At 37.5% G+C, this 62,844-nt stretch overlaps 5 protein-coding genes and 1 long non-coding RNA gene across 6 annotated transcripts; 4 read left to right on the forward strand and 2 right to left on the reverse strand.

Moving 5' to 3' along the window:
• Positions 1–7,726: 7,726 nt before the first annotated feature.
• LOC118436814 lies at positions 7,727–8,912 on the forward strand. Its single transcript, XR_004835717.1, has 3 exons — positions 7,727–7,901; positions 8,356–8,447; positions 8,520–8,912. It is a non-coding gene; the product is annotated as an uncharacterized LOC118436814 (long non-coding RNA).
• A 6,722-nt stretch (positions 8,913–15,634) lies between these two features.
• LOC110854563 lies at positions 15,635–18,985 on the forward strand. The gene is made up of 7 exons (XM_035855323.1): positions 15,635–15,648; positions 15,745–15,765; positions 16,655–16,723; positions 16,800–17,092; positions 17,457–17,803; positions 18,273–18,352; positions 18,459–18,985. Exons 4-7 carry the CDS (start codon positions 16,816–16,818, stop codon positions 18,664–18,666), a joined length of 912 nt encoding a protein of 303 aa, XP_035711216.1. The 5' UTR covers positions 15,635–15,648; positions 15,745–15,765; positions 16,655–16,723; positions 16,800–16,815; the 3' UTR covers positions 18,667–18,985.
• A 7,135-nt stretch (positions 18,986–26,120) lies between these two features.
• LOC118436698 lies at positions 26,121–26,868 on the reverse strand. Its single transcript, XM_035855235.1, has 3 exons — positions 26,741–26,868; positions 26,486–26,672; positions 26,121–26,415 (listed from the first exon to the last, which is right to left on the reverse strand). Exons 1-3 carry the CDS (start codon positions 26,806–26,808, stop codon positions 26,152–26,154), a joined length of 519 nt encoding a protein of 172 aa, XP_035711128.1. The 5' UTR covers positions 26,809–26,868; the 3' UTR covers positions 26,121–26,151.
• Positions 26,869–26,876: 8 nt separating this feature from the next.
• Positions 26,877–34,323, forward strand: LOC118436696. Its single transcript, XM_035855233.1, has 3 exons — positions 26,877–31,101; positions 31,180–32,201; positions 32,290–34,323. Exons 1-3 carry the CDS (start codon positions 30,853–30,855, stop codon positions 34,289–34,291), a joined length of 3,273 nt encoding a protein of 1,090 aa, XP_035711126.1. The 5' UTR covers positions 26,877–30,852; the 3' UTR covers positions 34,292–34,323.
• Positions 34,324–34,366: 43 nt separating this feature from the next.
• Positions 34,367–39,535, forward strand: LOC110854512 (zinc finger protein 664). Its single transcript, XM_022102945.2, has 4 exons — positions 34,367–35,318; positions 35,714–36,019; positions 36,112–36,190; positions 38,783–39,535. Exons 1-4 carry the CDS (start codon positions 34,897–34,899, stop codon positions 39,203–39,205), a joined length of 1,230 nt encoding a protein of 409 aa, XP_021958637.1. The 5' UTR covers positions 34,367–34,896; the 3' UTR covers positions 39,206–39,535.
• Positions 39,536–39,665: 130 nt separating this feature from the next.
• LOC118436697 lies at positions 39,666–43,982 on the reverse strand. Its single transcript, XM_035855234.1, has 5 exons — positions 43,712–43,982; positions 43,171–43,317; positions 42,186–42,772; positions 41,784–42,020; positions 39,666–40,246 (listed from the first exon to the last, which is right to left on the reverse strand). The coding sequence occupies exons 1-4, from the start codon at positions 43,908–43,910 to the stop codon at positions 41,799–41,801; spliced, it is 1,155 nt and encodes a 384-aa protein (XP_035711127.1). The 5' UTR covers positions 43,911–43,982; the 3' UTR covers positions 39,666–40,246; positions 41,784–41,798.
• Positions 43,983–62,844: the final 18,862 nt, after the last annotated feature.

Genomic DNA, 62,844 nt, shown 5'->3' on the forward strand with positions numbered 1-62,844 from the left:
AAGTCGGATTTGATTCGTGCGAATTCGCCGACTCGATAACGACTAAGGCCAGAATTCTGAAATGCATCATTTGATCAGAATCAGGTATGCGACTTCGCATCGAATCCTGATTGGTGTCTGAAAACCGACTTCGAAAAGACGACTCAAAGACGCCTTCGGGCGGAAGTGGTTTTACAGACTTTGTGCCGAATTCGTATTTCCGCATCGTTTCATATTCTGATTGAATACGTATTTCGAATTCGGACTGGGTGCGCAATTGGGAAGTCGGAGCGAATTCGGATTCACACGTAAAATCTGAATGCGTATCCCGACCGTGATACGACTTCGTCCCGTCTTCCCCAGACATAGGAGGGAAACTCAATTTTCATTGCCACCGTGTGTTTAGTCCATTTTTTCTTCCATTCAGAATGAGTAGCAAAAAGTTAAAAAATTATTCTGTTGTTAATTTTTATCAAGAAAATAAAGTTGCAATAGTTTGTTCATCATGGTTGGATAACACAAAGACTAGTTGCTCATGGCCAATTGGTCCGAATTCGGAGGACCACTTGAAGAAAAATCATCCTCCCACAACTAGCTGGCCAAAGTACTCGTGCAATTTTATGCAGGAATTTAGTAAGTTTCACTCAAATTACATCAGTTTTATGTAAGTATTAAATTCGCTTTTAATTTTTTAGATTCCCTAGCATCTGCGAAGGTGGGTCTTATCCAGGCCAAAAAAAGTGACCAGGCTCTTTCGTCCGGGGTGGATGAAATTTCAACAAGAAAAATACACAAGGGGAAAAAGAAAAATCCTTCGCTCAAAAAGCCGGCCCAAAGGAACCAAGAGGAATCGTCGACGGATGAAAGCAGCTTATCGAGCTGCTCCGAAGAAAGTGATAAGCAGACACGGATCCCATTTGTGCCAATATGTAAGTCATAAAAAAATGTGTTAACTAGTTGGGGTAGAGTATAATAAGTTATTTAATCTTAATAATATCTTTTTACGAAATAGGTGCAATAACTGATTTAGGGACTGGTGAGTCGTCGAGCAATTCTGTGGCAGCGGAAACAATCCAGTCAGAAACTGAAAATATTGTCCTCGCAAGTGTCAACAACTCAAATTCCCTGAATGATTCGACTATTGGTGCTATTCCAAATATTTCTCTTGTAGACGTTCCAGGTTTTGAAACAATTTCCGAGTTGGTCACGTTGGTTCATGAATTGAAAGCAGAATCTCAAAGTTTGTAAAACATTTCACCAAATCTTTCATAAATTCATGTAAATTACCAATTAAGTTCTGTTGAATCTGTTTAGATCTGCAGACCGTTCTAGTAAGGGAATTGGTCAAGATAAATGAAAATTTAGTCGAACTGCTGCGCCGAACTTCTTCTCCAGGCGAACCCACCCTTGCTGAGCAACTTCGGCATCCTCCACTACCATCAACTTCTCTTGAAAACTTCCAGGGACTAATTGATTGGATCAATGAGGACGAGTTACACTTAAATTCATTGGTGAGTTAAATACGTACTCTGTCAGTTATTCTTGAAATGTGAATCTTTCGTAATCTCACCTAACCTTTAATAATTTATTTAATAGTGTCAAAAATTAATCTCGGTGGACGAAATCTGGAAGAGATTACAAACCGCATTCTGTCTGAATTGATTTCGACGGAACTGGCAAAGATTTGTAGTCACTCTGGCAAAGGAAAAAAAAGTGAGGTGGGATTACAAAGTCGAATTTTGGAACTGATTTACAGTAAGTATATTACAAATACTCGTATTTTTGTTGCAATACTTTTCGTAAAACTAACTGTACATTATAAATCTGTAGAGTCCGTTCGACTCAACAAGGATACAAAATACACCACCAATAGTGAAATTGACGTGAAAATTCGAGCCTGGATAAAGAATAAGAAGGATCCAAGAAAAGTAGGAAAACAATCATGTCAGGCCGCAGCTTACAGCGGACAAGGCAACGACAACGAATAGAAGAGAGGTGCCGTATTCTGCGTGAAATTCGACAACCAAGTTTTAATAGTCATTTAATTCCACCGGTTCCTCAATCTTTAAATTTAAGCCCAATTAGAATTAATAATGTTAGGCAATCAGTTGCATCAGAGTTAGTTACGAGTACCACAGTAGAGGATATTTATAATAATAGTGGGAAGTTAGAGATTATAAGCAGTAACGTAGGCACAATTTTACCTAATCTAACAATTACTCCAATCGACCTAGCGCTGCGACAGTGGACCGTTAACCATAATGTGAAACAATCGGCTCTTAAATCTCTTCTAGTTATTTTAAAAAATTCGTATCCAAATAATAATTTGCCAACTGATCCGCGCACGTTGATGAAAACGCCACGCAAATTAAAAATTGATAAAGTTAGTGGCGGAGAATTCTTTTACTTTGGCGTGATCGGTGGCGTTATGCATAGGGTTAAATCTGGTCTTAAAAAAACTACAGCCACAAATATTGAAAATATGTTAGGGTCAGGACCAGTTATTAGTATTACTATAGGAGTTGACGGCATTCCAATTTCCAAAAGCTCGAATAAGCAGTTTTGGCCAATTTTAGGATTAGTAGATAATTCTTTAAACAATACGCCTTTTGTGATCGGTATTTATTATGCGGAACACAAGCCAACTAACTTGGACTTTTTAAAACAATTTGTTGAGGAATGCAAGGTTTTAGAATTAAATGGAATCAATTTGTCTGGCACTAACTACAGATTTAGAATTTCGAAAATTTTGGCCGACGCCCCAGCTCGTAGTTTTGTTAAGGGGGTGAAGATGCATAATAGTTATTTTTCTTGCGAGCGGTGTACTGAACAAGGTGACTGGAATGGTCGGGTGACATTTTTGAATCTTACTTTTACAAAAAGAACAGATGAGAGTTTTACCTTAAAAACTCAGAAATCTCATCATGTAAAAGAGACTTTGTTATCCGAACTTAAAATTGGTTTAGTTTCTCAAGTTCCGCTGGATTACTTACATTTAGTATGTTTAGGCGTTACTAGAAAATTATGTCGCATGTGGGTAAAAGGTCGTCTTCCCTTTCGACTTCTTGCTAGAAAAACCATGTTAATTAGTAATCGATTATTTGCATTTCGTAAAGATTTTCCAAAAGATTTTCAGCGAAAACCTAGATCGTTATTACAGATTGACCATTTTAAAGGGACTGAGTTCAGGACGCTTTTGTTATATACTGGGGTAGCAGCCCTTAGGTACATCATACCCCTTAAAGAATATAAAAATTATCTGAGATTTCACACTGCTCTTTATATACTTCTATCACCCAAGGCTAATGATCCTGGGTGGAACACCACCGCAAAAAATTTGCTAAAGAAATTTGTTAAATATTGCATAAAGATATATGGAAATGAATTTGCCGTTTATAATGTGCATGGGTTATTACATATTAATGAGGACGCATTATTATTTGGACAGTTGGATAATGCTAGTACATTTCATTTCGAAAGTTTTATGCAAAAAATTAAAATCTTATTGAGTTCACATAATTTTCATTTGGAACAAGTTGTAAAAAGGATAATGGAAATGGAAGCTGTTCATCAAGATATAACAATGTGTAATCAGGCAAAAATAGTCAATTTTTCGCCTAAAGATATGTGTAAGAATGGGGGTAATTGTTACATGCTAAAATCAGGTAAAATAGTTATAGTAAGTAATTTTGAGCAGGTTGGTGAAATAACACATTACACTTGTCAAGAATTTATGAATAGACGATGTGTAGAATATTATCCGATAGATAGTAGTGAACTATATATATTTTTTTCTAGTGGACTGTCGGAACTATCTAAAATAGAATTGTTACCAGATGATTTTTTATTTAAGTACATTATGCTACCATTTAAGACTGAATTTCTGTTAATTCCTATACTACATTCATTAAAATTATAGATTTGGCTAAAATAAAATTTGTATATTCAAATATTTGTATTTGCATTTATTCGTTATTGAGTCAGTTATACTTCCGATCTCGATCGTAAAGTGGAATAGGAAGAGATTCTGATCAGAGTCGATTTCGATGCGTGAATTAGTACTAAATCAGAACGCGAACAGAATCCGATCGCGGTCGGTTACCGAATTCTGAACGAGTTCGAATCCCGAATTCGTATCGAAGGCGCACCGTGAATTCGTATCGAACACAACTTAGGCGACAAAACCTACATTCGATCAGAATGCGTGCACCTACTTCAATCAGAATTCGATGCGAATTCTGATGGTGGCACGTCGGGATGGAACAATTTTTTATATACATATGTATTTACATATGTCAGAATCGAAAAATAGGATGATGTGACCACGCTGTAGTCCAAATTGATCGCATGCGCATGCTTAATGTGCATCCCCCTCGCCATATCTACAATTTTTAATCGCCCAGGATGTTAAGAATTTGGAAAAACAAAGTATCGAATTTCGTCAAGTCTTCTTCAACAAAAGCTTCATACATACATAAATCTGTCCGTCTCAAAAGAAGGGATTAAATATACATTTACATATTTATTATTCTGTCCTCAAAGTTAAATAAATTTATGTACGTATTAAAATATTATAAATTTTGAATACTCGCACTTATGAGTAGATTGGTTACTGATTAAGTTTAATATTAGTTATCCACTGGTGAGATAGATTTGTATGTATGTATGTATGTATTTATTTCTATTACATATGTAAATACATACATATTTAACTGGCAGGAAATTGAAATATATACATAGCTTAGTGAAATTATGCTGTGCTGACGACATGATATATGCATATATAGTTGGATATTGGAAGTATGTACACTTTTTGTTCCGGGGAATATGACACTGTTATTTTATGTCTTAATTCACAGCTAATTTAATGTGTTGTACTGTACAGTAACAAAAACTATGCACATGTATGAAAAATGTGTTCATGTATCTAAAAGTACGGGAGGAGAATGGTGATTTTAAAGTATATTATAAGAATTTGGCCCCATTTTAGTCGGTCATAAATGTGTCATCCTAATACTCATCCATTTTCTTATACTCACGAGCAATGACGGTATCCCACTATATGCTTTCAGATTTTGATTAGACCAATGTCCATCGATTACAAGTTTAAGTAATATGAAACTTGAAAAGCACGCTAACTATGCGCTTTGGAAATATTTGCATAAAAAGAGGAGAAAACCTGCCATAAAATTTACAAGTTTTACTCTTTCCAAATTTGATGTACGTGTCCTCCTCTTAGAATTTAGAATGCAAATGTTTCTGTCAAACGTGCGCTTTCGGAGATCGTGTCTTTTGTAATTATCAATTTAAGTAAATTTGTGAAGGCTTTAGACCAATTTAGTCAAAGTCCGAGGGCAGACGCTGGGACACTTCTACTGTATGCAAGTTCTAAATACGACGTTTTTAAACCCCTAGCCTTGTCAGCATGTTCTCATTCTAAATAAAGATCGGTCACGATGGTATCGGACTGCCCCGTAAAGGGTGCGCTAGGCGGGAACACAGCGAAATTAAATTTCGAAAAAATTATTTTTGAATAGACCAAAGTATAAGCTTTCCATCGATATATGTCACCAATTATTGAGTCATGGCTAAGACTAGAAAACTTGGGTTGAAAGGCAAGAGTTGAGAAAAAGAGTGATTCAGTTTCATAAAAATCGAACAAACTATGATTCTAAAATCACTTGGCAATTTTTCTAGCAAGAAGGTATTCCTCATTCAAATGTCAATTCTTACATAAAAAAGTACGAGGAATCCAATGAACTCAAATTCAAACTCCCCACTGGTCGACCTGTAAAGCTAGCGACGACAAAAGTCAAAAATCGTATAAAAAAAATCTTCAAAAATAATTCATCAACGGCAACTGCTGCCACGACAAGGAAGGTCAAGATTTCAAAAAGCTATCTGTGCAAAATCAAAGTCCATAAACCAGGGATTATAGCCAGGGCAAAAAAAACAGCACCAAATTACAAACCAACACAACAGGAAAGGATTCATGCGTGCTGGACGAAATTGTTGAAGAATATTCTGGGAAAAGTGGTCATCATGGACGATGAGCCCCACGTCACAGCTGACACTTCAAATCTTCCAGGAAGGCATTTTTCCATAGTTCCAGCCCCTGTGAAGTAAAATATGTAGACAAAGTCCAAAAGAAAGACCAATTCCCAAAAAAATGAAGAATTTGGCAACGCATGTCTAGCATTGGTCATGTTTTCGATCCCGTTATTTTGGAGGGCACTGTAAACCAGGGGGTTTATCTTAAATCATGCATTAAAGGGGGATTGGAATCTTTTATTACTAAAGATCATAAAAAAATAAAGTTTTGTTTTGGCCTGACCTCGCATGGTCGCATGACGCCAAAAAGGTCACGCAGTACCGATATCTGAAAAAGTTGAATTTGTGCAAAAAAATGGAAACCCACCAAATTTTCCTCAACTGCGACCAATTGAGAAATTCTGCTCGCTGACTAAGTCCAAATATTCTAAGCTTTCAGAAACGCCAAACACCTTAATTAAATTTAAGTCCAGATGGAAGAGAATCAGCTTGAAAGTAGGTGCAGTCTATGGGCTGAATTTTACGCGAAATCGGAAGAAGAAACTGCAATCTGTAGCAGACAGCGGAATTGAATCATTAAAATTTGAACTGTATGGCAATCCAGACCCTTTGGTAGTAAACATATGCAACTTTTTTGAAATTGCATTAACTGTGTAAAAAGTTCTGAGCATTTTATTTCGTCAGTCCGATACCATCGTGACCGATCTTTAAGTCACATAGGTAATAATATTTTTCTGTAGCAACACTTATGCACATATGTACATACCGTAAAACCTCTATTTATAGCCCTATTCTAATTATAGCCGGTCTCCAAATATAGCCGGGTCCAAAGACCAAGATTTCAAAATTTTAGCCGGGTCTCTAATTATAGCCGGGTCCCCAATTATAGCCAGGTCTCTAATTATGGCCTATCTTGTCCGCTCTGTCCCCGTTCATAGCTAATTCAAGGAAAATGTTGCCCCTTATGCTAATAAACGAATACATTGGACTACTAATTTTTGCCTATGAATTTCATGTTAATAATGGATATAATCATGACAGAAAATTTTTAAAAAACTGCTAAACCTCGTTTAAAGATGTGGATTTAAAGTGAATGGGTTGCTGATGAAAATCTTGCTAAATAAGAAAACTCAAGTTGAGTCAGCATGATTTTGTAACATCTAAAATTTTGGGCGGAATAAAATTTAGCCGGGTCTCTAATTATAGCCGGTCTCTAATTGTAGCCGGGTCCGTGAACCTCAGTTTTGGATTTTAGCCCCGGCTATAAATAGAGTATTTACGGTACGTATGTATGTACTTATATACATATGCACATACATATATACATAAATTTAGTTATGTGAGTTAATAACAAAAGTCTCATATTTCGAGGGTATTTCATAAGCCATTTTATTTCCTTTACTATATACTCTTTACTATATATATTTATGTAATCTACATAAATGTGTCACTTGTAAATTACAAGTTGTAATCATGTGTATGTATAATTCGGGTTTCAATACTAAACGAAATTCATGAATGACCCTTTATTTTAAGGGTGAACTATCCATTCTCAGTTCCTTAGCCAGTCATGGTGAAGATGCGATGACGCATTTTTTGCACAAACGTATGTACATACATACGTGGCAGATTCTGCCCCACCCAACTTCCAAACGTATTTAGATCAGATTTGACTCTTAGTCAGTCAGCACAGAGTCACTGTTGTATTCCATTATTTTTGGAAAACATATTCTAAGAAATTTTGCAATTTGAAATTTCAATTTTCTAAAATCAGATTTACACTTTAAATTGATCCGACGCTGGCCTGAAATCCAAAGACCCTTCACCCGAAGAAACTTCTCAATTCGTCTTCAAGGAAGTAGTTACAACAGGTGAGATTTAATCAGATTAAGACCGATGTGATGGCCCTGCCTTTTTAAATCTAATTATTTCCTGATATTCGTATACAATAATAGTATTTTTTTTTTCAAATATCACACTTCAAAATACAATCGTCAAATTTTAAAGCCTCCTGGTACAAATATTTTGACAACTTTTTACATCTCTTTTTTTGGATTGAAGTTCAGAATCTGATCAAAATATGGTTGTCAGTCGGGTACGCATATGTATCTGCATATATTTACATAATTTTTATGACAGGTTATCAAAGTAGAAAATACATTGATTATTTTGAGTTATTGCATATTTTCTGTACGAATCAAATTAATTTGACCAATTATTTTTCTCTCATGAAACTCACCATTCCTAGGAAATCCTGGGCATTATTTTCTGGATTAAGTTTAGAAATATGTAAATATGAATTTATGGATGGGTAATTTACTTTAGAGACATGGCTCTTATTCGACGCACGGGAAATCAACTGGTGCTCCTTGAGCTGGACAAATCCATGCAAGATGATTATGTATTTTAGAATGCAGGTGCATAAATCTTAACTAATGAAAATAATTTAAGATTTTCCAAGCAAAACAGATTTAAATTAATTTGTGCAGTATTTCGCCACCTACCCAATCTGGACAGGACTGGAAGAACTTCAGCAAACCAAGCAGAACGAGACGCGATAGGTCAAGTGGAGCAGGATATAAGATAAGACTAAAAAAGTCTTTAATTGTTAAATAAATGGTGATATGTACATCATAAGTGCAGAATACTTAAATAGGCTAAATGTACGGAACGCAAACAACAGTATTTAAATTTATGCATGCAAATTTTATTCTTCCCTGTTCTTAGTCCTGTCCAATTGGATTTATTCTGTACTTCATTTTAGGAGTTCAGGTTAATACGGGAATTCTATCCTCTAGTTAATTATTATCTGTATACCCGATATACAAAAGAAATTGGTTATTTGCATATTTGTAATTTTGGAATGATTCCGTGCACTTAGAGCTTCGGAACTCTGCACGCAATTGCATAAACTAATTGGCGACTAATCGCTCGTCGCCGATTTTTAAAGTCGTCGACAGGTCAAAGGTCAGAATTTTTTTAGCACTTAAAAATGAGACGCCAAAAACAAAAGTCCATGGATAATTTTTTTTTTGAGTTTCTAATATTTTTTATTGGAAACTGCAAGGTCTTACGAAGAAAATGAGCTATCGTACGACCGTGTACGATTTTTTTGACGCCCACAGGAATTTTTCGCCAAAAACGTTTTTGAGGCCTAAAATCGCGACCGCGGCGAAATTTAAAGAATTGAAATATACAAAAACATATAGAAAGTGCATATATGCTTTTTTATATGTCAATTCTTTAAATTTCGCCGCGGTAGCGATTTTAGGCCTCAAAAACTTTTTTGGCGAAAAATTCCTGTGGGCGTCAAAAAAATCGTACACGGTCGTACGATAGCTCATTTTCTTCGTAAGACCTTGCCGTTTCCAATAAAAAATATTAGAAACTCAAAAAAAAATTATCCATGGACTTTTGTTTTTGGCCTCTCATTTTTAAGTGCTAAAAAAATTCTGACCTTTGACCTGTCGACGACTTTAAAAATCGGCGACGAGCGATTATTCACCAATTAGTTTATATAACTGCGTGCAGAGTTTCGAAGCTCTAAGTGCACGGGATCATTCGCAAATTACAAATATGCAAATAACCAATACTTTTGTATACCGGCTGTATGTAGCACTTAAAACATTAACATTGAGAAATTTTGCAAACAAAATTCTGCAGTTCTTATCTATTTATGCTCTATGCTATTTGGTGATGGGATTTCGCCGAATCCGAAAAGTTTTGCATTATATTTGTACGATATATGTATGTACTCGCGTCGGAAGGATAAAATTCAAATTTTCGCAGATTTGGGCAAAATTCAAAAAACTTAAATATTCCTTGCAGATTACATAAAAAGTTGGTATTGAATATAATTATTGCTATCAATACCGGGGCACATTTCCTTACAAATTTCCAGAATGACAAAATTCAGAATGGAGGTATCCCAGCGAATGCTCCTCGATTTTGATTAAATTAGCGTCCTCGGGCAAAAAATTAAGTAGTATAAAATCTTAAAAAAATCAATCTTGCAATGCTCAAGCTTGGTGCATCAGCCGGGGAGAAAAAAATAGGCTGTAAAATGGTCAAATTTTCCATCTTTCAAATTTACTACGCGTTTTCTCTTCTTCTGACGCAATTTGCGTCACGCAAATGTGTATGTCGACTTCAACTGAGGGTTGACAGATCGCTTGTTTTCAAATTGGCTTATTCAATAATTAAATGGTGATAAGTTTAGTAAAACATTTTAACCTGCTTGTTATTTCGAAACCGTTGTTGAAAAATCGGTTGGCTTTAGGCGCAAATTTTGTTAACACCTATTTGCTTACGTACAATTAGAATAACGCCAGTAGTCTCGCTTCCATTTTGACGAAGCTTTGACGAATCTGCTTTTCTTATGAGAAAAATACAAGTTCTCTCTTACTGACTCCATCATAATTTCGTTTCAACTTTTGAATATGAGAAATATTGAAACATGTGTATATCAATATTTAAAATTTATTGTTAAGTTATAATGCATTCAACACACCGGGCTTGGAGCACGGTATGGTACAAGTTCCTACGAAAGTAAAGCAATTTATGATAAGTTTGCCCAACCCCGGCCAGTCAAGAATTTCTACTTCTAAGTTTTAAGTTTTCTCGGTACCAGGCAGGAGTGGATCTGATCAATAAAGAGTTATTAGACCTTTACAACATACGATGAAGATGCTTCGATTGGATCAAAAATGATCCGGAAGCCTCCGTTACTCTAAATTGATTTATGAAATGCTCAATTAATGACTTCGAAATATTAAGGGGCTATGAAAGATTGTGACTATTTTAAACATATCCTATGTAACATTCCCACTATGTAACATTTCCACTATGTAAAAAATTGACTATGTAGTGCATGACTATGAACACTGACAAATGACGATGTAAAAAAACAACTATGAAACGCATGTACTATGAAACAAAAACTATGAAAAACATGACTATGAAACGCTCACTGTGAACTGCAAGGCACTCAAACCAAAGATATGTCCATATCATATGATCGTTGTTAAGTGGAACTGTGTAATGTGAAAGTATCTATGTATACTGCGCAGTTTGAGTAGATTGCTATTTTTCAGTTGTATTTTTGTTAACATAATTATATTGGCTTCCAGGGGATATAAAGAATTTTTGTTAAAATATCAAAATTTAGCAGCAATCGCCGTGAAAGTGAAAACCTTACGAATCAAGTTTTTCACAGCTTCAAAATCGTCGCTTGAAAATTGTATACGTAATTATACAACTTATAAGACATCAAAATAAAAACCCAACTTATTCTAGTCACTTGGCGATAAGAGAAAAATTTATCGTATTCTTACATGCATATGGGTCAAATGAATGGTTAGCCCATTAGGATAATGAAGTTCCCTCTGAAATAATTAGATTGGAAGGATGGGCTTATATACTCGTGTCGGTTCGTGCTGCTCGTGGACATATATATGTAATACATATTTAAATATTTATGTATACATAGGTTGTTCCACAAGTATAGTGGGCAAGATTCAGGATTATTAACAGATATGACTGTCGTTACAGATAAATACCCAAGGTTACAAGAGATTGGTTTGTAGATCGGTAACTGACAGTATTTGAAGTGGATAGCGAAGGGACTAAGCTCTGGGTAAGGAAAACCCCGTGGTTTTGCTATTGAAAACCCATACCTAGGCATTTTACCTGGGTTTTGCAGGTAGTCGGAGTTTTGGGGGTAAAATGAGTCAGTGCCTCATGACTCTCATGTGTTAATTAGTTATGAAGAGAATCAGCTTTTTCAGCAATTTCGCAACAAACCTGCTTATTAATTTTATTTTAGTAACTTATAAAATTGTGGAATTGTTAGTAAATCCATTATCATACTTTGTAAAATTTGAAAACCCCAACTACCCCTTGGGTATTGCTCAAATTTGCTACCCCAAAACCCACTAAAACCCAAATACCCCCAAAACCCGGGGTAGCATACCCTGACGAATCTGTAATGCGTTGAGGCGAGAATTTTGAGTCTTTCGCTTTATTTGTGGTACACCCTATATATGTAGCTATGTAATCTCCTAAGTAATTGAAAGCTTTTGACTCTGACGTCAATTCCCTAGCCAGCTTAAGTTAATCGGTTGCATAAACAACATTCCTCCAGTAAATTCATCTCCTCAAAATTTCCATCAAAAATTTAAAATGGTATTTCGAACAGTTGTATTTCTCTTAATTTTCTTCATAAATATATTCCCCACAATTCAATACTCCCCACACGGAAGTTCTGGCTGCGCAGCTGGATGGAAACCTTCGGGACGATGTTGGCGATACTGCAAAGGAAACGGTGGTCTTTGGTGTTACACTGGAATTAATTGCAGCACCGGAGATCAATGCTTGGAGATGAATACCTGTGTAAATATAACTTGCAAGGATCATCAACTTGATTGCGTCCCGGATTGTTCGCATGATTACTACACTCCTCGAGGTAGTGCGAATTGTGGTTTTGGTCCAAAATGCACATACTGCATGGGCAACAGTGGCGATTGGTGCTACACCAGTGAAGAATGTGGCAGGGAAGGATGCACTTCGATTTGTCGAAGAGAGAAATGTCCTACAGGAGAGGCAGGATGTGTTCTAAATTGCAACTTGAAAATTTCACATCCTGTAAAGTCGAATGACCCTCGTTTACCGGATGAAGAGCTTAGCACACTCAAAACTCCACAAGATGCTAATTTCGAATGCAAACTCATCCTGACAACAGTAAATGCAGTGAGCCATTTAGCCTTCAATTGGATTACGACTCAATCATCCACCTCAAACCTTGGACTCAGTTGGACTTTTTACATGAAAAGTCGTCTCGACGAGAAACAGCCGATTAGCAGGAAATTTTCAAATAGATTTTCCAAGCCGTGCACCTATGTCTTCATTTTCGAGCAATACTTCATCCTCAATCCAAGCTATGAATACAATTTTCTTCTCGAGCATTACTCCTGGTCTACGAGTACTACAATTGTAGTCGTCACTGACTTCAACCCACCAGCAGAAAATCCTAGAATTTGGGTGACCATGGGAACCCAGATCTTCGTCCATATTTGGGATTGGGTCACGTTGGAATACTCTAAAACTACGGACAGATATCATCAAATTTCAGATGTTTGGGGCAGCCTGATCCAGCCTAAACATCGCGATTTTTCACGGATGAAAGTCGGCTATCCATTCCAGGGGAATAATATGTTTAGCAAAACATGTTCCAGAATGAGTACATACAGCGGAAAAAATATTGCCGCACAGCAAAGATTTTGCCAGAACGAAGAAATCGAGTATTTATTTATGGAGGGTTACTTCAACTTAACGCTTACTTCTTGGGGGAATCAACAACCTGGTCGAGATGGTGATTATCTTCCAAAGTTTGTGGCAGAAAAGCGATTCGTGGTTAAATATAGTACAGATGACGTAGCTGCATTAGCAGTAGGAAGACAAACCCGTCCTGGAATAATTTACTGCAAAAAATATGACATATTTGGCACTGAAAATGCATCTATTGACGTATGGCTTTCTCCATTTGATCAGCTCATGTGGATTTTGCTTATTTTAATGGTCCTACTAATTGCACTAAACAGTTTTAATTTAAAAATAACTTCAGTCAGAGAAGTTGCTAGAGCGTATGCGTATCAAATTTATGTTTTAACTTCGATCCTAATTCGCAACGGGGTTCAAGAGTATACCCAGCGTTTCTGTCTGTTTGGCCTGCTAAGTCAATTAATTCCTTGTTTGTATGAATCCATAATAACGGGAAAACTGCTAGCGCCCATTGCACCGCATAAATTCCAAGACGTTGGGGAATTAGTTAGGAATGGGTACGTAATTAATTATGATATCGAGTCTTATGACAAAGACATGATTTGGAAGGAAGAAGGAATAATAGAGGAATTTAAAAAAGGTGGGGTTTCCAACAAACTAAATGACTCTTTCATCTACACTAGTTTAAATTTATTAGCAAATTTTTATAAAACTCAGCGTGGGAAAGATACTATGGTAAATATGCTCAGCAACGAAGACAGGTTTCAATGTTACCTTAGTGCACGCAAGGAACCAGAAGTAGTATTACTTTCTGAGGAAATAGAATTATTCGTTAGACTTGTGAAGAAACGGCATAAATGTCACGTTCTACGAGTTGGTGATCGGCTTCATTTTTACTGGTTTTTCTATGTACCACATAAAGAGGTAGTAATCAGACTGCACACTTTACTGTATGAATCTGGAATTTTGAACATGTGGGAGGAAATATGGTACAATTTTATTAAAATTGTCCAGGCTATCGGTGTTCAGAAAATTGGGGTAGAGGATCACTTTTCGGATGTTATCCGTCTGGAAAATTTGTCGACATTTTTCATGTTTTGGGGGTTTGCAATACTGTTCGCTTCTATGATTTTCATTGTTGAGCTGAGCCGAGGATTTTTTAAGGTTTTAATTCATTGTTGGAAGGTTGGGAGGTTGTTGGTGTGGATTTTCAAGAGTGAACATTTTAAAAGAATGTTGTTAGAATAAGGGTTGATAATTACTTATGTACATACATATGTAAAGTTGAAATTTTAAGATTAGACAAAAAACCGAATTTTTGGTACTTCGTCTTCGACGAACCTATGCTCAGCACGAGTTAAAAAATGACACAATCCACACATAAATAGAGGATAAGAAAACATATATGTAGATATTGAAATATGCATGCACATATGTATTTAATTTGTATAATATAAATATATTGGAGAACGTGTTGGTGTTAAGAGGCCGCAGCGCAGCTAACGAAGAATGCTTTCAGACGCTTTACGGACGGAAATCTGAGAAAGATGACGTCGGCACCCAGAATTACCAATCCTGGGAGAACATATTACCAAATAAATACCACCACGAAGTATAAACATGTGTATGAGACTTCACCACCCTTTTAATAGTGTACATACAAAAATATAGATGTATTGTATGTATGCGTCCAAAATAATGCAAGCTGATAAAACACCTAATAAAAAGTTTAATGAAACTTTTGTAATTCCAAAAACTGAACAATTCGAAGTACATGGTGGTTTAAATGTCAGGTTACAGTGGAAAATTTTTCAATGGGAAAAATTCGCAAATCTCCATTAATTACCGAAATTTTGCCTCTGAAATTCAATATTTTAATAATTTTGTCGTCACTGTTCCATGAGTTTTGATAAAAATCTCAATCCCAAATCCGTAACTAATGGAAATTTACGAATGTTTCCCATTGAAAAATTTTCCATTGTAATCTGACATTTAATTAAACCACCCTGTGTATATATTTACGTTGCATGAAACTTCATGAAAATATCGTAGTGCATGTGCATCCTTATATTAATAAAACTCTATGATGTGCATTCAGTTTTCTTGCGCAATTCGATCTCACCATGAAAACGTGAAGAGCGAAATATACAATTTCACTGAACATCTGCTCCCTCACAAATAAAAGAAATAAAATATTTAATAAAGTACTATCATTTTCCTATAAAAAAAGCAAATAATAAATTTTTGCATAGAAATAAAATATATACAAATATCTGCTCTAAAGCTGGATTTAAATAAGTATTTGATTTAGTTCGTGGGTGGATCTTGTCAATTTAAACGGTATAAATACGTACATAATCACAATTTTTATTTTTCATGTAAAAATTTGAATATTTGTTATTGCTTTCCTACATACTTAAATTGATACCCAATTAGTCCGAAGTGCAATCAAAGCAGGTAAATATTTTTATGATGCCAATAAACGATTATTACGTAAGTAGGTAATTACACAGATGTCAAATATTTATCTATTAAAACATTCTCTTAGTTACTCATTTATTTTTTTAATCCGCAGTATTACAAACAGCATGAAAGTTAAAAATGCAAGCTGGAAGTTTGGAATGGAAGTGTAAAAAATTAAGGGATTGCAGAAGGTTGGTGATTTTTTTCAAGCATTACATTCATTTAAGAATACATATGTTTTAAATTAATAACGCACTGTTCGAAAGGCGTCCGTGTCCGTGATATGTAAATATATCAACGTGAATATAGTTTTAACTTAATAGGGTACCGAACTAATTTTGCTAAAATTTAAAAATTGCCAACCTTACAATGTTAACGTGAATATTAACATACTTAAAACATTTTAACTGCCAAAGGGACATCCATAAATTATGTCAGGAAAAAATCGCGAATTTGTAGACCTCCATTTAACATGTGTCACTCCACTCGCATATGTAGGCACGATATAATTGGAGCCTTGGACCCCCCTTTTCACACCTTGTAACGCAACTCTGAGGACCCCCGTATCGCATTACATAATTTATGCACGGCCCCTTTAGCAATAAATGGAAGTTGCAAAAACTGCAAGAAATTCATATGCGGTTCACCGTTAATCCATTGTTCGCTAGATGATGCTCATTACTTGCACTTCGTGCAAGAAATTCGAATGATGCAAAATCTCGGTAACAGTCAAAATTCAAGTTTTATGAACCAAATTTTTTTTTGCCAACAGTTGACAATTGTTGTATGTCTAAAAAACAATTTGCATGCAGAGGCAATGTAATTTTTGCATATGTTTTCTACAGCAAACATGGATTATTACATTCTTACATATTTTTTATAGGTTTCAACCATGCTGCGTGCCCACGTGTTCGTACCATGATCGCCAAGCACCCGACATAACTTATCATTTGTAAAGATACACAATTTCAATTCATTTTAGGTTTGTGGTGATTAATAAACTTCGACTTTATTAATTCAATTTTCAGTTTTCCCAAAAGACCAATGCATGCCAACGTGCGACACAAGTGGGTTGAGTTTATCCGGGTGGCGAGAAACGAGAAAAACTGGGAACCTGAACCTGACGTTTCGAAAATTTGCTCGAGACATTTTCACCCATCAGATTTCCGGTTGAATGCAGCACTCAGGACAAATTTGATCGTCACAGCGATCCCTTCCCTTAATTTGGGTTTCGTCGCAGAAAATACTGAAAAAAAGGAGCAAATCTCGGAACATTGTACGAAATTAGATGACAGGCTTGACTACGATGGGAGACGAAGTGGTGAGTAGTTTAGTATGTCAACAAGTAGGGTAATTTGAATAATAACAAAAAATTGCCCACTAAGCTCAAAATGACGTTTCAACGTATGTTTCAAAAAACTTAAAAAAAATAAACGCTTTTTCATAAAAAAGGTGCACTGTTACAAATCTGACATGGTTTATCAGTGTTCAGCTTACTGCTGCCGCTTTGGTATTAAAATTACAACGGTGCGTGAAAATTTGCTCCCAATATGGTTTTTTAATACCCAGCTATTACCACACCGTATTTCGGATCAATACCATTTTGGTAGTCAAAATTAATACCACGTGGTGCCTTCTAAGAAGTTGCATGTACCTTGTTTTAACGGTGGTACTGTAAAATCCAGCGGCAGAAAACAAGATTGTAGTGGACCCTACCACCGAACATGCTAAAAGAATTAAAATACAAGATATTCAAATGGAGGACAAGAGAGAAGAATATGGCTCAACTCAATCAGTCTGGATTCTACGTGATGGCGACATCTTCCCGCAGCCTGTCGACAATTTTGAAATCGTGCCAAACACTTATGAGTATTCTAGTGATGAGGAGGAGGAGGCCATTGGTCCTGATCCGCTCGAAGGGGTGGGTTATGTCCCAGATGATGACACTCAAAATCCACCTAATTCCGCAACGGATACCACCCCGGCAAAAATTAATTTGGCGGAAGTCGCCACGACAGTGAATACAGCTCAGGTAAGGAAAATTTCGTTACGAAATGACTAAATTGCGTGCATTTACATATGCAAGGTAGGAAAACAAGAATTTATTTTCAAATCGGGTTGGACGTTTCCCCTTGATTTCCCCTTGATTTCCCCTGTAAATTTGAATGTTGCAAAGTAGAGCAAGAAATCTATATGGTACATAAACTTCATTTAGCCCGAGTCAGGGACCTAGTCTGGTTCTAAATTTTTATCCGACTTGTCTGAGTATACTCCGACAGAATATACTCAGACAGACAACCATGCATGACGAGTACATAAGTAAGTCCTGACTCGGGCTGAGAACTGAAAATAGCAGGTACATCCTCTACTTCCGGAACCGACCGGAAGCAGGGGGTTCCCCAATCAGTCCGTAAAATCGATACCATGCAATTGACGAGCTGCCGGATATCTTATTAATTTAAATTCAATCAAGTCTTCAATTACTTATGTATTGTTTATAGAACTACGCTTGCCGCACAACATGTGTCGTACCTGGGTGCAAATCACGTTACGGAGTAACTCCCGGAATATCAATGTTCAGGTAATTTGATTCATTTGTTTGTTGTAACAATTTCTAATTTTTTAACTGAAGTTTTTTTAAAAACTGAAATTTGTACCAAGATTTCTTGTTACTCTATTTTTTTCAGATTCCCAAAAGCACCCGAAACACTTCAGAAATGGTTGGACTTCACAAGAGGTTTAGTGAATGACGAAAACTGGGTGCACAGTAATTCTTCAACAGTGTGTTCATTACATTTCCAAGTGGGAACTCGTAGCCTTGGTGCTAGAAGTCGTTTACTTAGTTGCGCATTTCCAACCTATTGTGTTCACCCCAATCCTAATCCGGAAAGTTAATATTACCCACGACCAATTTTCTGGGGTAAAAATAGGGTTTTTCTTAATATTCGTCGTAGTTTTTTCGATCATCGGATATGGTTGAAAGTGGACCAGATCAGATTTCTAGGGAATGAAATACGTGTACATTTATAGGTTGTTATTGTCAATAATTTATTGAGCTACTTACAAAATTTGTTCGTTTGTTAGGATAGGAATTTATTGTCTTGTCATGTATGTTTTTCATTAAGCTAAACCATTACTATTATCATGATGCTATTGAAATTAAAAATATAAAGTTCGAAAAAATAAAAGTATACAAAATTGACCACACCCACGATATCTGTATTAACATTTTAGAACATTTTCATACCCCACCACCTCGCATCATACTTATTTCTTTTTCATGCAGAAATGAAATGCATACATTTCTCTTTGTTTGTTGACAATCGCGTCTCATTTTTGACCCATTGGCATATGAGGTGCCATCTGGCCGTCAGCCGACTCAACCTGGGCCGTCAGCCGTCAAACAGTCAAGCTAGCCGTCAGCCGTTAGCCGACTCAACCTGGCCGTCAAAAATTGTTTTCAAGTTACCCCAAATTTTTTTTTCAAGTTACCCCAAAATTGAAAATTTTTTCAAATTACCCCAAATTTAAATTTTTTTAAGTACCTCAAATTTAAGATTTTTCAAGTTACCCCAAATTGAAGACTTTTCAAGTTACCTAAACTTCAAAATTTTTTCAAATTGCCCCAAATTGAATTTTTTTTAATTACCCAAATTGAAGATTTTTCAAATTACCTCAAGTAGAAAATTTTTCAAATTACCCTAAATTGAAAAATATATTACCCCACATCATCCATATCAGTAAAACGTTTTATTCAGCACTACTTGTACGAAGGTGTAAAGTTAGATAAAATTATACATGGGAAACAAGTACGGTGAAAGTTCAAACCACAATAGGTAAGCTAAAAGCAACTGCACCCATAATTAAGGGGTGAAAACCTCTTTATGGAAATGTCCTGTCTGTCTGTCCGTCTGTCCGTCCGTCCGTTTCCAGGATAAGTTACCGTCGATAACTTTAGAACGGATTCGAATTTCGATATGCGGTTTTCGCCAACGTGTTTCTAATTTTTGGGGATGGGATGAGTTCGAAGATGGGCATTGTAGTTTCTCGATATCTAACCACACACTACACATGCTTTTTTGATATGTCAATAAACCGTTGCAAACGAAATGTAGCAAAGGGGTGAAAACACACGGAATTGTCTGTGGCACGTCCACAACGTCTTTGAGCACTTTCCCGTCATTGTAACACATTATCCCACGTCTCATTTTGCCCCGTTTTAAACGTACACAACAAAACCAATGGTGGATATGATAAAACAACTATCTAAGATCATGTAAATCCAAAAATTACCAAAATGGGATGAAAATAGGATTTTTGGCAAAGGTTTGAATGCGGTAGTTTTAGTCGTCGCAATGCTTTTCAGGGGGTGTGGCGGGCGCAGGTGGGGCCATGGAGTAAAATCCTCCTTCACTTATCCTACACTCACCTGCTATTGCAATATATTCCATAGGGCATCAAAATCGGGTGATGTCCCCTTAAACATGTCTCTGAGAGACTGATTTTTCACTCAAAGCAGTAAAAAGAGCGAAAAAATCATCTTAAAGTAGATTTTATTTTTGAGCAGAAAAAGCGGAAAAAAGATCGGAATCGCATGCGCAGTGCGGTTTACAAAAAGAGCGAAAAAATCGTGAGCGGAAAAAGCGATTTTTTTTACAAAGTTGCGACACCCTTTTGTCTGCCTTTCCCCCAGGTTTGAAAATTTTTGAGGACAATTAAATTTCTAATATCTCTAACTAAGAATACGAGCTAGCTCTCCTAGCTAGGACTTCTAGCTAGGATTTCTAGCTAGGACTTATAGCTAGCTCGACTAGCTAGGACTTCTAGCTAGCTCGACTAGCTAGGACTTCTAGCTAGCTCGACTAGCTAGGACTTTTAGCTAGCTCTCCTAGCAAGGACTTATGGCTAGCTCGACTAGCTAGGACTTCTAGCTAGTTATCCTAGGTAGATCTCCTTGCTAGCTCTCCTAGCTGAATATTTCACGCTTTCCACGTACCTAGTATAACTAACCTAACCTGCTCGCTTCGCTCGCTTAAAAACGAACGATATCCCAATACGGGGCATAATTTCGATAATCCATGCTACACTTTGCCCCAATAATCTCATAGTGACGCACTGTGATAAGAAGAAATTATGATTTCCATGATATTTTTACAAAAATCTCAAAGTGCCCCACTAATAGAATAGTGTAAAACGTTTAAAAAGGTAATAAAAAAAATTTTTAGGCGGTAAACATTTTAGGCGTTAGGAAGTAGGCGGTAGGTGTTTAGGCGTTAGGAAGTAGGCGGTAGGCGTTTAGGCGTTAGGAAGTAGGCGGTAGGTGTTTAGGCGTTAGGAAGTAGGCGGTAGGCGTTTAGGCGTTAGGAAGTAGGCGGTGGATATTTTAGGCGTTAGGAAGTAGGCGCTAGGTCTTTAGGCGGTAGAAAGTACCTGGTAGGCGGTAGGAAGCTAGGCGCTAGGCGGTAGGTAGTACATCATACCTCATCATTGGCACGAATTTTATTTCATCTGCTCAACAAAACAAAACAAACTCGGCGCAATGCAAAATGTGAAATGTAGATTTCAATCATAATTTTGCCTGTATTTGATTTAATTCGTGGATATCGTAAGTTAAAACGGTAGAAATAATAGCAAATATTTTTAGTTGTTTTAGTTCTTCATTTTCTTTCTTATTCTGCAGGATTAGACGCCCGTTTAAATTAAAAATGGAAGCTGGAAGTTTAGAATGGAAATGCAAGTTAAAAAGGTTGGTGATTTTCAATTTTTTTCAGAAATTGAAATTACATTCATTTCATAATGTTGCATTAATACCGTAATGGTCCAAAGTCGCTTGCCACTGTGATATCAACGTTAATATATTTTGAATGACGTGACGAACCAAGCTTTGAAATTGTTAGCATTTTAAAAATTGGCAACCAACCATACAATCTTAACGTGAATGTTAACATCGTTAAAATATTTTAACAGCCAAGCTGATAGTCGTTTTAATCCAGTGTTTAATTTCTTCTAACTTTTCTGCATTTTTTTACACTTTGGCAATAAATGGAAGCAGTAATGCCTGCAAAAAACAATGTACTTGCAGTAATTTCTTGTGCATGTTTTTTACACCAAAAAGTGAAATGAACACTGCATTTTTATGCAATGTATGTATTTATTTACAGATTTCAACCCTGCAGCGTGCCCACTTGTTCGTATCACGATCGGCAAGCACCGGACATAACTTATCATTTGTAAGCACCCCATAAATACAAATTTTCCCATCATTTTGCGTTTAATTATTAACTGCGACTTTGTTAACTAAATTATTAATTCAAATTTTAGATTCCCCGTGAGACCAAAGCATGCACATATTCGACACAAATGGGTCGAAGTTATCAGAGAGGCGAGAAACGAGAAAATTTGGGAACCTGGGCCTGACTCGAAGATTTGTTCGCGTCATTTTCACCCATCAGATTTTTGGTTGAATGGAGCACTCCGGAGAAATTTGATCGTCGAAAGGATTCCTTCCCTCAATTTGGGTCATATTTACAAAAGGAGGAAATTTCGGAACATTGCACGAAATTATCTGATAGCTTTAATTCCGATGGGAGACGAATTGGTGAGTATGTATGTATATTTCATATACACAAAAAATGTGTCCCATAAGCTAGAAAAAATTATATGTTTCATTTCAACATGTAAAAAACTTAAGTAAACTTTTTCATTAACCACGTGCACTGTTCTGTTACAAATCTGACATTGTCACGCTACTTGTGACTTGACACAAAAGTTATATTGGTCCGACAAAATTGGCTAACGATATGGTAAAAGTTTAATACCGAGCTGTTCCTACACGGCGTTGCTTATCTTTGTCAGTCTTACATATGTACATGTGTATACCTAAGGATATGTACATATCGATACCGCGTGGTATTATTTTAGTACTTTATTTCCTAGAGTGTGTATCTCAATTTTGATGTATTTTGTGTGAGGAATTCTTCAGATTCCACGGGAGAAAACTTCTTTAACAACAGTTGGACAAGAGTGGACACAACCGACCAACATGGAAAAAGAATTAAACTACAAGATATTAAAATAGAGGACAACGGTGAAGAATGTGTTTCAATTCAACCAGACTGGAATCGCGTTACCTTCGCGCATCCTGTCGACCACCTACCCGACAATTTCGAAATCGTGCCAAACCATTGTGAATATTCTAGTGATGAGGAGGAGGATGACATTGGTCCGGATCCGCTCGAAGGGGTGGGTTACTTTCCAGATAATGAGACTCAAAACTCAGCAACCGGTACAACCCGTGCAAAAGTTAGCTTCGCAGAAGTCGCCAAGATGGTGAACACAGCTCAGGTAATGAAATGACTTAATTGCGTGAATTTAAGGCACCAGGGAAGAATTTGCCGTAAAATCGGGTTGGATTTTTTCCCCTCGATTTCGTCAGTTTATGGAAGTTGGAATGTTGCAAAGCAAAAATCGGCACGGCCTACTTCATTTGGCCCGAGTCAATGACCTACTGACCTACATTACATAGTTCTAAATTTTTGTCCGACTAAACTAACGAGCAGGACGGATAGCCAGACAGACAACCATGACGAGTAGATAAGTCTGGACTCGGACTGAGAACTGAAAATAACTAGTAGAAATCCCATAACCTTGCACACCTCTACTTCCACTACCGGAAGCAGGTGCCCTACTCGTCCATTAAATCGATCTCATGCAATTAACGACCTGCCGGATATTTTATCCATTTAAATTAACCCATGTTTCAATTATTGATAGAGCTGCAGTTGCCGCACAACATGTATCGTACCCGGGTGTAAATCACGTTACGGGGCAACTCCTGGAATATCAATATTCAGGTAATTTAATTCATTTGGTTGTTGTAGCAATTTTGAAATTTGTATGAAGATTTTTTGTTACTCAATTTTTTTAGATTTCCAAAGTCACCCAGAACTCATCAGAAATGGTGGGATTTCATAAGAAGTTTGGTGAACGACGAAAACTGGGTGCACAGTAGTTCTTCGACGGTTTGTTCACTTCATTTCGAAGTGGGAACTCGCAGCCTTGGGGCAAGAAGTCGTTTATTTCCTAACTCGTTTCCAACCTATTGTGTTCATCCGAATCCTAATCCGGAAAGTTAAAAAATTACCCCTGACCAATTTTCTTGGGTAGAAATAGGGTATTTCGTAATATTCGTCGTTTTTCCGTTCATCGGGCCGTCGTATCGCTTAAAGTGGTCTAGATTTCTAGGAAATGAAATACATAATGGGTTGTTATTGAGCTAAATACTTACATATTTAGTTAAATTTATTCATTTGTTAACATCTGAAATTATTGTCATGTATTTTTTGCATTAAGCTAAACCATTACTAGGTATCATCATGATGCTATTATAATTAAAAATATAAAGTTCTAAAAAATAAAAGTATACACAATTTACCACACCCCCGATATCTGTATCAACATTTTCATGTCCCTCACATTCGTATCATACATATTTCTTTTTCATGAGAAAATCCATGCATCTCTTTGTTTTATTGACAATCGCGTCTCATTTTTGACACATTGGCACGAATTTTATTTCATCTGCTCAAAACAAAACAAACTCACTCGGCACAATATTTGCAAAAATTATTGCAAATCACAAATCACATAAGCATTTAATTATTACAATTTCTGTGTATTTCAATTAAACAAATTTTTCTACGTCACCTTCTCTTTGCGAACTTTACGTATTATTTATTTGCAACCATAACAGGTGAACGGTGAGCTAGAAAATGTTTACTTTTCACTTTTGAGGAAATATTAAATTCAAAATACAAAATATGTTGAACATACGACATAATAATTTCAAATTACGATAAATTAATTGAAGTTATAAATATCTATATTTCAGGACAATCATGACCAGCCGAGTGTGCTTTCTCTGTTGTCAAGTCATCGATCCCACAATCCAGGATTTCGCCAAGGAAACCAGAATCTCGACCCTGTGCCAACTTCTCTTATCGTCACCAACTGATAGTCGTCAACTTAAAGTTACTCCACAATTTGAAGAGGATGCCAGCTTCTGCTGTGAATTTTGTCCAGTTTGCGCCCCCGTGATAAGCGAGATGGAGCAAATCCGGTTACAAATGTCCCTCTTGGAGGAGCAAATTGGCCGAAAAATTACTAAAATTCGCGAAATGATGTTACAATCTTCAGGAAGTGGAGGTGACAAAATCAGGAAATTGAGAACCATAATACTTCGAATTACGGGTTGAGTGCAGTATAAAATATTGAGACAATTCACGCAGTCAGTAGTAAACTTGTAAAATAATTTTGCAAACTGTTCCAAAATAACGAGGCTCCTTTGATCTGAGTAACATTACAAAAATTTGTAAGCTGATTTTCATTTCTAATACGTGTAAAAGTTTGGAAGTTTACGGAATTTACGGATTTTACAATGTTACAAAGGCCTGCGTGAATTGATTCGTTGTTTTTTAAATTATATTTAATCGTCTGCATTTGTTTTCAATTCAGAGTCAGAAGATAATACAGACGACAACGTTATGCTGGGTGATGTACAAGTCAAAGTTGAAGAGGACATTGGTCAACCGGATGACCAATTCTTGGACGATAACCATTCCTTATCTCCAACAGCAGATGTGGATATTGATAATAAGGAGGAGATGGATGCCGTAAAAAATGAAGTCGAGGATGACCTCGAGTCCGCCTTCTGCATCATTCCTGATCCGCCAAAGAGGGGAAGAGGGCGACCCCGCACATCTAACGTAACTGATCAGGCACCTCGGTATGTATGATAAAATTGAGTAAATTTGATGAAATATTCATAAACTGTGTGCATGCAACTAAATAATCCTAATTACAAATTATCCAAAGAGATGATAGCAAAAATTTGTAAAATGAATGGGTTATAGATTTTAGCAAACATTTAATACATCATAATTTATGTGCTTTAAAGTTACAAATATTACAAGCAATTTATTTACCACTATTTTATTACTTCTAGGATAAAACGACAAAGAGAAGACGATTCTCCTCCCCCAACGGAAAAACCACCACCAAAACCAAAGCTAACGCCCAAAGAGGAAAATATTGGACCCATCACGTCCGAGACTCGATCCTCTCCTCGAATTAAACAGACCACTCCTCCTCCTTCAAAAGACAACTTTAAAAGTGTCTTTGAAAAGGATAAATCCAACTATAAAACCATGCGTGTAAAATCTTCCAAGTGTACTCCCTACTTTTACAAAGTGTACTCGGACTCTTTCTATGAACGAGCGGGAGGGGGGGGGGGTAGGAACAGAAAATCCAATTCCACTTGTATATGTACTTGTATTTATTTTATGCACGCACTTATTTGTTTATTTCATTTTAATCAATTTATCAAGCATCACCACAAATACATTCGACGAATAATGCAAGTATAATAATGCAGATATATTCCATCAGTCGCTGGAACCAGTTCATCTTCTTTTTCTTCGGTTCTTGCTGTTGCTCTTGTTCCACCCAGGTTTCATCTGCCACGCTAAATTTAAGTTCTTTGATCTGGGCCGACCCCATGAGAGTGTGGAAAACAATTCCCGACTCAGGTTCCGCAATCATTGTTCTGTGCACTTCATTTGAGAACAAATATTCTGTTGGAGGCCCCTGTTCAAAGTTATGGATATTGTTTTTCATTCTTATTACATAGAATTATTTAGCTTCTTAGCATGCTTACATCCAGTTGAAACTTTATGACAACGAACTTCCCAGCCGGTATCCGGACAGGCTGCTGCAGGCGAATTGTTATTGGGATGTCCCGATTATTCTCCTCGACGGTGACGATCCAAGTAGTTTCCGGCAAAAGTTTATCCATGCTTTTTACTTTTGGGACTCGGTCAACTCCGTCAGCCATGCATGTCCAGCTAATTCATTGACAAGCATTAGCTTAATTCGACGTGGCGAATGTACAAGCAAACTAAAAATATCTTACACAGTCAGAAAGCAGCAGCTTAGGTTGCAATATGGATTATATCGCTCTTCTTCATCCCCATACATCATTTCGACCTCAATCGTAATGGCGTAGGTCACCTCCGCAGCCAAAGGAAATTGAACGGTGTAATGTGGGCCGAAGAATTCAATTCCATGAAGTAGGATTTCCTTTGGGCTCATGAGTCTGGAATAAATTGAAAAGGTTAAAAGATATGGATTTCGCGAGCATAATTTATACGTAAATCTTACCCAAAACGGTGGTAAATTCCACCGAAATCTTGGCCAGTGTGATGAACTGGCCTTGGATTCAACGCTGTAAAATTTAGCGTCCTTGGAAGTGTAAATTCAGCTTGTCTTGACATTTTGTAATTGGAACAATAAGATCCGAATCAAAATTTGGATTAAATGGAAATGTATGTATGTAGTATGTAATGTATGCAGGAAAAATGGTACAAGATGAAGGTCTGCAAAAAGACTGACTCGGATAGACAGCAAAAGATGAAGCTGCTCCTTTTTGCCTGTGAATCATTGGATTTCAACAGAAGGAAACTTGATATCATTGTTTGTCATGCAAAAGTCTGCAAGTCTCTCTTTGCTAAAAAGGAAGGCAGGGATGCGAGCTGGGCAATCTTAAGAACACTTTCTTTATTTAGTCTGTCATATTTCTGCATCTTAACATGCTAGAGGACGTAGATATTGATATAGATATTGTTAATGTTAGATAGTAATTTGATAGTAGTTTATTTTATAAGCCAGACTTGTTTCATACTGCAAGTACTCACCACGTCTGGGAATAAAATGAAATGCATTCATTTACTCATGATCAAATTCTCTTCTTTTTCTTTTTTTCGCAGTATATTTCTGCATCTAACATGGATTTTTGTTGTGGTGAAAGCCCACATTCCATGACTGATGACGGGATGGAATGTCCAGATTCATTTACTGGTACCCAACGCCCATTCTCCCATCGCATTGTTTTTAGCAAACTTACTTTGTGCGTCCCACCGTGCTGCTGCGTATCAGCCTTCAGTTTCGCCTGTTGTCGAAACGCCTGCTGTTCTGGGTCAAAATTAGCGTCGTATGATGGAAAATCTAACGTTTTCTGGGAGCGATTTTCTGCGAATTTATAGTTTTCTTGAACTACGCCTTTAGGGTCACCAACATTTAGCGAACCAGGTGAGAGATAGGCCGCCATGAAAAGGTCTGACTTAGAAGGCGTTGGTAAAATCCGTAGTTGTGGTTCGATATTTTCTAATTTCATTTCCCGTGCCCCAGGATGGTACTTGTCGCACGGCTCCCACCCAAGAACCGGCGTATCTGACCCCGTTGGCGTAAACTTTTTCTGCACAAAGTACTCGGAGAATGCTAATTTCCTTATACGGAAATTTTGTAAACTTAGCATTAGAGTAGAAATATCGGCGTTGGACCACCTGCAAACAAAATTTGTTTTACTGCATAAATTACTAAAAGTTTTAAATTACTAAATATTTTATATTACCCAGTGGTATATAAGATCAAAGTCTCCCAGTCTTCCTCAGTTAATTCTTTCAGCAACGAGCTATCCAGTCCCTCTTCAAGTAGAATCCTTCTGTCCAAATCACCGGGAAGAGGGACATGGAAAAAAGTACTAAGGCGTCTCCTTTTCAAATGTAGGAAGTGATTAGTGAATACCGTGAAAGATTTGATTTTCTATTAAAAGCAACATTTCATACCACACTGCTTTATCAATTGCATCAGGATGATTAGTAGCTCAGACGACAACGACAGATTTTTCAGGGCAACTCTGATTGTGAATTAGAATTTCGTCGAATAATTGCAGCCACTCGCCGACTTGGCGTGCCGGTCCATCATGGGAATTATTATCTCTTTCTGGGAGCAAGGTCTCGTTTCATCTGTATATAAATTTTTTAATATAAGTATACCTATGCATATAAGTTTCCCCAATTTCATGCATGAAAATCTGTACCGAAAAACATTAACGTTGGTCCCTTCTCACTAGCAACTTTGAACGCAGCCTTGAGCAATTGCTGCGACTCGGATCACCACTTAGAGGTGACGTCGGAGCTTTTTAGTTGCATGAAACTGAAGCTTAGCCTCTCGGCTAAGCCTCGTGCCAACATAGTTTTTCCTATAAATTGACATGTATGTGTAATTAGAATTCAAACTACGAAGAAAAAGAAGAGTGAAACACACAAATTACCAGTCCCAGGGCTTCCGAAAAAGCAAGCTCCAGAAATCAGAGCACTGGGGGTTGTGGAGTTAGAATGTTGGATAATTCTTGGCAAAACAAGGACGGCATCTATATCTTGTTTTAGTTTATTATAACCCTTAATGGAATCCCACGGCACGGTTCTGGCCTTCCCGTTTTCTAGTATTGTTTCCATGATTTTAGTAAGTTGTTTAAAGTCTTCTGTACTTTTCGTGTGTGGTGATGATTTTTGTTTATGTTCATCCGAGGTTTGCGTGGATGCATCCACCTTGCTAGATAGGTTTGTCTTAGCTAACATCTCACAAATATTTGAGTCGACGAATTCATGCAGAGAAGTTTGTGGTAAAACACAGTTTTCATTTTTTTCTCCAGCATTGGGCACTTCAGGGACAGAGTAAATTCGAATTCTGCTATTCAGTAAAGACTCCTTCGCCTCTTCTTGTAATTCCTGCAAGTAATGTTCTTGTTTACCAAGTGTCTTGAATGCATTTGCCATTTCCTCCTTCTCACAAAGTCCGAAAGAGTAGCGGCCTAAATAAATATAGAATTTAATGTACAAAAATTAGGACTACGCACGATCTAGTACATATTGTTTAATGCTTACATGCAGTCAACTTTCTCTCTGCAACCTGCAAATAATGCAGCGCTACCTCATATCTAGAGCATGAGAAATGACGAGACGCTGTCTCCATCAGCTCCATAGCTTCTTTGTTGTACGATTTTCCCCTTCGTAGAAAGCTTAGATGCACTTGATGACGTTCCACCTTTACTCTTTCTTCGCGGACATGTTTCTTCGGTAAATCAGGCAGTTTCTCTGAGGGGAGTTTTCGGCGAGGGGGTGGCCGTGGTGGCAACGTTGGAGCACCCTGAGCAGTATTTGTTGTTACACCTTGGCAATTTCCTGGTTCCAGGGGCTGTTCGACCGGAAAGGATGACCTGGTCATCTCTCTGAAGCATCGCATTGAATTGTCCCTCATTTCCTGGCAATTTCTTGCGAGGTTGTCGATCCCTATCCTGGGATCAATTCAGTCACGCTGGGACCAATTCATTCGACTCCAAACCTTCACATATATACATACAGTACCAGTTTCATTAAGCTTTACGTATCTAAGTCAAAGAAAATTCTTACATTGTTGAAATTGATTGCACGCGGTCTTGTAGTGCTGGGCTGCTGCTTCGTAATCCTTGCTTCCATAAAGATTGTTACCCTTTTGTAATTCTGCACATGCAGATTGAAACCCCACAATACTGTCGTAATTTTCACCACCAGAACATGCAAATTGGTTGTCCATTTTTAAGGATAATTAAAATAACTATCTGGAGTAAGGATTCTTTCTCCGTATGAATGAGCTGCACAGATGAAATGAGTCATGTATGGAATTTGCAATAACAATTGTATCAAATGTCATCCTTATCCCGATATGCATGCATGTACATACATATGTACACGCATGTATGTACATACATATTTACATGCATGTATGTACATACATATGTACATGCATGCATATGCATGCATCATCTTGATTCATAACTTCTCCAGATCTTTTGTTCATCAGTCTCTTGACTGCACACTACTGATTCAGATAGAAAGCAGATTTTTATTTAGTTTGAAAATGCCCAAAAACACTGGAGTAAGGAAAGTAGACTTTAAAAATGCCCAAAGACAAGTGCAGTGTGGTTATTGTTACAAAGTATTTGTCTTCCGGAATGTGGGCAGGCATTGCGAAGATGTCCACAAAAAAGCGAAGAAGTTTATGGATATTGGAACCAGATCATTAACATTCGTAAGCAAAACTGGTTACATACTATTTCTTTGTACTAATTAAAGAATTAAAAAATAGCGGCCACCCCCAAACCCTGACCCCCTGCCCACCATCGACGCTGGACAAATCGAAGATGAGATGGATTCTGGGCAGAGAGAGGATGTGATGGGCGCTGGACAGAGGCAGGATGAGGTGGGCGCTGGACAGAGGGAGGATGAGGGGGGCGCCGGACAGAGTGAGGATGAGATGGGTGCTGAAAGAGAGATAGACATTGGACCACAACCTGATTATATGGATACCGCACGCTCAGATGCAGATTATGCAGAACTGCCAACCAGCGATAGGGATCCAGGATCAAGTCGAGCTAGCATTACGTCAAACCCCCAGGTAAAAAATATTTCAACAAAGCCAGAGTTATAACTAATATGCATAATTTTTGTCATCGTTTCAACTTTTACTTTGTAGATCTCTACTTTAAACCCTGAATCATCTGCACGAATTTCAAAATTAGAGGAGGAGATGAGTGCATTAAAAAAAGAAAACTGTCAGGTTTTGGAGGTGCTTCACCAAGTTCTTAATAACCAGATCCAAATGAAAGAAATGATGGGACACAATATTTCTGCTCAAAGTCGTGCTCAAAGTTCAACGTCGTTAATAACTCCGCAAAAATCCCACAGCGAGATTGAGGAGGAATATAGGAAGAGCAATGCATCCCATTGCAGAAGCGTTGAAGATATTAAACTCCATTTACCTGTATTTAAGAACCATTATCCAGATGCGGAAAGTGAAGTACCTGATGGCATTAGTTGCAAGTTATGTGCATCACCAAGACCACAACGAAGTGGAGGACATGAAGGAAAAGTAGATGGTGTCTTGCACTATAAATTAAACTCAACATCATTTCCGAAACCTACTAAGCTTCCTTCCGAATTTAAAACCCTGAGGGAGGGAGCAGTCGATCATGTATCCTCTAAAGGGCATTTACAGAAGAAGAAAGTTAATACGGACGAAGAGGAGTACAAGCGCAAAACGGCACCAAAATATTATGAGCGTGGAATGCGCCTGGGGAGGCTAGCTTACAAGTCAATTCATACAAATGCTAGCCAACAATCATACGAGCTCGAATGTGCATTTTCATCAGCAAACGGCCTTGATATCGGCGACCTAAATCACAGTCGCCAGTTTGCTGCAGACATGACACCCTACTTTTACAACATTATTCGATCGGAATTGAGACTTCAGTCTGAATCAAAATTAGATGGGACAGGCAGAAGGAGTCCGTATAGCTTATCGTATGACAAGTACACAACCAATCGCCACACACTAGGAATTGTGGGAGTTAACATGTACAATGGTTCTGGGATTACAACGTTCTTTGGAGCCGCAAAAGAGGTATCAAACACTGGGCATTCTGCCAAAGGGGTCGCTCATCATATTATGGAAGCTGCAGAGAGTGTCCTTGGACCAGTCGAAAATTGGAGAAACAAGTAAGAATACGTTTTATACATTATAAGTCGGCTTCATAATAACGGTCATAATATTGTAGTAAAATTGTAAAATGTGTTTGCCTTCTAGTTATGTTGGATCGACTGCAGACGGTGCTGTAATTCATCTGAATTATCAAAATACGCTTCATAACCTCGTTAACCAAAATCAAGATGCAGGTCAATTTTACAGTGTCAGTCATGATTATGGACACGTACTCGAGTTGGCTGCTGCAGATGCAAAACACCATCCTGCTTGCTCATGGGTTGAACAAAGAGAGAGTCAAATCAGTAATCTGCATAAGCGTCATGGATATGGAAAATCCCTTTATCCCTTAATAGAAACTGCTCAAGCCGGAGGCTATGATTATCGGACCCCTATACTTCCCTCAGCAACGCGATGGGCAACCTATGACCTGGGGGTTTTGGACGCCTACATTTCAAATTATTCCGCCATGTATGCAAAACTCATGGACGAACGCGACAATGATCTTGATGATATGATGCATGTAAAAGCCATTGTGGAAACCACCGGGGCAGCCGATATTATGGAACAAGTATCAAAATGCTCTAGAACACTCCAGCTGCCAGATATTTATCCCTGGCAAGCAGAGGAAGTCATTTCAAAGTACACGAGAAATTTACAGTCAATCTCTGATGGACTTGCAGATGACACCATTTCCGGAGAGAACTTGAATTCTGTAATTGACCCAGACTTTCGACAAAATAGCAAAAACAGGAAGTACACCGGGCAACTAATCCGTAGAACATCTGAAGCCTTGTCCGAAATAGAGAAATATCACACTTATCAAGGAAATGCAATTATGAACAGACAACAACGTCGAGTAGCAAACTCCACGCGAGCCTTCGCTCAGTCGCAGTTAGGTGACAATAATCAGGAAATCGACACTGCTTCTATCATTCAGAGCTCAAGGAAGCAGGTCAGCCTATATGCAAATTGGATGAGAAGAAAAATCGACAAGCGTTTTAATAGCACAAAAGAATCAATTAATACCGAGGCTGCAGAGTTATTCTCTATGAAATCCATTCTGCTACGAGAACGGACAAGTGTACCATCATCACTACATTCATATGCCGACAAGGCACGAAAAAGTGGATTTATTAGTGATGAAGTTGACCTTGATGATTTGGCAGACCAATACTCACAGTTTGCTTGTGATATTCACGATGCAATGAATGACAAATTTCAAACCCTGTCAATTTCGCAGCGACGGGAAACAGAGAAAACCTATTACAATGGCTTAATATTTGGAACGCCAGAACCTAAGCCATACAAGGATGTAAACCACCTTTTGGCCGGTTCGACAATGCGATTATCAAATGAATCGCAGGTTGAGGCGATGGGGAGTGTCATCAAGCAACATTCAAGAGGTCGGCCAAATCTGGGGGTTGACAATCTCAGCAATGAATCTTTTATTTCTTGGAATGGACCGCGACCCACCGTCCAAGCCAACAAACTTGTTGAATATTTATTGAAGAAGGCCTACGGAAGTGATCCATCAGAGTGGAATCTGTCTAGGAGAACAGAAAGGAAAGATAAGATACATTACTATACCACTTCCAAAGTTGTCGATCGAATTAACACAGAGAGTGAGGGCCGTCTCAGCTTTAAACAAAGAGATTTTGTGGAATACGAGAATTTGTTGCATGAGTTGGGAAGCAAACGATGTGAGGCAGTCAGAAAGAAGAACAAAAATGAAGAAATGGCTCAAGAGAAAGCAGAGAAACGCGAGCAAAGAATCCAGTTACGTAATGAACACCTTGATGAACATCCTGATCCAGAAGCCTCATCCGTCATGTACCGCGAAGAAGATGTTGCGGGTACTTCGCGCCCACCTCGTATCCAGAACGAGGAAAGGTTCTCACCCATTTTAGTAGATGATGAGGTTGATGATCGCGACTCTGTTGCAACACGAAGTAGCGCAAGCATGCCAAGGCTGAGACCTATGGTCATATACAGTGATGAGGAAGAGCACGAAGAAAATGAGAAGTCATGCCCAAGCATGGACTATTACGGAGATGAAGACTATTACAGAGATGAAGTAGAACTACGTATCAATCTTGATATGTAAATTGATATGTAAGTTGATATGCAACGTTATATTGCTATTTTTTCTGCGACATAAAGTTCTGAATAACCTATTTATTTTTGGCATAAAGTCACAAAATACGCTGACCTATGTTCCGAGTAATAATTAATTCATACAATTTTACGATTATTAATATTATGTAATCATTTGTGATATGTAAAGGCTGTTGGCTATGATGCAATAAATCGATTATGATAAGTTGATATGAGAATGCAACAAATTAATTCTGTGTGTGGTGTTGGTGTTAAACTAATTTCGTTCCTACCCCCCCCCCCCGCGCCGAGTGTACTCTGTGGACATGTACCCGGGGTCAAAGTGTACTCCCCGCCCAGCGCGTACGCGGTGGAAGGTTTTACATGCATGTAAAAAAAACCCATACTTCCCGACGACTCGGACTCACCGTCATCCGGTGACGATACAAAATCTGAAGCTGTTGACAACGATTGGGCTCCCAACGAAATAGGAAGTAATACCGTCACCGCTCCCCGGAATAAATTGGACAAAAGGAAGAAGAAGTCACCAAAAAAGTGCACCTCTTGCGCCAGAACATTCTTTTCCGGTCTTCCGGTTCCGACCTAAAGCGCCACATGCCAAGTTGCCGTTCTATCGCTTGTTCTGTGCCCACATGTCCATCCACATTTCGCAGCAATAGTGCTCGGAACGCACACTTGAAGGTTACCCACCCAGGCGTCGCTCCCCATCAGTGTTCCCTCTGCAAGAGAAAGTTTGACCGAGAAAACGCCCTCTCTGCGCACATGGTCACCCGGCATGAAAAAGGGGAGAAGAAATTCCCATGCGCAAAATGCGGAAGGAGTTTCGTTCTTCTCGAGAATCTGGACCGCCACGTGAAACTTCATGAGGAAGAAGATATCAAACCGGTAGTTTGCGACGTGTGTGACTCAAGATTTGAGGATGACGAGAAGCTTCAGCGCCATGTCGTGACGCATACAAAACGCTTTAATTGTGACCACTGTGGACAACCTTGTTCTAATAGGCTGGGGCTAGAGAGGTAAAAAATAGTGAAAAATCAAAATCGTTTGATAAATGAAGCGGATTTTGACGAAGCTAGTGTCAATTGATAGCCAATTTAATTAATATTGAATTCGCGAAAGATATGTACTGTCAGGTTTGACGGAGATATTTGCAATTAAGGAAAAGAAAACGCACTCTAAAGTTGACAGAGTTAACCTCGTTAACTTAACGATGTCCAAATTTACTCCTCTGCGGATGCAAATATCTCAGCTTATCCTGAGCATTGCCAGATTTTTGCAAATTTCATACTAGTGTTAATTTTTAATTCTGAAAGCATACATACGCTAAGAGACCCCAATGCGTGTTTTGCTAGCAAAATATTTGCATTACTAAGAAAATTGTTTATATTTTTTCTTAACTATTGTCCCGTAGACACATCCGTCTCCGCCACACCGGAGAAAAACCTGAGAAATGTGACCAATGTGAAGCATCTTTCATTGACCAGCTCGGCCTTCGTCGGCACGTGGCTCGCGTCCACAGTGGGACGAGAGACCACGTGTGCCACATTTGTGGCCTCGGCTTCCGTCTCCCTGACGATCTCAAAAAGCACTTACAAAGGCATGACGAATCCAAAAAACCAACATGTGAAATTTGCCGAGACAAATTTGCGGACCGTGATACTCTCATGTCGCACCACGTCAAGGAGCATGGTGCTGATCCCGTCATCTGCGATGAGTGGTACTTACTTATCAGACATTGTTTTCCATTAAAGCAACCAAACAAAATTTAACCTTATCAATCTAGTAGATTGAATCTACTTATTTCTTTAGCGGTGGAAAGTTTAACAACATTTATTTACTAAATCGACATAAGAAGATCCACACCGGAGAGAAACCGCACAAATGTGAAGTAAGTAAAAAATATGACCCCACACACTTAAGAATTTGGAGACAAATTGTTACCACTGGTATTCAACTATGTACTCTATTTTTTGGTAATGATTAAGCACGTTTGTCACCATCAGTCAGAAAATTAGTCAAAAATTCCTACACGAAACAGACACGTGACATCGTTATTTAAAAAATTGATCATTTTTCTTAGGTGAGGCAAAAGTAACAATGGGTGCCCGCAAAAAAAAGCGTCACCATGGTTACGGCGAAGCCTAAGTATGCATTCGTATACACCCTTTGAAACTGTCGACAAGGCTAGAGCCTAAACGGTTAATCCTACGCAAATGGTGTAAAGAGCAATCGTGCAGAGGAGATTGAGGAGATGCGGTTTTACAGCTTTCCTGATCGAAAAGTTGCATTTTGAGCCTCCAAATTTCAATTTGAAACTTTACAATCAAAATTTGAGACACTTGTGTCAAAGGAATATATGCATAAAACCTGATTTTATTGTGTGAAAATCGGTTATGCATCATTTAAAACAAATCCGATTGAGATCGGTTCAAAACTGAAAGAGTTTTGATGGAGGCATCTAAAACTATGCATGTTGCTAAGCATTCCTCATCAAAATTGCAATGTAGCTGGTTGCTATTAGCAGCCAATATAGCAATTTACTAAAAATAATAGTAGTTATCTTTAAGAAATTTCTGGTATAAAACATTTGACACGCACTTGCTGGTCAGAGTTAGGAAATATCCGATTGGTGATTATTAATCCGGACTAGGGATAATTGTAAATTCTATTGAAAATTTTAAATTTAATAATTAAATTACTTTCTCAAATTTGCTGTCCGTTTTATTGCTATATACGCCACCATGCGTATTTGCATTTTATATTTGAATATCCTACACATACTTTGGTTTTAAATGTTTATGTCGTCATTTCGCAATTTAAAATCCAGTCCTTAATCACAAAAAGTAATCCAGATTATTTAATCTTAATCCTAAATCCAGGTGTTTCTAGAAAATTAATTAATCCTGGTAAAAAATTACTACCTAATATAGGTATTTTCAACCAACTTTGCATCGAAAGAATAATCAAATCGCATCGCCTGTTTCAAAGAGCCCAGAATATTTGAAGAATAGATTAAAAATTTTGACAAGTGGAATTAATTGTCTGAAAATATGAATCACCTAAAATCCACGAAATAAAATAACTTTAAAAAAGCTTCCTTAGGTGAGGCGCAGCTGAAAGTGAAAAACAAGATTTCTGGCCTTATCTTTTAAATATCTCGTCCCCTCATCATTGTAACAGGAGATGCCCCAAGTAGAACCGAAACGTTAAATCAACGATGCCAATATTAACGTCTTATGGCCTAAAAGTGTCGTTAATTCAACGTATGGCTTGTCCGCTTTTTTCAGGTTGGAATAACGCTGGTGTAGCGTTATAACTAGGTGTTTTTACGTTGCCTCAACGTTAAATGCTAACGTAATTTTAACGTCGTACAATTTCGTTGAAGTTACGTTAAAACCACGTGGTTAACCTTATTTCAACGTGACTTCAACGTAAAAAAGTGGCCAAGCGAAACGTTAAAGTATCATCCAAAGGTTCTAGCTGGGATGGTGGCTTTGCATCACCGCGAGGCCAGTCATTTTACGCTAAGCTTCTGCCAATAAAGAATATGTTCGCAACAATTCGCAACTCGCTGGAAGAAAGTCTAGGTTCACGAATTTCTCAAAATTATCATTTGTTAATTTCTCGTTCGTATTGGGAACTAGTTGTGCTAGTAAATACAATTAGCCTTTAACGTACTACCGCCTCTGGCTTGGTCAATTGTTTAAGTAAATTATTTAAGGAAGAAAATCCTACCTTTAAATTTTTAAAATTCAGTAAAGGTGGTTGAAGTAGTTTGTATAACACATGCAGAAAATTGTACAAGCCAATTAAATTCTGTTACGGGCCATCCATAAATTATGTTGGCTGCCTGAAGTACTGGTTAGCTTGTGAAATAAATTATTTGCTAATCTAATCATATTCATCCTCCGAAATAGTTTTTATAAACTATTTTAAGTTTATAATTCCAAATAATCTGTTTATGCATCAATATATATTTTAATTAGCAATGCTTTAATTAATTTTTAGTGGCAAATGCAATTTTTGTTATCGTTGCGGTGTGTAATAAACGGCGTGATATGTTATATGGCTAAAATGACTGGCCTAGCGGTGATGCAAAGCCACCATCTCCTGTTACAATGATGAGGGGACGAGATATTTAAAAGATAAGGCCAGAAATCTTGTTTTTCACTTTTAGCTGCGCCTCACCTAAGGAAGCTTTTTTAAAGTTATTTTATTATTAAATAGATACATGATTTTTTAACATTAAATCATTGAGTTTTTTTAATAACGGCGCATTAATTATCTGCTTGCTACATGAGATTTTAAGTTAAGTTGTTTACCGGTGATGACAAAACGTCCCTTAATCAATACCCAAAAATTCAGTACTCTAGTTCACACCTAACCGGGTGACGATTTATGTATCTCATACATGTATTTAAATTACTTAGATTTAGATCGAATTAATTTCTAATTGCTTTTCCTATCCTTTATAATGCAGCATTGCAACGCCACTTTTCGCCGGAAGGAACTACCCACCGACCACATTAGGACGCACACTGGAGAGCGACCTTACCCCTGCCCCCACTGCGAGCAAGCCTTCAAACAAAGTAAACATAGAATTCTTCACATCAAACGAATCCACACGCCGGGCTACGTCCCCCCGATCCGATACCCGTGCCCCCACTGCGTCAACGGCTTCGGATCCAATAGTCACTTGCAGGCTCATATTCGCCAAGTGCACACAGGAGAGCGGCCCTTCGCATGCGATCAGTCAGGGTGTGATAAGGCCTTCGCTAAAAAGACGTCGCTTTACATTCATTTGAAGGGACATCACGGCCTCGTGATGGAGAAGAAGCGGAAGGATGTCTTGCCAAGGCGGAAAAGGGACGAATTTCCTCCTGGAGTTGATACACACTCTTGAAAATAATGTTACCCTTCTAACAATTAAATGCACTCTGAATTCTAAATTAAGTGAACTATACTAAATCCAGAGTAAAGTTAGCTTGATAAAGAGTAAAGTTTACTCTGGGTTTAGTATAGTTTGTTTAATCTGGAGTGGACAATGCGGTTAATTTTTAAGAGTGTATTTATAGGAGAATACAAATGGGTAGAATTTACAAACTAACAACGTTTTGAAAAAATTGTCATTATGTAAGCATGTGTAATCGTAATGCTGGATAATTTGTTCATGAATCAATTAAATATACATTTCGATATCAAAGCTTATTTTTATTGTATTTCCTATTTATTTAACGACTTTACAAATAATAATAATTGTTACACAATTTGATTGAAACTAGTATTGATGATCTAGTAATTAATTCCTAAATGATAAATTAAATACATTACAGCGCAAACTTTCTCTTCCGAAATATATTTGAATCCAGACTTTTTTTTAGAAATATGTATGTACATACGTTACAAAAGCATCCAACAAGCCATTTTTTTTTTTAAATATTTACAATATTTTACATGCTGAATGGAAACTTTTAAAATTAAAACCTGTTCAAAAGTATTTCGGGATATTACATAGACTCTGATGAGATGTACTTATCTACACTGTAAATAATTTTGAAACAAATCGTCACCCGCGCGCGGAGGTACTATACTGCTCTATTTTTGGGTAACGATTTAGGAGACAAGACAAAAACTCGTGTATCAAACACACGTGACGTCGTAATTAAAAACATTGAACATTTTTATCTGACAATAAGACTTTTTTTTACATGACAGTATTAATTTTTTTAAAGGACGACGTCACGTGTGCTTGGTGCATGAGTTTTTGACTGGTGATAAAACGTCTCCTACATCGTTACCCAAAAATAGAGCAGTATAGTACCTCCGCGCGCGGGTGACGATTTGTTTCAAAATTATTTAGAGTGTATGTATGCACATATGTACTTATATGACACCCGAGACTGTTATTTGTCGTCACGTGCTACATCGTCGTAGTGAGGAGGTACTGAAATTAGGCCAATAATATTTAGCACATACATACATACAGATTATTTGGCATCGGTTGGAGAAGACGGACGATTTACCCGAATTTATTTAAAGAATTTCATAAATTTGTGCATGCATTGCATGAATCATATTAAATTTATTTATTGTTGGCTTGTGAGACAAAGTTTAGATGTTTAGAAAACCAAATTTTGTTAATTTTACAGCACCTTTCAGAATTTGTTGCTAGCCTACACGCGATATTTGTTTGCCAATGTTGCTGAAGTTGTGATGAATACTCCCAATGAATTTGACTGGATTCTAGCGAAAATGGAAACAAATCCGCACAAAAAAACTAAGGAGTAGAAGGTCACTACTTGTCGGGCCCCGATTTCGATCTCCTTTGGATATGTTGTAGTACTACATGAGTGTAGAAAAAGTGAAAGAGGGTTAGACTCCATGAGCCCATTTACGCCCGCCACACCCCCTCAAAGGCGCCCAAACCCCCAGAGTTGCCGCACTAAAATCATTGCCAAAAATCGAGTTTTGCTCAGATTTGGATGAAATTTACATTTTTGTGATCCCAGATAGTTGCTCTATTATATCCAATAGCAAACTCAATTTTTTGAAATTTCGAATTTTTTCAATACATACCCTTGGTCAGAAAATCTTCGAAAATATTGAAAATTTCAAAAAAGTTGAGTTTGCTATTGGATATGATAGAAGAACTATCTGGGATCACAAAAATGTAAATTTCATCCAAATCTGAGCAAAACTCGATTTTTTGCGATGAATTTAGTGCGGCAACTCTGGGGGTTTGGGCGCCTTTGAGGGGGTGTGGCGGGCGTAAATGGGCTCATGGAGTCTAACCATCCTTCACTTTTTCTACACTCATGTAGTACTACAACATATCCAAAGGAGATCGAAATCGGGGCCCGACAAGTAGTGACCTTCTACTCCTAAGTATGTAGGAGGACATAGCAAATGTCTTACGGCAAGTCACAGCAAGGGAGTGGTCAAAAATGGTCAGGGAAGCTATAGCCAAGGGCTTTTTCAAGTAAGATAAGGTCGCTACAAAATGAGTACTGACATTTAGTTTTAAAATATCCAGATACAAGCGTTTTTCAAATAGTTATGTTTAATCGTCCGTTTAACTTAACCATAGCCTACAATTTGGGCGCAAACCATATTCAACCCAGGTTATTTTTGACCCGTCGCGTCAGTTTGAAAGACCGCCTCTTTGGAAACAACATTCAGTCCGAAACTTTCGCTGATGGGCAAAATTCGAAGAAATTCGGGGGTCACCAGAAAACGCTCGACATTCACGATTAATCAATACGTGAAAAGTCTGAGCTTTTATCCGAAGGAACAGATTTCGTTCGAAAACTTAGCGTTTTCGCGAACCCCAGAATTCCGCGAATTTTGCTTATCTGTAAAGTTCCGCACTGAATATTGTTTCTAAAGCGTTGGTCTTATAAACTGAGGTGGTCAAAAATATTCCGGGTTGAACTTGTTTGGCGCCCCCATTGTATACATGTACATAAATAACACAAACTCACGTGTTTCTATGGATGCTAGAGACTCGCATCGTGACCAAATTGTTGAGTAGGACGGGGGAACAATGACCTCAAGGATGACACTGATCCCGACAGAAATCTCGACAGACGCCCACTAGTGGTTGAACGTTGCGCCCGACTTGGTGTAGGGACTGGCAAACTGCCAGCTCTGACTCTTATTTCTCTAATTAACTCCATAGTTCCGCTAGGAACAGTCTCCCACGGCATAAATATGTTTGCCTAAAGACATCAAATAATCATCACCAATTAGAATGGAATTACGGCTGGAAGTATTTTTTCTCGGCATGATTTCTTTCTCGACGGGAAATGCAAGAAAAAATTGCAAGATAGCAAAATTTCCGAGATCATAAGCAACGCGAAAGCTGCTTAACTATAAGCACTTACATTTACGAAATATTGAATTGTTAATCCGCTACTAGATTTATCCTTTGGCGTCAATTTGATTCCGTAATTTCGCTCAACGAACCATCCACGATGTTTCCGACTGGCACATTTTCCTTCCTGAAGTCCTAGCTTAAACGCCACCAAATTATAGTCCATCGTGTCCCAGACAAACTTTAGGCTGTTAATCAACTTGACAAGTAGCTCGATTTTGTCATCGAGAACGTCTAAATTTGCGAAGAGTGTAAAAAACAGATCTGGGTCCTTGTCTAAGCTATATTTTGGTAGGGATGCAGGCCAAATGGTTAACGATTGATTAGACTTATCGACCATGATGTGTTCAAGCGGGGTAGGAAAGGTGACTAAAGTTTGGTCCGAGACTTTTACAGGGTGATAATCAAGTCTATCATAGCCCCGAGGTGTTCGCGCGAATAGAACTAATGCGTACGAAATTGAGAGATGCGGAGATTCTAAACTTGACATAAGTTTTCCTTGGCCTTGAGGAAGTTGGATAGTAAAGGGAAACGTTGTCTGGTTAAGTTCCAGAAAAAATTGGGGCGTATTTGGCCTTACCCCGGTGCGAAGTAAACCTTAAGAAAGTAATTATTGTGGGATTTGTTATAAAATTTTTAACTAACAATAAAGACGCAAACCATGTTCAACCTAGATTATTTTGGGCCATGTTAGTTTCAAAGAGTGACTCTAACGATTAGTGCGGCACATGCACAGAGAGTTGGGCAAAATTAACGGCGTTACATATTTAGTTATGGAGGCCGCAAGTTATGGATGCCGCAACGCGTAACTACTCCTGCATGGCAAACATTCGGCTTGAAACCCCAGGGTTTTCGCATAATTCTGTCGTGCAAAACTTCCTAAAATTTTGACATCTGCGTAAATGTCGCACTATTTAAATGCCAAATTAATATTGTAAAAATTTATCTGGCTTGCATATGGTTTGGGTCTTTTAATTTCATCCAATTAATCATACCATGGGGTGAACCAGCCACCAGTGCAAAAACTTCCGAGTTGCAGATCAACTCGGAATTCAGCTTTGGATTCAGTTCCTGCATTGGGGACACGCATTTCTCCCGTGACGACGTTATGGTCACCCTTCCTTCAAGTTCTATCGCAAGTGCTGAGAAAGTTGAAAATAAAAAAGTATCAGTATTAACATTTTACGTAATAATATTTACGTAATTAATTCTCTAATTATGTAAGTAGATTTAACCCAAGGAAAATAAATTAGAATCGGAAAACATGACTTTTTTTATAACGTTGTGAAATTTGTGAGACCATAAGAATTTTCCAAATTTTTCCTCATTACAAATGTTTTTAGCTATGAAAATATTTTAAATAGGCACGTTCGACGATAAATTAGACGATCTCGTCCAATATTTATTTATAAAACGGAAACATTCAATTAAAATTTTTAAATCACTGTTTTTGGTGTTCAGTAAATTCCAAATTTTTAGGTGAGTTACACACGAATAGATTAATATTAAACATTCATGCAAATATTCAAATTCTACCGTAAAATGTCCATTTTGGTTGAATGCTATCCGTATTGCTCGTTATTGGCTGTTTCAAATGCACTACTCCACAAATTGTATGACTGCACATGTTTTCGGTTAGAACAATTTCTGCCAATATTGGCTCATTCTCTGTGCAACTTCGTGAAATAAGAGAGTCGACCAAAAATGGAATTCCGACACCGGCAGAAGTCAGCATTTTTTTTCCTTAGCTTATCAAAATGATGAGGAACGAGTTATGTAGAATATCCGCTCCGTTTGTCGAGTTGAGAGAAACTGAGCGTATGTAAAATTTTGCAAATGACGGAACAGAAGGAAATTCTGTATTTCTGAAAAAAACATTATTTATTGTAAAATGGGAATGTTATCCGGTCCAAATTAGGAAAGCTCACGTTAATTGCAATCCGAAGGTAACCTTGGAACTAACAACATTTATTTAACCATGGGTTCCTGTGAATTCCTGCAAGAAAACCATAAAATATTTCAGAAAACCATAAAGGAACTCGTACATATTTACGAATTGGCATTCCTGGGGCCGTGCATATGTTACGTAACGTAAAAGTCGCGATTTGCTACACCCCTTCCATTTATCATGGGTTGCATACATAAGCACGATATTATTGAAGCCTTATTTAGATCCCACTCCACCCCCTCCCGCGTAACGTCATTTATGGAGGGCCCTTTAAGAGGAATAATGTGAATTTCCCATTGCTAAAGTGTTCTGAGAACATGGGATGAGCAAAATTCCAGACTTTTCATGACTTGGCTTTGTTTATTTATTTTAAAAACCATATGTACATCCCTGGTGGATAATCCCAGAGCAGAAAATGTTTATGTGCCTTATATGTACATATATCACCAAGCGACTACATATGTACACATATATATACAGACGTAAAAAAGAATATGTATAACGACGGCATCGGGACCACGTGTGCAGTATGTACATATATGTACATGTGTATTGTATATGCCCATATTGTTCCTTGGTTTAAAAAACTTCAGTTTAATGGTGTTTAGTTGCAACTTGTGGCTAAGTAGCAACTAATTAAACTGACGCTGACCCGATTTTATGCACAATGCATATTCTGCTATTTGTATGTAAATAAATTCCGACTCGGACTAATGGTCCGAAATTGCACATCTAATTACAATAAAATGCCAGATTTAAACATCGTTTACCAGCTGCATATACATATCTGTAATGAGTGCAATTAAGTAGGTGAAAGACTCCTATGAACTTGACAACTTATATACGTACATATGTAAAATGATTGATCGCTGGCGTCATCGCATTGTTAGTAAATACCAAAGTAAAGAGGATTTTGCAGACTATTTACAACTATTTATTTACATTCGTACATACCAAAGTACAATTACTTATTTCCGTATTTAATGGCTTACGCTAGGATGACGTATATAAAATCACTACGTATTCATAGACATTTCCAATACCATACTCGCTTTCTTTCCTTCGTCCAAACGGGTTTACAGGGTAAAAACCCCTTATGTTCCTGGGTTTCCTGGTGTATGTATGTAACAGAGTAATATCATGGATTGACCATTTGCTTAAATAACGCACCGTTCGCCATAAACTTTTTTTTGGAAAAAGTCTCTAACGTAAAAAAATCAAACCATAAGTGGCGTGTTACCATTTGAACTTGGCGCCTGACTCGAGACGGGCTTGACTTACCCCAAATAATGCTTATCGACCTACATCGTGGCCAATTGCGAAACGTGATCCACTCAACGCATCGAGCATCCCTGTACACCGCGTATTGTTTAAAATGGAATGGAAAATCGGGCCGAGCCGTGCCCCTGCAAAATACCTGCCGGAATTTCCGCGCTTATCAAACCCTAACTGCCACTTTATCCTTTCTAATCTTGCCCCTCTTTCTGGTTCGGTGTTATCATCTCCATGTGGCCAAGGATGGCTTACAACATCCCTTTACTCTCATCCTGACCTACTTTTCTACCGGATTTATGATCGTGGTGTTGCCCTTTGCCGCCGTCTTAGCAAGTGGGTCCGGTCCTACAAAATATGTCAACTGCTTCGAAGCAATTCTACATTTGGAGAGACAATTGGGAGGTACAGACATAAATGAATATTTACATTTTTATATGAAATAAGAATTCCAACATCAAGAGCCACTTTATATAGAATTAACTAATGTCAAGAACATCTCAAAGATTACGAAACCGTACTTTTAAGAAAACCGAGAACCCAGGAAAGAATTAGTGAAGCCCGGAACTATTAACAACAAGCTCAAAAGTTTACCCTAAGTTATACCCAGGGTTCGGAAAAACCCAGGGTTTTAATCAAAAATTATAAAACCCATGGGTTTTAATGGGTTTTACCATGTTAATTGGGTTTTATTTGGGTTTTAATGGGTTTTATTGGGTTTTATTGGGTTTAAATGGGTTTTATTGGGTTTTATTAGTTTTAAGTAATAACTTAACAAAAATAATTCGGAATTTGTATCTATTCGGAAATTATTTTTGTTTTATAACACTTGAAATCTGTGATGCTAAAGGATGCAGTCAATTGTTGATTTGTTCCGAATTTTCATACACTAGAATAGTAATGAAATAGACTACTTTAGAATGAATTGAGATAACGCCTTCTAACGTATAGGAGATGTATTTAACTTCTAGAATGTAGTTTTAAGGTGAAACTCAATTAAAACCCAATAAAACCCATTAAAACCCAAATAAAACCCACTTAACATGGTAAAACCCACTGGGTTTTATTCATTTACAACCCATTAAAACCCATTAAAACCCAATAAAACCCAACCCATTAAAACCCAGGTCGGAATACCCTGGTTATACCTTTTACAATGGATTTCACTTTTTTAGTTATGTAGATCAACAAGAAATGCAAGGCGAAAGAAACCACTTCCAGCCGCTGTAGTTCCGCTGGGTGGGAAAGGGAAAATTGAGTAAAAAAATGAGCTATTAAAAAAGTTGGGCTTAGGATTAGATGAGTTAGTAAATATTCTTGTCGGCATATTTGCTTTACACGGAGTATGTAAAGCCCCCACAAAAACGTAATTTTTTCACATTTACATATGTCTGAGTCCTATCAATTTTTTCAGAATCCATCCCCAATCCATCCGCCCCGAAGGGTTCCGCCGTGACGAGCCACCTCCTCAAATCTACCATTGCCTTACCTATATTCCACAACATTCTCGCTTACATTACCCCCGTCATGATATCATTCCCCCTGTTGTCGCCATACTCTCCTGTGTACACCTTACTCTGCTCTGTCTCTAATGTCTCATCTTACCCCAATCTGGTAAAAATTCCAACCCTCCTCATCACCGGTTTCATTTCTCTCCTCGTGGGCACCACGCTCCTGTCTACTTTGGCCTTGTGCATTCTCATGATTGGGTACAGCATCGCCACCCTCTACGGTTGGATGCTCTTCTTACTTCCACACTTTCGAAAAGGGGCCGCACCCCAGCTCCGCGGGGGACTCGAATTCCACTCTTCCCTCAAAATGTATCAAAGTCTCCGCGTCCTGGGGATAATTGAGACTGAATTTATCCGGGACATGTGGATCCCATGTGTCCACAATGCCTTGACCGTGACCATGTCAACCGGTGCGCTGTACTATCTCTTGATCGACGGGGGCGAGGACGCCCGGATACTTCTCAAGCTGCCCTGCATTCTCGTATTGTGCGGCGCCTTTGTCGCCGAGTTCAACGCGGTCTGCTTAATCGCGCGGGCGGGAACGGTGTCAAGGTTGTATATTCAGCGGATGACGTGGGGCAATGAGAGGAACTTGTACAGGGTAAAGCTGTTAAAGGGATTGCAACCGTGTGGGATCAACTTGGAGTTTCTACGATCCCTTAACAGCGCTCAGGATGGGGGCGAATTGAGTGGTTTCCTGTCCAATTATTTAGACAGGGTGGCGAATCATACGAATTCCTTGTTGTTAACGAATTGAGAGAGGAGGGAGAGATTCCATGGTATTTACTAAATAAGGGTTTTATTCACATAATTAATAATTAATTATTGTGCATCATCAACTTTAATTAATAATCTGTTATAGCATTTATTTATAAGGTGATTATTGACATGTTCGTGTAGAAATTGTATAGTTAATTATGTTTAAAGATTTTAGTTTTTGTTTAAAGAATTCGAGGATTTCATAATGAAAGTCGACATTTAAGAGATGATTCCACCCTGGACGAAAATGCAGTCAATACATATTTTATGTAGACGAATATTTCATAATATCGGACGCTATGTATGAGACAAGAAAAATATTGTATGTACATACATACGAACGCGAATGCAATAATCCAATTAATACGACTATGACTATACAAATATGTCCATACATCTGAAAAGAAGGGTAACCTGGGAAACATACAAACTTAAGATTAGCCTTAAGAATGGTTGCCATCTTAATTACTTACATTAGAAACCTTAGTGCATATGTACATACATCTATTTATGGGGGAATTCCTACCCTATTTTTGGATAATGCGAATATGAAAAACAAGAACAATTTCTAAATGTCATAATAAATACATAGGTACATGGAAATGCAAATATAAATATATGACAAACAAGGTAGTTCGATCAAGTGATACATAAAAGATGTGGTATATAGATTTATGGGTTGTCTTCACTTATTTGAATTTATAGTTATGTAAGTCACTCTCTCTCTGGAAATCTCCCGAACTATTTACATATGTCCGCCCCCTTTATCTAATTACACATAAATACATACATACTCGTGAGAACCTGGACCAATTATGGAGTACTTTGATACGTATTTGTTTGAATGTATGGAACTGATACATACATACATGCATATTTGCATAACTACGTATTTTAAAAACTCGTGATAACTCATGGAAGGCTGATCTGCAATTTAATAACCTGTCCAAATTGAAAACAATAAAAAAAGCAAATAATCACTTTAGAGTCAAATCCGTGTACATATCATATCATACTCAGGCCAGAAATACATAATCCTGGAAAATTGTATATTAGTTTATTTTAATTTCCTATACTCCTATGTATGGACGTATTCTAGTGCACTGTCAATTTTCAATCATAACCACGCTTACAGTATTGTTCAACATGGCGGAGAAATACGCCGTCCTAACAGATTTATTACACTTGAATAAGCTAATCCCCATTACTTGCCCACAGAGGCAGAATGGTTGCATGGCGTATATCCTGCGCTTCACATACTTGATCTCCCTACCTTTGGGTATGCTAAACTTACACTTTACCAAAATTAATTTTGATTTCTCGTTTACCGGAACAATGTTTGACATCATCAAAAGAATCGTAATCGGGATGAGGAATCCTATCATTGGAAAAACTAGATACATAGGCATCGGAATTTTGTGCCTTAGTCGAATCCAGATATAATTGCATATTACCGACATGATGAAACCACAAGTCAAGCCGAACAATACAATCGTCCCTGCTGATGACGATATCATTGTTGAACAAACCGCCAGAGTATTATAATCCCGAAAATATTTGTCTACTCTCGGGCGCAAATGACTCCTTACTCGAATAGCGGTGACGACAAGATAGTCCACACAGTTAATTGCTATATTGCCCTGTATGCCATACATTAATAAAACAAAGCATAAAGTGCGACTGCACTGGAGCATGGGAATCATATATAAGGGTCGAAGGATGTAACGATGTAGTTGGAAAAGGACAGGATTATGTGGCAAGATGTGCTTTATGCCTAGAATTACTGGATCTAATTTCATATCGAATAAAATGTAGAAACCGACCAATAGCCAGGGACATGTCGCGAAGCTGAGGAACAAACAGTTAAAATATATTCCTATGAGGTCGACATTTTTGGATTGTTGTCGCAGGCGGTGTACACCTTTAAAAAAGATGAGTATATTTAGCATTAAATATACTTTTGCAGAATAGGAACACGCGGATGTTTTGAACGAGTTAAGGGAGGACGACGTTGATAAGATGTGCATACAGTGATCTGAATGGAACTACATGTATGCTTTCAGAGCAAACTTTACTGATTACTTATCAAGTTTATGTTACTCTGTACTACAGTTTAACTACTTAATTTTAAATTAAATTAAATTAAATTTAAAGATTATAGGATTATAATGATTATCATGGATTATAAATTATTAATTTATAATCCAGAGAGCATTTTCTTATCAAGTCATAGTACATCATTATCAAGTGTGCAGGATCAACACTACCAAGAACAATCAAGAACACACTAAGAAATAATTTGGAGGAATATTTTTTACAAGTCTCTTATTTAGAAAAGTAAAGCCATAAAGTAATTCTTACAAACGCTAATTTAATTATTAATATTTCAGCCGTACTTAGGCTTACTAAACTAAAAATCGTTTTGTAGAATAGTTAGCACGTATGTACGAATATTTGTAAGTACGTACGAATTATATTGTGAAGTACCGTTTACGTACAAATCTGTTCTCTACACCTTGACTCGTTTGACACCTTGACATGTTCCTCTACAAGATAAAAAAATTGCTATTTCACTTACATGATTGAATCTGACTTTCAAGTCGGATTAAATAATTACTGAAAAGTTGCGTCTGACCAGAATAATTGACAAAAGATAATTCCGTCACAATGGTTAAAGTAGCAAACAATAAACCCAGTACGGTTACGAGTACTTCGACAAACGTCAGCTTCCTAACGCCCAAGTAATTTACAGCCAATAGGATTAAACACACGACAGGTGCAAATCCCAAAGCCGTCATGGAGATGAAGTAATAAATCAATTTTGGCGATTTTTGCATGATAATAAATTTTTTTCTCGATGAATCCCATTCGAACGGGTGGATCCAAAAGTGGGCGTAGTATTTGGAACATAGGTCAAGTGAGGACCACATTAACGGCGTCACAATCATGGTTGTCAGGGAGCAATTTTCAAATAATTCTTTGAAAAGAAAGACACAAGTGGACGCGTGTTGTCTGAATTACTTTTATTTTGCCTCTGTCCGACTGATGCATAGGTACGTATGTACGTATTGAACTTATTTATTCTAGAATGCTGACGATATTCGGAGTCGATATATCAAGCTTATACCACTAGATACTGCATGATTTAAAGTATATTATTGCATTTGCAATTTAGCTCCATTAGTTATTTTGCATATAATCAAACAGTGGTATGTGTACATATGTATATGTACATATACATAAATAATTTGATTATGTATTTATATTTCAAACATGGATTAACTTGGAAACATCGAGGCAATAAAATTGATTATTTCGATTGGTATTTATTTGGAATTAATAAACCTCTAAATTTCTGCTATATGTGTATTAGTTTAGCTTTAACAAAACAAAACAAAATACACATGGGAATAACATACTAATACATCATGATATATTGTTTCGTAATTGAGCACAAGCAGAAATAATTTATTGGAAAGTTAGTCGGCTGGATGATTAGTTTTTGTAGGAATGGATAAAGTAATAAATAAGTAAAGATTGTAATTACTCGAATGCATTGCAAGGAAGTTATTTTAAAGATTGAAATTTAGATGAAAAACAACACAATTAAAATTTCATTTATATGAAAACTTGGAAATAATGACGTATGTACACCTTTTTAATCGATTTATCTACATAATATCTGCATCAATGGCTGGTTTATCAATGAAACCACTGGTATTCAATGTAAATATGTGCATGCATCCGTAAGTTGGATGAATCCATACTTATTCAAGGAGATTGATATACTTTTTGTGGTGGATACTACCTTTAAATCGCATTTTATGTTCTGATTTATCTTTTTTGTGCATGCATGTAACTTATCTAAATAAATGAGGTAAATAATATAAATTATCGTGCATAAAGGATGCCATTTTGACTGGCTAAACGTAAAAAAATATTGTGAAGTTATTAAATTATACGTTCTGGTAAGTTAGGTCATCCACACCACTACGTTCGAAATTAACATTTCTAATACTTTGTCCTTGCAACTCTACAAGTTTAAAGGCTAAAAGTTCGAAATCGGGGAAGGTGCACAAAATCCTCTATTTACACCCACCAGTCAAATCCCCAGTATAGCGTCTCCATATGCCATCATGCAAAAACAAGACATGAAGAAAAATCAATTTTCAATCATAACTGCGCTTACAGTATTATCCAACATAGCCGAAAAATACTCCGTCCTAGCTAATTTATTACACTTGAATAATCTATTCCCCATTAATTGCCCATGAAGGCAAAATGGTAGCATCGAGGATATCCTGCGTCTAACGTACTTAATATCCGTACTATTGTGAATAATAAATTTACACTTTGTCAAAATTCGTTTCGACTTTTCATTCACTGCGACAATATTCGACAGCATTAAAAGAATCGTAACCGGAAGTAGGAATCCTACAAATGGGAAAACTAAATATAGCGGCATGGGAATTTCAATCCTCAATCGAATCCATATATAATTACATACGACCGAAATAATGAAACCAAAAGTCAAACCGAACCATGCCAGGGTACCCGCTGATGGCGATAACATCGTTAAACAAACACTCAAAGTATCATAATCCCGCAAATATTGCTCTACCCTCGGGCGAAAATGGCTGCTTACTCGACACACCGTTGCGTCCAAATAGTCGACACAATTAACTGCTAGATTACTCTGTATAGCATACATTAATAGGGTAAAGTATAAACTTCGACTGCACTGGATTAAAGGAATGATATATAAGGGTCGAACAATGTAATGATAGAGTTGAAAAAGAACAGAATTGTGTGGCAAGATGTGCTTTATGAATAAAATAATGGGGTCCAATTTCAAATCAAATGCAATATAAAAACCAACAAAAAGCCAGGGACATGTCGCAAAAGTGAAGAACAAACAGTTGAGATATATTCCTACAAGGTCCAATTTTCTGGTTTGTTGTGGTCGGGAGTGAATACCTTTCAAAAAATTATAAATTTAGCATTTTAGTTGCCTCTTAGGGGAACGTACAAAGGTGCCGACCGATTTAAGGTTTGACATGTAAATTTTATAATCGGATTATCTATAATGATAGGTCTACAGGTTGGTGATTAGATGAACGCCATAGCTTTGTCTTGTCTCTGCATGGAAATAACCCACCACAAGTTCGGTATTGCTCAATCACACTACAGAAAAAAATGTCACCAAATGCGGCAAAAACTACGACCACATCGCTGGAAGATTCACGTCTATCACAAAAGCCGTATTATGTGTACATGTTGATACAAGTGACAACTTTGAACTAGTTTGCGCTGGTGGAAAAAACTTGGTATCCAGGTATTCAGGATACCGGGAAATTTTGCGGCCGCCGAAGGCGGCCGCAAAATTTTTTTTGTCGCCAAAACAAACGGGAAAAAAACGAGAAGAAAAAAAATTGACGAAAAAAAAATACGAAGCAGAAAGAAAAAATGGGAAGGAGGGAGAAAAAAGGGCGAAAAAATACGAAGCGGGAAGGAAAAAAACGGGAAGGAGGGAGAAAAAAGGGCGAAAAAATACAAGCGGGAAGGAAAAAACGGGAAGGAGGGAGAAAAAAGGGCGAAAAATACGAACCGGGGAGGAAAAAAACGGGAAGGAGGGAGAAAAAAGGGCGAAGAAATACGAAGCGGGAAGGAGGGAGAAAAATTAAAGAAAAAAAAATACGAAGCGGGAAGGAAAAAAACGGGAAAGCGATGGAAAAATTAAAAAAAGAATACGAAGCGGGAAGGAAAAAACGGGAAGTAGGGAGAAAAAAGGGCGAAAAAATACAAAGCGGGAAGAAAAAAAAATATAAATATAAATAAATATAAAATTGTTAAGGGAGTTGAAAGTAAGATTCAGTCTTGTCACCAATAAAATATACCCGAAAAAACGAGATTCTTATGCACTCAAAACAAAACGGTGTCAATATATGACTTAACCGCCTTGGTTACAATTGTGATTCCGAGTAGTAACGATTTTTTTCCGTCCGGTCATAACATTATAACCGGTATCAAAATCATCATAACTCGGATTCAACATTGTAACCAAGGCGGTTAAGTAATATATTGACACCGGCGGTGTTGATTCGACAAATTTTTATTTTGAGTGTGTGAAGAGTAAGTGTAACGGAAAGTTTAAAACAAAACTATTAAAATGATAATCAATTATTTGCTTCACCACCCGCTGTATGTTTGATACCACTAAAAAGTTTTAGAAGTTTTTCGTCAAATTTTTCGAATTCGTGACAATTTGAAATTATTCGTCGAAATGTGTTTCACCCGATGAGCGGATTTGCGGCCCGTCTTGAACTTAGAGAGCCAAAACCTGTAAAGTGTTGTGCATTGTATATTAACTAAGTTTTAATTGAATAAATTTAATTATTGAGTAGTTGTTGCAATTTATCTATGTGGTATCAAAAATACGGCGAGCGGTGACGCACATAGGTAACTTTATTATCATTTTAATAATTTTATTTTAAACTTTTCGTTGCACTTATGTACTATTCACCTAAGAATCTCGTTTGTTTGATTTATTTTATTTTGCAACTTTTTTAATTTTTCCTTTATTCATCAATTAACAGGGGTGCATGGCATAATGATGTGCTGGCATTATTACCACAACAGCGCCCAATGCTGGGAAACTTCCAACCGACTTATCTCAGCCATTTGATTACCGACTTTGTTACTCGCGGAAGCAGAAATATAATAGCAATAAATATACAAAATAATATTTTTTATCTCTGAATATTGTTAGAGTTCTGGTTCACAAAATTACTCTATCAAAATTGTTTTGGGAGGAATCCTCTAAGAAACATCCTCCTGGAGGGTGTTTTTGGCCCATAAGTCGGAAAAAAATCATCTACTTAAAAATGGAGTAGTCAAAAATGGCGTACTCCCTATCCCCAATAGTGTGCAAAATTTGAGCAAAATCAGTTGGAAATTGACATAGTTTTTCTTATGACATATTTTTCGAGGTGACCTGTAAACGCACACTTCTGTTGGTTATTTGGTCCTTGGCTACAGCTAAGAGATTAATTTCCATGACCTAAGAAAAGAATTCCTGGAGACTATTTAGATTAGCAAGGAACGGTCGAAAAATACATTTTCGAAACCCACAAATCCCAGTCAAGAAGAATGCCCTGAAAGCTTCAATTCGAAGCAATCCACGACGAACCCTCGGAACCTAGCTACATACATATAGGTTAATGTGTCAAGGCAGACGCTCAAATCGAATCGCTCAAATCGAACATTTTGTTGAAGACTTTGCAACATGACATTGTAATACTAATTATTCCCTGAATGATAGCCATCTTTAACAAATGTAGGTCTCCCCGGTGCTACGGGTCGATAGAAAGCAAATGACCTATTTCTGTGATTTTTTTGGCAAGCGTGAGCTGGTTGGCTATAGTTCCCATAAATCTACTTTATCGAAAAGAGGTAGAAGATAAATGCGTCAAATAACTTATGCGTTACATTACGTATGCTATAAGATTCTTGAATTCAGTGGGTGCTTCCACCGAGAACTGGCTCTGTGGGTCTCGCCTTCAACGATGCATAAATGGGGTAAAACACTTTCGAAAAATTGATTTCAAATCGGAAGCTAACTGGTCCTCAAGATCAACCAGAAATTTGTAACATGAGAACTCTTGCAATTACGCGGTTCAATCCTCATATATACAGTTAGCTCTGCCATACTGTCTACAAAATACTTCTTATCAAAAATACTGAAAGCATTAGTTTGGTAGTAGTTTCTACTTTACTACACTCAATTAAACTAGTAGTTTGACACCTTAGTATTTTCCCCTTTAATCTAAAAAAAACTCTAGTAGTAAATAAAACTTCAGTCATTAACTTACGGGACTGAATCCGGCCGTTGAGTCGGATTAAATAATTACAGTAAATTTGCGTCTCGCCAGAATAGTTGACAAACAATAATTCCGTCACGATTGTTAGAGTTACGAACAGCAAACCCAGTACGGTTACGAGTATTTCGACAAAAGCCAACTTCCCCACGCCAATGTAGTTCGCGGCCAGTAGTGTTGAGCAAACGACAGGTGCAGATGCCAGGGCCATCATGGAGATTAAGTAAAAAATTAATTTAGGGGATTTTCGGGTGACTATAAACTTTTTTCTCCTCGGATCCCACTCGAACGGGTGAATCCAAAAGAGGGCATAGTATTTGGAACACAAGTCTAGCGATAGCCACATTAACGGGGTTATAATCATGTCTAAAGCTATATATGTATTTATCTTTCGTTGCGTCGAAATTTTCAAAGTCTTGTAAATAGTTCAAACCAAATTTTGAAGTATTATTTCCGTCAAAATACGAAAGGAATAATTCTTCAGCTTGTACATAAGCCCAGCTTTAGGTGGACTAGATACTTTACTAGCTCTCCTACCTACATATCCGACTGAAAAATGTGCTTAAATCGTATTTGTTCGAGAATGCTGATGAAGGTTGATATACCAAGTTTGCCACTTATTGTGGCATACTATAGCATTTCTAATCTAGATAGTTGGTTTCAATCGACACAAAGTGGATCTACATGAGTCTATCTGTGGGCATAAATAAGTAGATTATGTTTTCAATTTTGATGATATTTGATAAGTCGAGGATAAAATTTTGATTTGATTATTATAGGGTGAATCCCTATTAAGCGAGGATTTCGTCTGCCTTTATGTCTGTCTGTCGTCTGTCTGTCTATAAGCAGGATAATGCGAGAGCGGATCAAGATAATCGAGATTGGTTTGCGGCAGCGTACATAGTTTTAACCCCAGGAGAAGGATCCTATCAAATTTTGGAGCCATCAGACCACCCCCTCAAGGTCACAGGGTATGTTCACATAATTTACGAAGGTATTAGTGGTATCACTCTATTGTTGCATTCGTTACTAAGGTTTATTTTGATTAGTCTTGGAACTAATCTCATCTTCTGAAATGTTGTTCATCTGTTTTGGCTAACCCATGTCAAAGCGTAAAAACCAATGAAAAGCAAAGTGGAAACCAGGATATTACTTCGTAATTTAGTCAAGGCGTAACCAATTCAAAACGGACTATGTAGTCGGTAGGAAGATAAGTTTTTCAAGGAATAGGAAAACTAATAAATAAGTAAAATTGTAATTATATGAATATTAATTTCTGTCCCCCCTCGTATATTTAATGTTTTTAAAATTGTATTGTAGGGTTCTGGCTTTCATCAATACTTCAAATTAATTTAATACTTTTCCCTAGTTATGGACTGGTCGGTGAAATTAAGTGTCAGGGTTCCCCCTATTGGTACAACCGGTTAACAGTTAATTTTGCAAATGTAAAAACCATAAAAAGTGGCAAATTGTACTAGCTTTCTAAAACCGAAAACAGAATTTGGTTATCTCTTTTCGTTAGAAAATGACAGCACAAAATGTAGAGGAGGTGGAAAAATTAGTTTGCCACTGGTGGAAAAAAGTGATTTTCTCGGATCGGGAAAAGGCTCGTGCCACCTTATTTTTGAAGGGATGCACCGGGCAAAATTAATCATACACTATACAGATATAAGGATCGTAAAAATGCAAAATACAAAATTTTGCCTTGTCGACCTGTCCGCCAGAAGGCGAAAACATGAAAAACGAGAAACATGAAAAAACTTTTACAGAAAACTCAAACAGATCGGTAAGGGTTGCACCCAGACAACTAAAAATTTCAAAAACCTATCTTCGCAAGATCAAAGCCAATAAGATGGGCTTCCAGAATTACAACACTTTAACTGTTCCAAAATACAATGAGGATGAAAAGGCCGGAGCTGAAACAATTTATCAAAAACTTGTTGAGAAAATGTTGAAATCGACTCCCAGAAGTTTGTCGTCGTGAATGATGAAAACTACTGCTCCGACGACCTCGGAGCGTCAATCGTGTAAAGTTCTACTCATGTAGAAGTAAAAATGACGTTCGTTCGAAATATGAATTCAAAGCTAAGCAAAATTTCCAATGAAATACATAAAATGGCTGGCGATGGGCGTAAATGGGAGCGTCTTAAATCCATTCGCTTCCACCAAGAATAGGAACTTTGGGCTTTATTTGAAAGAGTGTATCATCAAAAGGTTGACCCCTCTACCAAAAACAGACGCGTTTTACTTTTGCTTCTCTCCACCGGTACGGATGGGGTATTAAGACAACTGAAGGATTAAGAAGTTACTTCGGTCTGGCCATCGTTAATATTCCGCAAAAGTTTCGTTAAATTTTATTCATCCATTCATTTTGTGTACGTTAAAATAGCTTGATACTTAACTTCACCGACCAGTCCATATTTTCAGGTTGTTGCTACATCGTCATCAGCTTAATTAATCAAATCTTTGGTTAAAGATTATATTGGGGAAAACAATAAAAAAATCAATGAATAACTTTCACTTTAATTTCATCGCAGCGTTTTCGTTTCATCTCGCCCCAATTGGCAGAAAAGCAAAAAGGCACCCATTTCTGTGGGACAAGAAGGCAAAAAGGCAGGCAAGAAGGTACTGCCTGCCTTTTTGCTCTGCACACACGACAGACTGTGAGGGAGTGAATTGAAGGAAAGAATAAGTGAAGGATATAGATGACTGACGGGAATGAGGGCGTGAAGGGAATGAAGGACTGCGAAACAGATTTATCATTGAGTGAGGCCACTCTCAGCCATCCATCGCGTGAGTGACGGGAGTGAAGGGCAACTGACTCGAGGTAAAAAAAAACTGAGGAGGAGAGCTTCACCACCTGCCCCTCTCAGATCTTGATATGATTTGCATATGTGCTAGGCTCCTATGAGTGTACTATAACCCTGAAGTGGTTTGACTCCATGGCCACATTTGCGCCCGCCACACCCACTCAAAGGGATGAAAACCACAAAAGTTACCAACTTCAAAAATCCATCAAAAATCCAATTTTGATCGGATTTTGATAAAATTTACATTTTTGTAATCCCAGATACTTGCTTGATCATATTCAGTAGCAATCTCAACTTTTTTGAAATTTTCGAAATTTTCGGGCATTTTCGGGCTGATGATTCGAAAAAATTCAAAATTTCAAAAAAGTTGAGATTGCTACCGGATATGATCAAGCAAGTATCTGGGATTACAAAAATGCAAATTTTACCAAAATCCGAGCAAAATTGGATTTTTGGCGAGGGTTTGAACAAGTGAAAACAGGGCTTTTTTCGTGTTTTTGGCGCCTTTGAGTGGGTGTGGCGGGCGTAACTGTGGCCATGGAGTCAAGTCACTTCAGGGTTTTAGTACACTCATGGGACACTACCACATATCCAAAGCACATCAAGATCTGAGAGGGGCAGGTGGTGAAGCTCCCCTCCTGAGTACAGCTTTGCTTAGCCCGACCCAGGATTAATTAGAAAACCCATGTTTGCCAGAATGTTATACATTTTCACTAATTTTTGCATTAACTAATGTCAGTTGGTATGGTGCATCTAGAAAGTACTGAGCATCGGCCAATGTTAATTATACTATAAGGCTAAATGGCGGTCCCCCTTCCATAAGTAATAACATGTAAAGTTTCGAAATTAATTGCGCGGTCAATTGTTGATGGATTTTCAAACTGGGGTACGTTTTGGAAACCTTAGACCTTTGTGCATAAAATATAGCTTGAAAAAGTAAAAATTTCTAAGGTGAGGAAGTGCACTTAAAAGTATTAAATAAGCTCCCTCCGCCACCGAGATAATTTTACTTCGCCTGGGCTGTCTACTGCATGCTAAAATATCTGTTGTAAATAAGTCGCTCAAATAGTCACCCAATAAATCTAAAAACAAAGGTTGTCTTGTTATTGTACAGGTTTAAAATATATCGGTTTATCAGTTCATACATTCTGACTTGAAAGTACAACGAGCACGATGTCGAACTAGTTATACAAATAATTAATAAATATTTGTTGATGGATGAAACATACGTAGTAATTACCACTAAATGATCATAATTGCTAATACCCAGCAATGTTGATCTGGATATTAACCAATTCAAAAGTTGACTTTCGACCAAGAAAGTAATTCTAATCTTTATTTTCTTACATGACGCCGAAACATTATTATCGATGCATGCAATCATAGAAAGTGGATATTTTAAAATGCAATAGACAGCCCAGGCGAAGTAAAATTATCTGGGTGGCGGAGGGAGCATGTTTAATACTTTTAAGTGCACTTCCTCACCTTAGAAATTTTTACTTTTTCAAGCTATATTTTATTTAATTCTTTTTTAGGTTTGAACTTTAAAGGCAAATATAGAACATAACCATTATTGTACGCCGCAACATTTACACCGTTAGTCTTGCGGATATCGTATCCAATTTAATTTGTTCAAATTTACAGCATACCTTATAAAAATGCCAGTTGAAAGATATCAAGTTTTGATATGCCTAACCCACTCAAATTTGCTCTTCGACTTATGTAACGCTATATATAATACCATTGGTGACAATTTCTAAAAGGTGTGGGTGACTTCATAGGGTCCCTCCACATACAAATTTTCCAAATTCCAGTTCATATTCTTCCATTAGGTGCGACTAGAAAACGCTGTACCAAATTACAACTCCATTGGACGAGTTTCAAAAATCGGTATGGGTCATCCCCTATGGTCCGTCCAGATGAAAATTGTACAATTTTACTTCGTGTTATTTCATTAGAAACCATTATCAACCTGTGTACCAAATTTCAGCTTTGGATAATAATTTTGAAATCTGGTGCATTGCACCCACTCACTTACAATGCGATGGTGTGAAGTGTAACCCTCCGATTTGGCTTAAATTTTAAAATTAGGTGGTCCAAGCCAATACAACTAACGTTTCTTCAGGCAGTTTGTGCGATGGTGAGAGTTACTCAAAATATTTGAGGTCAAAGTTCAAAAAACGGCCGACTTTTTTCAGGCGGAGTGAGAAAACTCCACTTCCAGTCTCTTCCCCTCGCTTTGATTTGCAGGTGTCTCGCTCACGCATACGCCTTCATGCACAAGCACATGCTTTGATGCAAAATAATAAAAAATAAACATTATTAACTACAGCTTAAAAAGCAATTAATACGCATTATACATAATTTAATTCATAATTAAATAAGTGCGATTTTTACTTATTTCTAGTACAAATTTACATAAAAGTTAATTTATAAATTCGCCAACGGCAAATAAACATGGAAAAACTTAACTTGCTTTCCATTTCGAACGCGTTGGTTATTCTAATATTCAATTAATTTATGTTTTAAGTGCTCCTGTGTTTGTTCCAATGATTCGATATTGTTGGTACTCGAGCGGATTATGGGGTGATGACGAAAAGCCCGAGTTTAAAAATGTAAACGACGTTTGTTTTAGAGAAAAAAAATATTAGTTGCGACCTGAATTGTGGCAATCCCACATTCATCAAATTCAGCTGGTGCAGTTTATCGTATTGTTTTGTGGACTTTTATGAAAATAATCATATGGTCACATGTACAATGAATAATTAATATTTTTCTACAAAAAAAAAATTAAATTTAAAATTGTTGAAATGAATTATTTTTCGGAGTGAAAATCAAAGCGAGGGGAAGAGACTGGAAGTGGAGTTTTCTCACTCCGCCTGAAAAAAGTCGGCCGTTTTTTGAACTTTGACCTCAAATATTTTGAGTAACTCTCACCATCGCACAAACTGCCTGAAGAAACGTTAGTTGTATTGGCTTGGACCACCTAATTTTAAAATTTAAGCCAAATCGGAGGGTTACACTTCACACCATCGCATTGTTAGATGACCCCTACGCACGGGTTAACCATTTGACCGATTTCTCCCACCATCGAACTCGTTTCCTAGCTTTGTCCGATATGCATATGGTAAAATTGTCGTGTTCACGGACGGACATGACGGTTCCATAAGCCCTGACTCGGGCTAGGACCATAAATTACTCCATAGCAAGGGGTGTAACTATATAGTTACTATATAGCAACCACTCGGAAATTTTATTTATAAGGAAAAGTCGCTGGTTTCTCAACCAATCGACCAAATTCTTGTTTCCCCTTATAGTAAAGTGGGGGCGATCTTTCATAAATTTAAATACCCAGCTATGTAGGTAGTCTCCTTCATACTTAAATTGCCAAACGCAACCATTCACCACCATCAAAACTTTTTTCTGGGAAGTCATATCGAAAAATCCCTAAAGATAGCACTAGATTAGATCCGTAATTGATTTTTCGGTCTCTTTATTTTTTCTCTAAAACGCACCCCCTTGGCTGGAGGAGGCGGTCAAGGTTTTCGAAGGGGAGGGGGGTGAATGCATACTAAGGTGTAAATGTAACCATAGTTTTTTACCTCACCTTAGAAAAATATACATTTTCAAATTTTTGAAATTCGGCCGCAACCCCTCGAAATCAAGGTGACAAATCAAAAAACAAGACCCAATTCTATATCGAATTTGAAAATTCTACGACAAAGCTGCGAGCCAATTCTTGGCGGCAATGCTTCAATTAGTCAGGTCATCATACTAGGCGATTAGTTGGTCACACCCCCTGCATTGTGGGTGTGGTCACACAGCATGCTCAAAGTGTTTCAACAGCAAAACATTCTCTTGTCATTTTTCCCGAAATTAAACGTCCCCAATCCATATAGTCATGCCCATGGCCCTCATCTTATCAACATGGCGTTGGCCTATACCGCCCAGGGGCAGGGGAGTGGCTATTAACGCCCCGGCCATTACCCCTCAATAATACGCATGTGACATATCATTCTTCTCAGCTCGTCAAGGCGATCAATGCTACATAGTTCAAACGTTCAAAACCACACCCCTGTGGGAGTGGTTGTCGACACCCTTATAAATCTTACCAACCACGTCATGTGACGTCATTTTCCTTCACGAACCAAGGCGATCACGGATGTGTAATTGAAATTTAAAAAAACCACACCCCCTGTGGGTCTGGTTGTCAAAACACGTGTAAATCTTCGAAACCACGTCATGTCACATATCATTAACAGGCCGCAGGTATATTATAATCCACCGAATTTGAGGGTCTTCCCAGTTCCTTCTATGTACAACGATTGGCAGTCGATTCCCGCAAGCAAATGCCTATGTTGACCAAAATCTACGAATAAATTGGGTCTCTGGAGGCTCAAACGAACGACCGGCCCATACGGTACTCTCATGATGGCCATGTTTTTCCCACAGAAGTGTCGACGAAATCTGTCAAAAAATATTGTTCTTGCAC

Source organism: Folsomia candida, unplaced genomic scaffold (assembly GCF_002217175.1).
Source record: "Folsomia candida strain VU population unplaced genomic scaffold, ASM221717v1 Fcan01_Sc010, whole genome shotgun sequence".
NCBI classification, from domain to species: domain Eukaryota; kingdom Metazoa; phylum Arthropoda; class Collembola; order Entomobryomorpha; family Isotomidae; genus Folsomia; species Folsomia candida.

Bases quoted from the DNA above. Each gene is read 5' to 3' on its own strand.
- LOC118436697 (XM_035855234.1), bottom strand. From the start codon at position 43,910: ATGCTGACTTCTGCCGGTGTCGGAATTCCATTTTTGGTCGACTCTCTT. The intron at 43,318-43,711 runs GTAGAATTTGAA...CAACTTTCTCAG, and splicing joins ACCAAAATGGACATTTTACG to CACTTGCGATAGAACTTGAA. The intron at 42,021-42,185 runs GTAAGTGCTTAT...TGATGTCTTTAG, and splicing joins CAATTCAATATTTCGTAAAT to GCAAACATATTTATGCCGTG.
- LOC118436698 (XM_035855235.1), bottom strand. From the start codon at position 26,808: ATGATGTATGGGGATGAAGAAGAGCGATATAATCCATATTGCAACCTA. The intron at 26,673-26,740 runs GTAAGATATTTT...TCAATGAATTAG, and splicing joins AGCTGCTGCTTTCTGACTGT to CTGGACATGCATGGCTGACG. The intron at 26,416-26,485 runs GTAAGCATGCTA...AACTTTGAACAG, and splicing joins TCATAAAGTTTCAACTGGAT to GGGCCTCCAACAGAATATTT.
- LOC110854512 (XM_022102945.2), top strand. From the start codon at position 34,897: ATGCCAAGTTGCCGTTCTATCGCTTGTTCTGTGCCCACATGTCCATCC. The intron at 35,319-35,713 runs GTAAAAAATAGT...ATTGTCCCGTAG, and splicing joins AATAGGCTGGGGCTAGAGAG to ACACATCCGTCTCCGCCACA. The intron at 36,020-36,111 runs GTACTTACTTAT...TTATTTCTTTAG, and splicing joins CCCGTCATCTGCGATGAGTG to CGGTGGAAAGTTTAACAACA.
- LOC110854563 (XM_035855323.1), top strand. From the start codon at position 16,816: ATGCATGCCAACGTGCGACACAAGTGGGTTGAGTTTATCCGGGTGGCG. The intron at 17,093-17,456 runs GTGAGTAGTTTA...TGTAAAATCCAG, and splicing joins CTACGATGGGAGACGAAGTG to CGGCAGAAAACAAGATTGTA. The intron at 18,353-18,458 runs GTAATTTGATTC...TATTTTTTTCAG, and splicing joins CCCGGAATATCAATGTTCAG to ATTCCCAAAAGCACCCGAAA.
- LOC118436696 (XM_035855233.1), top strand. From the start codon at position 30,853: ATGGATTCTGGGCAGAGAGAGGATGTGATGGGCGCTGGACAGAGGCAG. The intron at 31,102-31,179 runs GTAAAAAATATT...TTTACTTTGTAG, and splicing joins GCATTACGTCAAACCCCCAG to ATCTCTACTTTAAACCCTGA. The intron at 32,202-32,289 runs GTAAGAATACGT...TTTGCCTTCTAG, and splicing joins GTCGAAAATTGGAGAAACAA to TTATGTTGGATCGACTGCAG.